Source organism: Helianthus annuus, chromosome 10 (genome assembly GCF_002127325.2).
Source record: "Helianthus annuus cultivar XRQ/B chromosome 10, HanXRQr2.0-SUNRISE, whole genome shotgun sequence".
NCBI classification, from domain to species: Eukaryota; Viridiplantae; Streptophyta; class Magnoliopsida; order Asterales; family Asteraceae; genus Helianthus; species Helianthus annuus.
In genome coordinates, this window is record NC_035442.2 from 92,411,869 (window position 1) to 92,483,957 (window position 72,089).

General features: G+C 37.5%; 2 protein-coding genes, 1 long non-coding RNA gene and 2 other non-coding genes across 6 annotated transcripts; 3 read left to right on the top strand and 2 right to left on the bottom strand.

Moving 5' to 3' along the window:
- Positions 1 to 25,222: 25,222 nt before the first annotated feature.
- Positions 25,223 to 33,841, bottom strand: LOC110885536 (serine/threonine-protein kinase STY46). Of its 2 annotated transcripts, none has more exons than XM_022133236.2 (16): positions 33,259 to 33,841; positions 32,332 to 32,446; positions 32,071 to 32,144; positions 31,733 to 31,855; positions 31,486 to 31,540; positions 30,904 to 31,014; positions 30,754 to 30,804; positions 30,460 to 30,632; positions 30,263 to 30,370; positions 30,077 to 30,150; positions 29,809 to 29,984; positions 29,039 to 29,134; positions 28,510 to 28,590; positions 28,373 to 28,426; positions 27,638 to 27,772; positions 25,223 to 25,540 (listed from the first exon to the last, which is right to left on the bottom strand). In XM_022133236.2, exons 1-16 carry the CDS (start codon positions 33,480 to 33,482, stop codon positions 25,469 to 25,471), a joined length of 1,722 nt encoding a protein of 573 aa, XP_021988928.1. In that variant the 5' UTR covers positions 33,483 to 33,841; the 3' UTR covers positions 25,223 to 25,468. The 2 variants fall into 2 exon arrangements, with proteins under 2 accessions (XP_021988928.1, XP_021988927.1); XM_022133235.2 differs by having other exon boundaries at positions 30,460 to 30,659.
- A 1,925-nt stretch (positions 33,842 to 35,766) lies between these two features.
- On the top strand, positions 35,767 to 37,579 carry LOC118482899. The gene is made up of 2 exons (XR_004869165.1): positions 35,767 to 35,998; positions 37,334 to 37,579. It is a non-coding gene; the product is annotated as an uncharacterized LOC118482899 (long non-coding RNA).
- A 6,906-nt stretch (positions 37,580 to 44,485) lies between these two features.
- On the top strand, positions 44,486 to 44,592 carry LOC118483396. The gene has a single exon (XR_004870684.1). It is a non-coding gene; the product is annotated as a small nucleolar RNA R71 (small nucleolar RNA).
- Positions 44,593 to 50,055: 5,463 nt separating this feature from the next.
- Positions 50,056 to 51,078, bottom strand: LOC118482656. Its single transcript, XM_035978243.1, has one exon. It carries the CDS (start codon positions 51,076 to 51,078, stop codon positions 50,056 to 50,058), a length of 1,023 nt encoding a protein of 340 aa, XP_035834136.1.
- Positions 51,079 to 51,444: 366 nt separating this feature from the next.
- Positions 51,445 to 51,550, top strand: LOC118483605. The gene has a single exon (XR_004870892.1). It is a non-coding gene; the product is annotated as a small nucleolar RNA R71 (small nucleolar RNA).
- Positions 51,551 to 72,089: the final 20,539 nt, after the last annotated feature.

A 72,089-nucleotide genomic window follows, 5' to 3' on the forward strand; every position in this document is an offset into this window, starting at 1 on the left:
CGACACACACGACTTGTACCGTTATTCTATCCCTAATCGATCCTCAGTTGCTGCAATCTAGATGACATCACGGCATGTTATGTTATACGACCAAGCTAGGATATACTATACTGTGCTACTCGATATGCCTTACGCAATCGCCATACGAACGACACGCGAACTTTGAAGGATAGGTTTCTGTTTTCTGACTACCTCAGTGATTAAGTGCCTAGGTAATTTACGTGTGTCTATGTTCTGTGCTCTAAGTACTTATGTGCTTCTGTGCTTCTGTGTTCTATGTGCTTCTGTGCTTACGTGTATCTATGGTTATGTGCTTATGTGTTTATGTGATATGTGTGATTCGACGTGATTCTAAGCTTTAGTAGTCTAGACGTGCGAGGTGAGATTCGATTTCGTTGTGTTGAGTCTCGTGACGATGTCTAATGCAGACTATGTCGTCGTCTGGATCCCGACACCGAACCCCACTTACCCGCTAGGAAAAGAGGGACAGACGTCTCGCTGCCATCATCTCCAAAACTGTGGCGAAAGCTGTGAGTGAGGTGTATGAAAACGCTAGCAAGTCGTCAGAAGAATCCCGAACTGAAATCCCTAAGGATTCAAGCAAGGCTGCTTTCAGCTTCAAGCAGTTCAAGGCATGCGGACCGAAAGAGTTCACGGGCGAAGATGGTCCAACAGCCATGTTTCACTGGTTCGACTCGATCAAAGTCACTCTGCGCCAGAGCGGATGTCCCAAGCATCTCCGCACTCTCAATGCTACAGGCGTCTTCCAGTCCCGTGCTCTAGACTGGTGGACGGCCGAACGAAACAAGCGCGGAAATGATGCAGCTTACGGGCTATCATGGAAGGAGTTGAAAGCGATTATGATCGAAGAATTCTGCCCTCCTCATGAACGCCAAAAGCTGGAGGACGAGTTCTGGGGAATCAAGCAGAAGGATGGAGACAACGCTGCTCTCACTGCTCGCTTCAAGCAGCTTAGCATTATCTGTCCTGATCAAGTCAAGACCTCAGATCAAGCCATCAAGAAGTACATCCGAGCCCTACCCGACTGTGTAGCCGACTTTGTTCACGCCGCCAAGCCAGCAACGATCGAGGAAACCTACCTACTCGCCGCTGAGATCAACGATAAGCGAGTCAAGTCTGGTTTCTGGGATAAGCAAACCAAGTCTCTGCACCAGGCCACTGCAACACCCACCGACTCATCTGCTCAATCCTCCAAGTCTTCAAGAAGGAAGAAGAAGAACAACAACAACAGCTCCAGCAACAAGAGATGTGCTACCACAACCACTGCTACTCCACTATAAGCTGTACCAGCTCAACAGCAGCAGCACCAGCGCTCAGCTCCAGTGATCAATGCACCGCCAGCGAAGCTTGCATACCTCACCCACTCTGCCCGACATGTTCGTATCATCATCCAGTGGGTCTAGCTTGTCGTTTTTGCGCTTACTGCAATCTGTACGGTCATTTCACTATGAACTGTCGCTATGGTCCTCGTCAAGCCCCAGCTCAAGCTACTATCAACCAAGCTCTACTCCCTGCTCCTCAAGGCCAACCGGCAGCTCAAGCGCCAGCAGCTAATGCTCGAGTCTGCTTTGCATGTGGTAACCCTAACCACTTTGCAAACCGATGTCTGAACAGGGTGGTTAAGCAAGAGCCCCAGCAGCAACAACAGCAGCAGCAGCAACAGCAGCCTCAGCAACAGCAGCAAGCAGCCTATGCCCGAACCTTCAACATCAATGCCCGCCAGGCTCAGGCGGATAACAACGTGGTTAATGGTACATTCCTTGTGAATGGTATTTATGCATCATGTTTGTTTGATACTGGAGCCGATAACTGCTTTGTGTCATTTGAATTCGAGAAGCTACTTAGTCGTAAGCGCTCTTATCTATCTACGTCATTCGAAGTCGAAGTTGCTACGGGAAGAACTATTGCCGTTAATTCAGTACTCCGTGATTGTACTCTCGAACTCAACAATCACATCTTCCCAATCGACCTTATTCCAATGCAACTCGGAAGTTTTGATGTCATAATAGGCATGGACTTTCTTCGCGAAAACCATGCTGAAATCGTATGCTTCGAAAAGATGATTCGATTCTCGCTTGCAAATGGTGATCTTCTGTGTGTGTACGGTGAAACAACGTCAAAAGGTCTCAAGCTTATGTCGTGTATTCAAGCTAGCAAGTATCTCCGCAAGGAATACCAAGCCTTCTTGGCTAACATTGTAGTAGCGGAGAAGGGAAAGAAAAAGAAAGTTGAAGTCAAAGATGTTCCAGTGGTTCGTGAATTTCCTCAGGTGTTCCCTGACGATCTTCCCGGACTACCGCCAAGTCATGATATCGACTTTCGTATCGACCTCATTCCTGGAGGTAACCCCGTTGCCAAAGCCCCTTACCGACTCGCAATATCTGAAATGAGAGAACTCTCGAACCAACTCCAGAAATTACTCGAAAAAGGCCACCTCTCCTTGGGGCGCGCCAGTCCTTTTCGTCAAAAAGAAGGACGGGTCGTTCCGGATGTGCATCGACTATCGGGAGTTGAATAAGCTAACCATTAAGAATCGATACCCCTTGCCCCGAATTGACGATTTGTTTGATCAGCTACAAGGTGCAGCATGCTTCTCTAAGATCGATCTACGTTCAGGGTATCATCAGCTACGGATTCAAGAGGAAGACATTCCTAAAACCGCTTTTCGAACCCGTTATGGCCATTACGAATTTGTTGTTATGCCCTTTGGTCTAACCAACGCACCCGCGGTTTTTATAGACCTAATGAATCGCGTGTGTAAGCCTTATCTTGACCGTTTCGTCATCGTGTTCATCGACGATGTCTTGATCTATTCCAAATCGAAAGCCGAACACGCGCAACATCTACGTTTGGTTCTCGAGTTACTTCAGGGAAACCAACTCTATGCCAAGTTCTCCAAGTGCGAATTCTGGTTGGAGGAGGTTCAATTTATGGGTCACATAGTGAACGTCGAGGTATCCATGTCGATCCTGCGAAGATTGAAGCTGTCAAAAGCTGGATTACGCCTAAGAACCCGTCAGAAGTTCGTTCTTTTCTCGGACTAGCGGGCTATTATCGACGATTCATCGAAGGATTCTCCAAGATCTCTGTGCCGCTCACTGCTCTTACGCATAAGGACAAGCCTTTTGTGTGGGGAAATGCACAAGAGACTGCCTTTCACACCCTCAAGCATATGCTGTGCAACGCACCGATTCTTACACTGCCCGACGGAAGTGACAACTTCATTGTCTACTGTGATGCTTCTAACCTTGGTCTCGGCTGTGTTCTCATGCAGCGAGACAAGGTTATAGCCTACGCATCTCGTCAGCTCAAAATCCATGAGAAGAACTATACAACCCATGACCTCAAGCTAGGCGCGGTTGTCTTTGCATTGAAGATTTGGCGACACTACCTGTATGGCACTAAGTGTACGATCTACACCGATCACAGGAGTTTACAACACATCTTTAATCAGAGAGAGCTTAATATGCGTCAACGCCGATGGGTAGAACTTCTCAATGATTACGACTGTGAGATTCGTTATCACCCAGGCAAGGCGAATGTGGTTGCTGACGCACTCAGCAGAAAGAGTTACGTGCTCAGTACTCGAAACATCCAAGCCCAGCACAATCTCGAAACCCTTATTCGCGAAGCTCAACATGCTTGCTTTAACGAGCGTACATTGAAGAAAGAGAGAATCTATCACGATGGAGCTCAGTTAGTAAGTAAACCAGATGGGATATTCTATTATCTGGACCGAATTTGGATCCCTAAACGGACCGATTTGCGAAAGATTATCATGAACGAAGCCCACAAGTCCCGGTATTCTATTCATCCCGGTGCAGACAAGATGTACCAGGATCTGCGTTATAAGTATTGGTGGCCGGGTATGAAACGGGATATCGCTCTATACGTTGGAAGCTGTTTAACTTGTGCAAGAGTCAAGGCTGAACACCAAAGACCTTCTGGCTTACTCGAACAACCGCCGATACCTATATGGAAGTGGGAGAGTATAGCTATGGATTTCATAACAAAACTCCCGCCCACGCCATCAGGTCACGACAGTATTTGGGTCATAGTTGATCGTCTAACGAAATCAGCTCACTTTTTGCCGATACGAGAAGACTACAAGGTGGAACGACTAGCCCAAATCTACACCGACGAGATCATTTGTAATCATGGTACGCCTCGTGACATCATTTCAGACCGTGATGCTCGGTTCACTACGCGATTGTGGGAAACGTTTCAAGCGGCCCTTGGTACGTCGCTTAATCTAAGTACTGCATTCCATCCTCAAACCGACGGACAGACTGAAAGAACGATCCGTACACTTGAAGACATGCTCCGAGCGTGTGTTATAGATTTTGGTGGTAGTTAGAACAAACACATGCCATTGGTGGAATTTTCGTACAATAATAGCTATCATGCCAGCATTCAAATGGCACCTTTCGAGGCTTTGTATGGTAGAAGATGTCGATCGCCTATTGTGTGGCACGAGATCGGTCACTCGCAACTAACCGGTCCCGAAATTCTACAAGAAACGACTGACAAAATCCACCAGATTCGAGACAACTTGGTAAAAGCTCGGAACAGACAGAAAAGTTACACCGATAAAAGACGCAAGCCCCTTGAATTTGAAGTTGGTGACTACGTACTCCTAAAGGTATCACCTTGGAAGGGTGTAGTCCGATTCGGCAAGAAAGGGAAACTAGCGCCTCGATATGTTGGACCATTTAGGATTCTGGAAAGAATCGGAAAAGTCGCCTACAGACTCGAACTACCGGAGGAACTCAGTAACGTCCACCCGACTTTCCACGTCTCTAACCTCCGAAAATGCCTTGCTGATCATGATCTAATCGTACCGCTCGACGATCTTCAGGTCAACGAAACACTGCACTTCGTGGAAAAGCCTGTCGAAATCATGGATCGCCAAACCAAGCAACTTAGGCGTTCTCGCATCCCGATCGTGAAGGTCCGATGGGAAGGCAAACGAGGCGCGGAGTTCACTTGGGAACTCGAAAGCGACATGAAGGCCAAGTACCCGCAGCTGTTTAAATAAATAGATCTGAAGCATCAAATTGGTAAATCACGGTGTCGTGTAGCCTTCGGCCTAATTTCGGGACGAAATTCCCTAAACAAGGGGAGGCTGTAACACCCCGTGTTTTCGAATGTCAAAGTCAAAGTCAAAGTCCAAGTCAACTTTGACTTTCTTTGATTATAGATAGTCGATTTTATGTTTTAGGTGTATTATGTGGAGTAAGTGTTGTAATCAGCAAGAATCGAAGTAATCGAATGTGTTTAAAAGCGAACCGACCTACGACTGTGAATGATAGGAAGTAACAATGCGATAAAGTTAACCTAATCAGTAATCAAACCGATCTAACAATCATAGAACTCGAGACTCGAATCATGCGAATTGTGGTACTCTTATACGTGTGTGTGTGCCTTATGTGTTACTTGTGCATGTTTACTTTATGTTTGGTGTGGTATTCAAGAAAAGCAATCGAACTCAATCGAAACCGACATCGAAACGTGACTTATAGAAGATTGTATGTTAGATATAGCGGTTGGGATTAAAAGTAATTTGACTAGGAACCCTATCGTATTAGTATCATCGTCTATCGAAATCGAAACGTCGAAAAATCGTCGCAAAATACTCAAAGTGTGTCGCGGATCGAACAGGAGGCAACCTGATCGAACAGGCCAGCCGATCGGCTAGCATCTTGCCAGCCGATCGAGCAGCCCACTCGATCGGAGCTCCTGGCCGATCGGCTGCCACTTTCCTCTTTTGGAGCCTATAAATAGGGCTGTCATTGTCATACTTTCCATTTTTGGAAAACTCTGACCGAACCAGCCATCTTATTCACCTTTTCTCAAATTTCTCTCAATCCTGGTAAGTTTTCACTCTAATTCTTGTACGATTTTGATCATTACTTGATTTTACACCTTTCTATCTTTCAAAACTTGAATTCTAACCGTGAAATCACCAAGATCTAGGTGTTCTTGGGTGATGTTGATGTGTGTAAAATGCAACATATAAATTACATCAAATGAGGCATAAAACTAACCCTTTTTAAGTACTAATGTTGGAAAAAGTGTGCTTTTGTCTTCCTTTTGTATTTTCAGGGTTAAAAGAGCTTAAATGAACAAAAGAAGCAAAAATGCAGCCAAATCCAACATAAATACAAAGAAAAGGAAGAAACGTGGCATGCCCGTCTCCTCGACAGCATCTCCCAAAGCAAAAACAAGAAGAAAGCTGAGCATGGGGTTGTGCCCAGCTGAGCATGGGATTGTGCCCAGCTGAACACGGGGTTGTGCCCAGCTCAACACGGGGCGTGTCCAGCTCAACACGGGGCCGTGCTCAGCGAACACGGGGCAGTGTCCAGGATGGTCAGCCCTGGCACAAAAGACAAAGTGGTAGAAGCTTCTATTGCCCACCACAGGGTCGTGCCCAGCGGACACGTGGGCGTGGTCAGAGTGCTGCAGGTGCATTTATTGTAATTGCAAATTACAATTAATGAAGAGAGAGAGTGTCACACGGGCACGGGGCCGTGTCCAGCGGACACGGGTCCGTGCCCAGGCTTCTGTTCAGCCTATAAATAGGAGTGCTTGGAGCCATTTCAACTCATCCCTTGGCACACCACCTCTCTCACACTTCATCCACCACCCACCACCATCACAACACCATCATCCACCACCATCATCCATTGTCTATCATAGAGTGTGTGAGTCGTCTCGGGATCCAAGATTAATCGTAAGAGTTCTTGACAATCAAGGCCATGTTTGCCTAAGTCTCTTACATCACTTGGTGAAGACAAGTGTTTAGTATAATACTTTTTATTTTTAATCTTTTGCACTTTTTATTTGGTTTTGTATTAATGACTTTAATAACTAGTTGCTTATGTTGAAGGTGATCTTTCCTTATCGTTTGTCCGTGGTGTCTTGGCATTATTTTACTGTCTATATAAAATAAAAGATTTTCACCATTCATATCTCCACGGTCTATATGGAGGTATGTTGGCTACCTGGTCGGGGGTTAAGGGAACGGTTTGGTAAGGGTCTTGCCCTTGTTCAGCGTTTAGAGGTCCTGTAAGGGACCTGGGTCAAATTTAGTAGGATCTCCTTCAATGCCCATAGGTATTGGATGGCGGGGATCCAAACTCTTTGACCCCCTCATAAGTTAACTACTATTAATACTATAACCCGGCTATTTAGGACTGTATCCCTGCTGACTCAGACTACTTAGCCGAGGGTAACGTCACCGCCAAAAGCGGGGCCTACCATAATTTGCATTAATAACTTAATTCATTATCTTCCAATAATCCAACCCTTTAGGATTGTATCCTTGCTGACTCAAACTACTGGGTTGAGGGTAACGTCGCCTTCAAAAGAGGGGCCTACTACAATAAATAAGATAATCTCTTAAACAAGTGCAAAAGTGCGAAAATAATCAAAGGTTATACTAATACACGAGTCGGATCCAAGTGATTGATCTTGTCTATCTGTTTTTATTTTATTTTAATTTTCAGCATTTAGTTAGTTTTTATTTTCTTAGTTTAAAAATCTTTTATAACTTCTTTTTGATTTGATTAGACGTTGAGGATAAACCGGTACTAAAAGCTCTTGCGTCCTTGGACGACCTCGGTATCTTACCAACACTATACTACGTCCACGATGGGTGCACTTGCCCATATGTGTGTTTAGTGTTAGTAAATATCGTGTTTTAGAAATTTAAAACTTGGCTAAAAGTGTAAAAAGGGCTTAAATATACATCTAAATTATATCACACTTCACGCACATCAAGTTTTTGGCGCCGTTGCCGGGGACACAAGGATTTTAAGAAAGCTTAAAATCAATGGCCTAATCAGTTTTTCAAAACCTTTTTAAAACGCGCGCAATTTTTTTTCTGCATTTTAGATTAGTTTGCAATTACAGTAGCCTGAACACAGGGCCGTGCTCACTGAACACGCCCCCGTGCTGCATATTTTTAGTTAGATACCCAGATACAGAGTCTGAACACGGGGTCGTGCTCACTGAACACGCCCCCGTGCTCAACGTGACCAGTAACTTTAATTAAAAAGCCCAGATACAGATCCTGAACACGGGGCTATGTTCACCCAACACGGGGTCGTGTCCAGCTTCTGTTTCCATCTTTGTTTTGTTTTCTGGTCCCGAGACTCAGTTGTGGTCTGTTGAGTGATTCTTATGGATCAAACTCAGGAGGTTACAACTACACCTATGATGAGGATGATTATAGGGGTAATTATTGCACTAATTGTCGTAACACACACTCGGTTCAATATAGTAACTCATATCAACCATCCAATTCATACAACCATTATGAGGAGCCCAGGTACGAACCATCAACTTCATACACATCCTATGAAGACCAAAGGTATTAACCTCCTCCTTCATACTCATATTTTGATGAACCAAGGTATGAACCTTCATACTCATACTTTGAAGATTCAAGATATGAGCCACCACCTTCATACACTTATTATGAGGAACCATGGCGTGAACAACCCACCTCATATGGGTACTATGAAGAACAAAGTTTCAATCCTTATCCGTCATATACCTACAATGAAGAACAATGGTGTGAACCATCTACTTCATATGAGTATTATGAGGAGCCAAGGATCGAACAACCGGATTCAAGCTTTGAGGATCCCAATTCTTTTTCTCTCACCGAAGTAACCAATAGGATATTAGAACATATTAAAACTATCGAACGTTGCATAAAAGAATCTCGCGCAAGGGAAGAGGAATCCCGCGCAAGAGAATAATTAAATTGTAATAATACCGTAGAGATAGTTGAAAATGTAAAAATGGAAGAACAAGAAAGTGAAAAACCGACACATGAGTTAAACAACGAAAAAGGTGAGGGCGGTAATGTTAAATTACAAGAAGAGTCTAATTTTGAAGAAATTGATCTCTTGTCACCTACTTTCGAAAATCATTGTTTAGTAACCCCTCATGCAAAGTTTTTAAAAGAGTTAAATACTAGTGCTAAAATCAAAGAAATGGTAAGTGTTAAGTTAACTAATGATCAAACCTCGCTAATAAAAGAAGATCCTTTTGAAATTAACATTACACCGGTTCCATGTTTCTTTCAAAATTCATTTATTAGTAATATCACCATTGATAAAGATCTTTGTGTTAACATAATGCCTAACTACATTTTTGAAAAGTTAAGTATTAGTGATTTCGCTCCACTTCAAATACCCATTTTTCTATCTAATCAGAGAATAATAAAATCAATCGATGTAGTTGAGGATATCTTGGTTCAAACAAATCAAATGGTAATCCCAACCGACTTTGTCATCCTTGATGACGCTCCTCTAGTGTTGGGACGGCCTTTTGTAAAAACTCATGAAGCTTTGAAAAACCGGAAGTACAATAATCTACCTCTTCAATTAGGGGCATTCAAAAGGAGCATAGATCTTGAGCGTTCAATGAAATATCCTTTTGGCAATAATGACCCCCTAATTGAAGATGAGCCAGAACCACCTGATAAGGAGGGTCTAGCCAAGGACCCTTATAAACGTGGCGCACCACGGAGGCATTCCGCGGAACTATCCTTAGTTTTAGATTAGTTTAACTTTTATGCTTTCTAGTCTAGTTTTAATTTGCAGGAATAAAACACACTCGGGATGGTGAAGGATACTAAGGGAAGCTTGAACCAACACCCCATGCACAAAAACAGAGCCTCTCGACAATTTTTCTTCATTACTGCAAGTTCAGCACGGGGCCATGCTCACCCAACACGGCCCCGTGCCCAAGGTTCTGCAGAAAATGCCCAGTTCAGGTAACTGGACACGGGGCCGTGCTCACTGAACACGCCCCTGTGCCCAGCCTTCTGTTTACTTTTGGTACTGGCAGTCTGGACATGGGGCCGTGCTCAGCCAACACCACCCCATGTTCAGCTACCCAGTACCATAAAATCTTGTTTTTAACCCACTTTTACACATTTTAATCAGCCGAAAAAACTTATTTTTGGGACACATTGAGGACAATGTGTAATTTAAGTGTGGGGGGGGGTGCTAAAACCTTGAATTTTGCAAGTACTATTAACAAGCCTTACACAAAACTCTATTGGAACCGCTAATCACCCCAAATTATTTTCAAAAACTTTTCATTTTTTTACTTGTCTTGGTTTAATTTGGGAATAACAAGTTCTAAAAAGGGTATATTTTTACAAATTTACAACCGATAGCGTCGTGATAAAAAGAACCAACATAAGAAAATTATGAAAAGGCATGACAAATCTAGTTAAATTAATTATATATACTTGATCACATTATAAACCCATTCCCACAATAAGTGAGTTTTGAGCCTTTATTGAGCATACAAATACACATCTTTAGATTAAATGCTCATTTTTCGTTTCTTATGTGAATAGCCGCTTGGTTTCTTACAACTCTAGAACTTGCCACGACGATACATTCCCGGTCCTTACCAACTTAAACCCGAGTAAGTAAATGATGGAGGCATTAAGACTAACCTCTTTTTATTTCTACACCATTATTTTTCTTTTTCTTTTTACCACCTACCCAAAATCCCCCTAGTTAACCCCTTTGAGCCTAAACCTTTTCATTTCTTAACCCAAAACAAACACCTTTTTTTCCCACCAAAACCCCTTTTTCATTTTAAACCCTTTATTTTAGTAACAAAGCGCGGTTTTTCTATGACTTCCTTATCAAAAAAAAGAGAGAAAAATGATGATAATAATGAAGCCAAAAGAAATAAACACACAAGGTTATCAAAAAGAACTTTGTTTGAAAAGTTGCTTCATTAAAATAAAAAGTCAAAAAAAAAGTCTTACGAAATGGACGCTTTTTACGCTTTTCGCCCTTTTACTAACCACTAACCCAACCACAGACATTTAGCCCAAGCCTAACCCTTCACCCAGAAAGTCCTCTTGATATTTACGAAGGTAAAAAGTTAAAAAGGAGGAGGATTGATTGCTTGGCAAGCCTATGGTAGGAATAAGTTCCATGCCGCTCTCGAGAGATTCACTAAAAATACACCTTCGGCCGAGTGTGAGTGATTTCCCCCGTGAGGTATGTGAACTTGTATATAAATGAAATTTTAAAGAGGCATGTTATGCCCAAATAAGTAATTTCTCTTATGAAACATTCTAAATAAATCATAACGAATAGGACTGTAAATAGTATTAAAATAAAAACCAATAAAGATCTTGGATTCCCAACACTCAAAGACAAGCCCAAAACCTTCTCTTCTACCCATTCCATTTGGGAGTGTAAGCCACATATTAAAGAGTTTTGCTTGAGGACAAGCAAAGATTCAAGTGTGGGGGTATTTGATGTGTGTAAAATGCAACATATAAATTACATCAAATGAGGCATAAAACTAACCCTTTTTAAGTACTAATATTGGAAAAAGTGTGCTTTTGTCTTCCTTTTGTATTTTCAGGGTTAAAAGAGCTTAAATGAACAAAAGAAGCAAAAATGCAGCCAAATCCAACATAAATACAAAGAAAAGGAAGAAACGTGGCATGCCCGTCTCCTTGACAGCATCTCCCAAAGCAAAAACAAGAAGAAAGCTGAGCATGGGGCTGTGCCCAGCTGAGCATGGGGTTGTGCCCAGCTGAACACGGGGCTGTGCCCAGCTCAACACGGGGCGTGTCCAGCTCAACACGGGGTCGTGCTCAGCGAACACGGGGCAGTGTCCAGGATGGTCAGCCCTGGCACAAAAGACAAAGTGGTAGAAGCTTCTATTGCCCACCACGGGGCCGTGCCCAGCGGACACGGGGGCGTGGTCAGAGTGCTGCAGGTGCATTTATTGTAATTGCGAATTACAATTAATGAAGAGAGAGAGTGTCACACGGGCACGGGGCCGTGTCCAGCGGACACGGGGCCGTGCCCAGGCTTCTGTTCAGCCTATAAATAGGAGTGTTTGGAGCCATTTCAACTTATCCCTTGGCACTCCACCTCTCTCACACTTCATCCACCACCCACCACCATCACAACACCATCATCCACCACCATCATCCATTGTCCATCATAGAGTGTGTGAGTCGTCTCGGGATCCAAGATTGATCGTAAGAGTTCTTGACAATCAAGGCCATGTTTGCCTAAGTCTCTTACATCACTTGGTGAAGACAAGTGTTTAGTATAATACTTTTTATTTTTAATCTTTTGCACTTTTTATTTGGTTTTGTATTAATGACTTTAATAACTAGTTGCTTATGTTGAAGGTGATCTTTCCTTATCGTTTGTCCGTGGTGTCTTGACATTATTTTACTGTCTATATAAAATAAAAGATTTTCACCATTCATATCTCCACGATCTATATGGAGGTATGTTGGCTACCTGGTCAGGGGTTAAGGGAACGGTTTGGTAAGGGTCTTGCCCTTGTTCAGCGTTTAGAGGTCCTGTAAGGGACCTGGGTCAAATTTAGTAGGATCTCCTTCAATGCCCATAGGTATTGGATGGCGGGGATCCAAACTCTTTGACCCCCTCATAAGTTAACTACTATTAATACTATAACCCGGCTATTTAGGACTGTATCCCTGCTGACTCAGACTACTTAGCCGAGGGTAACGTCACCTTCAAAAGAGGGGCCTACTACAATAACTAAGATAATCTCTTAAACAAGTGCAAAAGTGCGAAAATAATCAAAGGTTATACTAATACACGAGTCGGATCCAAGTGATTCATCTTGTGTATCTGTTTTTATTTTATTTTAATTTTCAGCATTTAGTTAGTTTTTATTTTCTTAGTTTAAAAATCTTTTATAACTTCTTTTTGATTTGATTAGACGTTGAGGATAAACCGGTACTAAAAGCTCTTGTGTCCTTGGACGACCTCAGTATCTTACCAACACTATACTACGTCCACGATGGGTGCACTTGCCCATATGTGTGTTTAGTGTTAGTAAATATCGTGTTTTAGAAATTTAAAACTTGACTAAAAGTGTAAAAAGGGCTTAAATATACATCTAAATTATATCACACTTCACGCACATCAATGTCATCATGGTGTTCTTGAAGAACATCATGTTTTGGCCTCATTCAACTATGAATGGCTTAGATCTAACCGATTTCCACATAAACAAGTTAAGATCTATCAAAGATCTAAACATCTACAAGTTGTGAAGGATTGAAAGGAGGAATCCCAACTTTCTTTCAACTCTTTTACACTCAATGCCTTCAAACCGATAGAAACGGAGCTTGAACCGGCTAACTAATCATTCAAACAGTTAAAGGGTTCAAGATTCAGATTCTATGAACAAGGTTCACCGATTTCGGGTTAAACTCTAAACCGACATTCCGAACCGTTCACGGCCGGACTTGGGTGATTCCTGTTCGAGCCAAGGAAAACAAGTAGGAACGGAGGTTATTATAGTTCAACACGTTGTCAAGATACCTTGAAAGAATGACAAATAATCAAACTGCCAAGTGTTAGACGAAGAGCCGACCAGGTCAGACTTGCTGGCCGAACGGCTAGGCTGTTCGAACAGCCCAGCCGATCGGACACACCAGCCGATCGACCGGGCCAGCCGATCGGCTAGCACATGGCGTCCCACTTTTCCAAACTTTTGAAGTATAGTATTGACGAAGTAATGTTCGATCGAATAGGTCACTCGATTGGTAAACATTACTGTTCGAATCATGAGATACTACGCTTCAACACTTAATCGTTTTCACAACTCGTTTGTAGTAGGGAATGCCAGTCGATCGAACAGACTGTTCGATCGAGTGACATTCAGTTGAGGGCTAACTATGAAGTCCTAGCCGATCGAGTGAGCTAGCCGATCGAGTGAGCTAACCGATCGAGCGAGCTAGCCGATCGAACGAACCGTTCGATCGATCGACTTGAAAGGTAGGAACACTTCAGTGTTCTCAAATACTACAACGAAAACTTCAAAAGTTCAAATCCTCTAACACAAACACACCAGAGGAAGAAACAATCCACTCGAATGGTCCAGCCGATCGAGCCTACCGGCCGATCGAACGGGACTGACCAATCGGATATACCAGCCGATCGAACGGGCCGTTCGATCGAACCTGCCGTTCGATCGACCAGCCCATTCGATCCATCCATACTTGTTTACTTTTCCGCGTTACTTATCGTTATGCTATCGAACTATTCAGGCTAATCTTACTCTCAGCGCTCCCTTCAATCCACAATCAATCACTGTGAGTATACTCGATCCCTTTTTGCTTTTAGCACTTTTGGGTGTTACATACGTTACCTACCAAATCACAATCGAACACAAACTATTTGCTAACCAAATTGCATGTGCTACTTGACTAAATGAATGTTGTTTATTATGTTTACACGTGGAGTGCTATCTACCTGCCTTAGCAACGTAGTACTATAGTTTGGACTCAGCACCCGTTCACACGGGGGTTGTTAAGGACAATTACTTGCATGGATTACGGTGGTAATCATGTATTGCGAACCGTCTCGGACGGTCAACCCGCAATCGTTGGTATCGATGGTCCCATGTCGATAATTAACATGCATTGTTTTCCTCTGTGTACGTGTGATGCGTGTCAGTGTATATATGTTTTTAGATATATATTTAAGCCCTTTTTACACTTTTAGCCAAGTTTTAAATTTATAAAACACGATATTCACTAACACTAAACACACATATGGGCAAGTGCACCCATCGTGGACGTAGTATAGTGTTGGTAAGATACCGAGGTCGTCCAAGGACACAAGAGCTTTTAGTACCGGTTTATCCTCAACGTCTAATCAAATCAAAAGGTTAGAAAAATGTTTTAAACTAAGAAAAATAAAAACTAACTAAATGCTGAAAATAAAAATAAAATAAAAACAGATAGACAAGATGAATCACTTGGATCCGACACGTGTATTAGTATAACCTTTGATTATTTTCGCACTTTTGCACTTGTTTAAGAGATTATCTTAGTTATTGTAGTAGGCCCCTCTTTTGAAGGCGACGTTACCCTCAACCTAGTAGTTTGAGTCAGCAAGGATACAATCCTAAAGGGTCGGATTATTGAAAGATAATGAATTAAGTTATTAATGCAAATTATGGTAGGCCCCGCTTTTGGCGGTGACGTTACCCTCGGCTAAGTAGTCTGAGTCAGCAGGGATACAGTCCTAAATAGCCGGGTTATAGTATTAATAGTAGTTAACTTATGAGAAGATCAAAGAGTTTGGATCCCCGCCATCCAATACCTATGGGCATTGAAGGAGATCCTACTAAATTTGACCCAGGTCCCAAGCAGGACCTCTAAACGCTGAACAAGGGCAAGACCCTTACCAAACCGTTCCCTTAACCCCCGACCAGGTAGCCAACATACCTCCATATAGACCGTGGAGATATGAATGGTGAAAATCTTTTATTTTATATAGACAGTAAAATAATGCCAAGACACCACGGACAAACGATAAGGAAAGATCACCTTCAACATAAGTAACTAGTTATTAAAGTCATTAATACAAAACCAAATAAAAAGTGCAAAAGATTAAAAATAAAAAGTATTATACTAAACACTTGTCTTCACCAAGTGATGTAAGAGACTTAGGCAAACATGGCCTTGATTGTCAAGAACTCTTACGATCAATCTTGGATCCCGAGACGACTCACACACTCTACGATGGACAATGGATGATGGTGATGGATGATGGTGTTATGGTGGTGGATGAAGTGTGAGAGAGGTGGTGTGCCAAGGGATGAGAGAGAATGAAGCCAAGCTCCTCTATTTATAGGCTGAACAGAAGGCTGGACACGGCCCCGTGTCCGCTGGACACGGCCCCGTGCCCGCCTGACACTCTCTCTCCTCATTAATTGTAATTGCGAATTACAATTAATGCGCCTGCTGTACTTTCACCACGCCCCCGTGCCCGCTGGACACGGCCCCGTGGTGGGCAATGGAAGCTTCTACTGGTTTGTCTTTTCTGCTGCTTCCTGGGCACGCCCCCGTGTTCGCTGGACACGGGGCGTGTTCAGACTCTGTTTCTTCTCTTTTGCCTTGGGAGATGCCGTTGAGGGTCCGGGCAGTCCACTTTTGTTCCTTTTCTTGTATTTTATGGTAGAATAAGTTGTCTTTTTGCTTCTTTTGTGATTTTGAGCTCATTTCATCCTGAAAATACAAAAGGAAGACAAAAACACTCTTTTTCCAACATTAGTACTTAAAAAGGGTTAGTTTTATGCCTTAATTGATGTGATTTATATGTTGCATTTTACACACATCAAATACCCCCACACTTGAACTTTTGCTTGTCCTCAAGCAAAACTTTTTAAATGTGGCTTACACTCCCAAATGGAATAGGTAGAAGAGAAGTTTTTTTTTTTTTTTAGCTTGTCCTAGAGTGTCGGGAATCCAAGGTTTTTATAGGTTTTATTTTTATTTATTTACAATCCTATTCGTTATGATTTATTTTGAACGTTTCATAAGATGAATTACTTATTTGGGCATAGCATACCTTATTAAAATTCCATTTATATACAAGTTCACATACCTCACGGGAGATCACTCAACACTCGGCCGAAGGTGTATATTTTTAGTGAATCACTCGAGAGCGGCACGGAACTTACGTCTTCCATAGGCTTGCCAAGCAATCAATCCTCCTCATTTTTAACTTTTTACCTTTGTAAATATCAAGAGGACTTTTTGGGTGAAGGCTTGGGTTTAAAGGTGGGTGGTTGGTTAGTGGTTAGTAAAAAGGGCGAAAATCGTAACAAGCGTCGGTTTTCGTGAAGTACCTTATTTTTAGTGACTTTTTATTTTGAAGTATTTCTACAAACAAGCTTTTATAGCTTTTGTTTGTTTTTGACTTCATCATTTTTTTTTTCAATCGTCACATAAAAAGGTGATGTTTACGAAAAAGCGAACTTGTTACTAAAAAAAAAAATAAAAAGGTTTTTGGTGGGTAAAAAGGGTTTTGGGGTAATGAAATGAAAGGTTTAGGCTCAAAGGGGCTATCTAGGGGGATTTTGGGTAGGTAAAAAAAATGAAAAATAATGGTTTTGAAAGAAAAATGGTTAGTCCTAATGCCTCCATCATTTACTTACTTGGGTTTAAGTTGGTAAGGACCGGGAATGTATCGTCGTGGCAAGTTCTAGATTTGTAAGGACCGAGCGGCTATTCACACAAGAAACGAAAAATGAGCATTTAATCTAAATATGTGTATTTTTGTGCTCAATAAAGGCTCAAAACTCACTTTTGTGGGAATGGGTTTTTAATGTGACCAAGCATATATAATCGAATTTTAAACTAGACTTGTTATGCCGTTTCATAATTTTCTTATGTTGGTTCCTTTTTTTTATCACGACGCTATCGGTTGTAAACTTGTAAAAATAAACTTTTTAGAACTTGTTATTCCCAACTTAAACTAAGACAAGTAAATAAAAAAAATGAAAAATTTTTTGAAAAAAAAATTTGGGGTGTTTAGCGGTTCCAATAGAGTTTTGTGTAAGGCTTGTGTTTAGGATTTTGCAAAATTTCAAGGTTTTAGCATCCCCCCCACACTTAAATTACACATTGTCCTCAATGTGTCCAAAAATAATGTTTTTGGTTGATTAGAATGTATAAAAGTGGGTTAAAAAGCAAAGATTTATGTTACTGGCATCCTGGACACGGCCCCGTGTTCACCGGGCACGGCCCCGTGGTCAAGTGCCAGTAACAAAAATTACAGAATTGAAACAGAAGCCTGGACACGGGGGCGTGTCCGCTGAACACGGCCCGTGTCCAGTTACCTGAACTGGGTGATTTTCTGCAGGGGCTCAGCACGGGGCCGTGTTGGTTGGGCACGGCCCGTGTTGAGCCTTCTGTGATGGAGATTTTTGTCGGGTTGCTCTGTTCTTCGTGCATGGTTCCATTTTTCTCGTTCCCTTTTTCATCCATTACCACCATGAGTGTGTTTTATTCTCACGACAACCATCAATCATAAAAACCATCATAGTATTGCAAATCATAGAGAGACATTACATAAAGATAAAAATTACATAAATATTAAACTTATGGAGTTCTAGCCCTATGTTTTATTTTAATTTAGCAAAATTTCCAAGAAGCTACTAGTCTTGGTTAGATAAGGCTTTGTAGAACTCCTCCTTTCGGGTGCGGTTCTCCTCATATGTCGGCAAGCCACTCCTCTACCTCCCTTGGAAGGAGAAAAGAGGGCTCGTTTGCATTGGTTTGAGGAGTTTCAATTTCCGCTGGAACTTCTTGTGGGTTTTCCATAGGAGGTTCTGCGGGAAAGTCTTCCCACCCGGTAGGGTTGTTAACACCGAGTGCCAAGTTCCAGTCTTGTTGTGGAAGGACTGGTTCCATAGGGGGTGCCACCAAAATGTTTAACCTTTGGTGCAAAAGGTTAATCTCTTGGAAGCTGCTTTCAAGTCCCATTGTAAGATCGTTAATACGGTCAATGAGGACCTCCTCTACTGACGTCATTTCGTTGAGAGCTTCTCTTAGCGCTATCACGTAGTGCACAAGTGTAGCTTCAACGGAGGGCCTCCTTCCCCTTCGGCTGTTTGATGAATGAACGGATGATGTTTCGCTGTTTTCACTCGCCATTCTACGAAAAATAAACCAAAAGCAGTTTATATGACGAAACAGTTTCTGGACACGGCCCCGTGCTCATTGAGCACGGCCCCGTGTTCATCTTTCTGCAGAATTTTGGAGCAAGGAATCTTGGGTTTTTAAGTTATTTTCTGAGTTTATGCAAGCTTTTTGACAGTAAATAACTTTAAACAATGTTACATAACATGTTTTTACCAAGATTCTATGATCAAAACTCATTGTTCCCTACCACAAAGATTGAAAATTCAAACTTTTCATGGTAGTTCTTGAAGAAAGATGAAGAAGAAGGAAATGTCTAGAAGAGGAAAGGACAAGATGGGTTGTTGGAAACTTCTTTTAGACTTACCTAGGATTGTTTGAGAGAAGATTCCTTCAAATCTCTGTCCCCAAGTTGGTCCAAATGTGCAGGATTTTTGGCTGCATTTATAGAAAACGACAGCCTGCTGGACACGGCCCCGTGTGCAGATGAAATTCTGACACAGTTTGTCTGTATTCTGACGTTCTGATCAGAGGGGAATCTTTTGGTGGACACGGGGGCGTGTTGGCCGGGCACGGCCCCGTGTCGGAAAGCTGTCTTATGAAGTTTTGTCTTTACTAAGGAGCTAATCTATATCGGGTGGCTCTTGACTTGTTGGAACAACCCCAAAGTGCCTAAGATACCTTAATTGTCCTATACTAAGGCGAGAACGCAAGAGGTTGTCGGTGAGGGTAATTCCTATTTTCATTCTAGGTGGACAAGTCCAACCCTTTCCCGGGCTCTCGTTAAAGAAGGTGTATGCCGAATCGCTCAGGTCTATGTATGCATCGAACGAAGTCGATGGGGAGTCCTTCACGGCACAATCGACACAGGGACGACTATCGTCCGCGTCTTTTCTAGGTAAGAAGGTATTTTCGGGAGCAACGATGTTGTCGGAATGCGGTTCCAACATTTCCTCATGGTCATCATCTTGGGATGGATCTAAAAAATCCTTCCTGAGTTCTTTTGACCAATTGAGAAGTAGTTCTTCTAGTTGAAATAGCTCGTCAAGGAGCATTTCTCCTAGAATATCTGGCTGGGCGCATTCGAGGGAGAAATAGTGCTTATTTTTACTTTCGCCCCTCTTAAGGTTACAAGGAATCGGTGGGTCTATATAGTGGGGCCTATAAATGAGGAAAAAACATTTTAATTCCTCATGTTCGCCTCCACATATTCGACACCACAAACCATAAGAGTGCCGAAAGTAAAAAGAATTACTATCACTCATGTTTGTGTCAGAAATTACCAACCGCCGGGATCTAACGGTTCTGTTTTCAGCAACTGAATCTTGGGCACGGGGGCGTGTTGAGTGGACACGGCCCCGTGTTCAGCCTACTGTCTGACTTAAAACAGGATTGCCAGTTCCAATGATTGAGCACGGGGCGTGTTCAGCGGGCACGGCCCCGTGTTGAGCTCTGCAGAAGCTAAAAATCTAAGAAAAATCCTAAAAAATTAAAGTAAAATAAAAATATGATTAGGCCGTTGATTCCTAACTTTCTTAAAATCCTTGTGTCCCCGGCAACGGCGCCAAAAACTTGATGCGTGTCAGTGTATATATGTTTTTAGATATATATTTAAGCCCTTTTTACACTTTTAGCCAAGTTTTAAATTTATAAAACACGATATTCACTAACACTAAACACACATATGGGCAAGTGCACCCATCGTGGACGTAGTATAGTGTTGGTAAGATACCGAGGTCGTCCAAGGACACAAGAGCTTTTAGTACCGGTTTATCCTCAACGTCTAATCAAATCAAAAGGTTAGAAAAATGTTTTAAACTAAGAAAAATAAAAACTAACTAAATGCTGAAAATAAAAATAAAATAAAAACAGATAGACAAGATGAATCACTTGGATCCGACACGTGTATTAGTATAACCTTTGATTATTTTCGCACTTTTGCACTTGTTTAAGAGATTATCTTAGTTATTGTAGTAGGCCCCTCTTTTGAAGGCGACGTTACCCTCAACCCAGTAGTTTGAGTCAGCAAGGATACAATCCTAAAGGGTCGGATTATTGAAAGATAATGAATTAAGTTATTAATGCAAATTATGGTAGGCCCCGCTTTTGGCGGTGACGTTACCCTCGGCTAAGTAGTCTGAGTCAGCAGGGATACAGTCCTAAATAGCCGGGTTATAGTATTAATAGTAGTTAACTTATGAGGGGATCAAAGAGTTTGGATCCCCGCCATCCAATACCTATGGGCATTGAAGGAGATCCTACTAAATTTGACCCAGGTCCCAAGCAGGACCTCTAAACGCTGAACAAGGGCAAGACCCTTACCAAACCGTTCCCTTAACCCCCGACCAGGTAGCCAACATACCTCCATATAGACCGTGGAGATATGAATGGTGAAAATCTTTTATTTTATATAGACAGTAAAATAATGCCAAGACACCACGGACAAACAATAAGGAAAGATCACCTTCAACATAAGTAACTAGTTATTAAAGTCATTAATACAAAACCAAATAAAAAGTGCAAAAGATTAAAAATAAAAAGTATTATACTAAACACTTGTCTTCACCAAGTGATGTAAGAGACTTAGGCAAACATGGCCTTGATTGTCAAGAACTCTTACGATCAATCTTGGATCCCGAGACGACTCACACACTCTACGATGGACAATGGATGATGGTGATGGATGATGGTGTTATGGTGGTGGTGGGTGGTGGATGAAGTGTGAGAGAGGTGGTGTGCCAAGGGATGAGAGAGAATGAAGCCAAGCTCCTCTATTTATAGGCTGAACAGAAGGCTGGACACGGCCCCGTGTCCGCTGGACACGGCCCCGTGCCCGCCTGACACTCTCTCTCCTCATTAATTGTAATTGCGAATTACAATTAATGCGCCTACTGTACTTTCACCACGCCCCCGTGCCCGCTGGACACGGCCCCGTGGTGGGCAATGGAAGCTTCTACTGGTTTGTCTTTTCTGCTGCTTCCTGGGCACGCCCCCGTGTTCGCTGGACACGGGGCGTGTTCAGACTCTGTTTCTTCTCTTTTGCCTTGGGAGATGCCGTTAAGGGTCCGGGCAGTCCACTTTTGTTCCTTTTCTTGTATTTTATGGTAGAATAAGTTGTCTTTTTGCTTCTTTTGTGATTTTGAGCTCATTTCATCCTGAAAATACAAAAGGAAGACAAAAACACTCTTTTTCCAACATTAGTACTTAAAAAGGGTTAGTTTTATGCCTTAATTGATGTGATTTATATGTTGCATTTTACACACATCAACGTGCCTGGTTATGCGTAAACTATTCGAACTCTATATGCTATTATCAAACTTGTGTGCTCACCTTTACATTATATGTATTGACTTTATTTTAACGTATGTGACAGGTGCTTAAGTTGCTAGGATGCTTAGGCGCATGGTGATGAAATCGAGGCTAGGGAGTCTAGAAATAATAAACACTTGTCTGTAATAATTAAATCTGAGTTGTCGGAACGGAATTATTTGCCTAGTTGCTTCTATGATAACTTGTTATTTATTTGGGACACGGTATGGGACGTGTCATGTAAACTGAATTTATATTATAGTTGTTGTGGAAACTTCTAGACAATCTGTTTCGCTCAGTGTCGCGCCCCGATGATTCCGCCATCGGTTGGGGTGTGACAATTGCGTTTTAGAAATAAGACATTTGTTTGTGTTTTTGGTGCATTGCGTTTTAGGTAAAACACATTTTTATGTGTTTTCAGTCCATTGCGTTTTAGAAAGTACATTTTGTTTTGAGTTTTTAGGCTATTGCGTTTTAGAAATAAGACATTTCTTTGTGTTTTCTGGCCATTGCGTTCTACAAATAAGACATTTCTTTGTGTTTTTGGTGCCTTGCGTTTTAGAAAAATGTCATTTTTTAGGTTTTTTTTTCCATTGCGTTTTACGCAACTGGGTTTTTCCATTGCGTTTTACGCAACTGGGTTTTAGAAAAAAAAATTTCGAAAATATAGCAATAATATTCTCGTTTTAAAGATAAAAAACGCTCGTTTTTTTTGGTGAAATTTTTATAAAAAAAATAATGTCGTATGAAAGAGTTATTAACGTTTAAAAAATGGGGGGGGGCGAATTGGAGGAGAGAGAAACTATTGGCTTGGATTGATTAGAATACCCCTAAACAAACTCACACGCCTTTTTTCTTCCCTTCAATTTCCCTGATTTAATCTTAGCCCTTGATTAACTAAATGGATGGTCAAGATCACTTCCTAGCCTTCTTAGTCAAATAAACTTCCTATAGTATCTCCACCATTAATATTAATTAATAACTAATATATAGATATCACTTATTTTTATCATTATCTTTATCTAAAATGAATAAATAACTTCAATTTTGCAATTTAGACCTTTTGTTTTTTTTTTACTTTTAACTCAAAGTTTTTTCATCTTTAATCCTAACTCTTTTTTATTTTCAAACTTGGTCCACCATGCTTTTCATCTTTCCCAAGTTTTTCGTTTCTTTCTAAATTTTGTGAGTTAACGCACCGCAACGTGCGTGTGGGGTTCAACATTTTTTCGGATATTTTTTCCCATATGATTGGCCAGTCGCATCACATCTATTTTTATGCGTTTGACAAGTTCGTCCAACACGCGGGTCCTGGATGGACTTAGTTATTTTTTTCTATGTTTTACGTTTCGGTTTAATTTCTCAGCAACGAGCGTGTGTGATTCAAAGATTTTACGGCTGCTTTTCGCTCGGCGTTATTTTTTCCCCGTTTTTATTTATTTTGTTTTTACGAACTTTTTCGGTGTTGGTGGTTGCTGACAATGTAAATAGTATTGTTACTACTTAACACGGTTTTATAACAACCGCTGCAACGCAGGGGCTTAATACTAGTTTCCTAACATTAACAAGTAGTTCCGTAATTTTCTTGTTTAACACCATTTGGCTTAATCGATTCCCGTTTACCTTTTATCCTTTAAGGAATGAGAGAGACTATTTTTGGCAACACTTATACTATTCTATTCACCAATAATTCTAAATTTTGCCTCGAATTAAACCTGAGACCTCTCTCTTAAGAGGCATATGTCTCTATCAAGTGAGCTAGCCGCTAGCCTCACATTGGAATGTGACATTTTAAATAATTATGTAAACCGTGAGTACTTTTTTATTCATTATGGGACTCAAAACCCTTAATCAAGGATTAGAAGGTTTTTGTTTAGCCATTCTAAAACAAAAGAAAAAGAAAAGCAGAATACATAATGCGCTTGATTAACTTTTCAAAAATTAACTATTATTGTCTGGTTAACCCTAATTTCAAATCATATATTATTGTTTTTTATTATTAACTCTTATCTTATTTACTTAGCATACTAATACCGGGTCCTAGTAAAAAAAGCCCACAGATTGTAATAATTGTTACTGGTTGTTATATGTTTTGTGTTGTATGTAACAAGGTTAAGGATGATGAATATGCTATGAAGTTATTCATTTTAGGACTTGTCATACTTTTATTGAAAACTCATTACGATATAAAAGGTTGAAGGGACCCTAAATAATAATTAACTGGCCGGTTTGAAGTTTTACACTATAGCTCTCGCATATAGGCACATCAATTGACAGATGAGAACAAACTTCTAGGATGCAGTCAAAAAGCTCTTGTGGATAAATGATTAAACACCTCATTAATCTTGGAGCATTTGTAATGAAGTCCGTAGACCTTTACGATCACCTATATCAAGGAGAGAGGAGGATAGAGAGGGTTACTATAGACATGGAAGATATAGAGAAGGTTATATCGCTATGAGAGGGGGAGAGAGAAAGCCAAAAGGTTGGTGGGAGAGAAGCCAACGAGAGTGTTAGTTGGCAATGGTCTAACAACACTAACGTATTAGTAGCAGGTCCATAACAATGTTTTGCTCACTCCTAATTTACATCAAATTAATCTTAATCTACTCTCTGCTTACCCAAGAGTCAGTAAACTACTTACATTGCAGAGTTTTCTATTTAAGTTAACATGAATAGAAACCCTCTCTTTTAGCAAGTATTATTCCGTCATGAGCTTATACCTAATAACGCTCAACATCATTTATACAACCTAATTACGCCCCGCTTGCGTTATACGCTTTTAATGTATATATGTGTGGCCATCGGGGGGCAAAAGTGAAAGTGCACAAATTTTACTAATTTCGTGAAAATAACATTAAAAACTGAGTACGGTTAATCATGCATCATGTGGTGGCGTTGATAGCTAAAAGAGAAAAAGGGTACATACACTAATCGGTCTTTGTCCTGATTGTTGAGTGTTATGTACCTTATGTCCAAAGTTTGAGGCAAAACTACTATCGAGTTGGAGGTCTCACTAGAAGCAGCCTCTCTATTCCTACAGGGTAAAGCTAAGACTGTTTACATCTTACCCTCCTCAGACCCTACATTTACTTTGCTATTGATGAGATTTACTGAATACGATGATGATGATGATGATTTCTAATTATTATAATAACATAAATATATAATCAGTTGACTTTTTTTTCGAACGGCAAATTTGGATCATTGACGGACCACTGGAGTATCATTGTGCCACCAGCGGAACCACCCGATCATATCCATCTCCACTAGGCGTAATGCATATACACCAATTCAAGAGGAGACCCAATAAATATGAAAAAACCCCCTTATAGGAATCGAACCCAAGACCTATTGGTCCCAAAGCCCTTATCCCACCCCATAATTCTATAAATAAATACTAAGTTAATATGAATTTAGTATTATTCTATAAATACTAGGTTAAATAAGCGATGAAAAAAAAACATCAACTCAAAAGTCTTCGAGTATAGTTGTATAAAGCTATTTCCCAAAGGAAAGCCCCCTCGACTGTATGAGCCCACTCAATATAAGACATAAGTTTAAATGCATAATGTACAAGACACAATGAATCTGGTTGTTAGAAACAAGAATGTTATATATTTTAAATGACTGCTGTTTAGTTCTAAAGTTTCATTGATGCCCCCGTCTTAGCACGGATAGGAAGCCTTTGTCCTTTCGTCGATCATCTACTTCTTCTCCAACCTGAAATATATGAAATTACTCTTGATCATCTAGTTATAAAAACGACTATATAGATTCAAAAATATTTAAATCTAAGTTGTGACGAATTTACCTAATTACCAACTAGTTATATATTAATTAATAATTAATTATTAATTAATTAATGAGTTAATTACATAGTTAGTCCCTGTGGTTTGCACAAAATAACATACTTAGGTACTAATAATTTAAAATCACCTTCTAGGGTATTAACTTTTCATTTTGTAACGTTTGGAGGTATTAACTTCTAGGGTATTAACATAGTTAGTCACTGTGGTTTGCACAAAATAACATACTTAGTTACTAATATAATGTGATTTTAAACCTACAAATAACGTTAATACCTCCAAACGTTACAAAATGAAAAGTTAATACCCTAGAATGTGATTTTAAACTATTAATACCTAAGTATGTTACTTTGGGCAAACCACAGGGACTAACTATGTAATTAACTCTTAATTAATTAATTAATTAATTAATTAATATTGTTATTGGTTATTGGTTATTGTTATCCTTGTTATCATTATCATTATCATTATCATTATTATTATTTTATTTTATTATATGATAAAATTATCAACTAGCGTGAATAGTGACTTTCAGTTTTTTTGTCTTTTTATATTGAGTTAATTACATAGTTAGTCCCTGTGGTTTGCACAAAGTAACATACTTAGGTACTAATAGTTTAGAATCACATTCTAGGGTATTAACTTTTCATTTTGTAACATTTGAAGGTATTAACGTTATTTCTAGGCTTAAAATCACATTCTATTAGTACCTAAATATGTTATTTTTTGCAAACCACAGGGACTAACTATGTTAATACCCGAGAAGTTAATACCTCCAAACGTTACAAAATGTAAAGTTAATACCCTAGAAGGTGATTTTAAACTATTAGTACCTAAGTATGTTATTTTGTGCAAACCACAGGGACTAACTATGTAATTAACTCTTTTATATTTTTCATACGTTTACCCTTCAATTTTTAGCATTGACATTTATAACCCTTTAACTTTCTAAGACTTTGTAATCGAGTTTTACGTGTTTATTTGTGTGTACAAATTTAAATTGATTTACATTTTGAGTTTTGACGTAAGTTTTTCCAAGAAATGAGTCCGGTCAAATATGATATGTTTTTATGTTTATTATTATGTACGTTTTCGGTTGGTCTTCGTTTCACATAAATTTTATTTTTTTCCAGAAATAAATCGGGTCAAATATAATACGTTTCCGTGCCTACATTTATGTACATTTTCAGTTCTAACTTTTAACACAAAAATTTTTCGGAACGCCGCGGCAACGCGCGGGGCAACTTACGAGTTTTATATACTTTCATTTTGGTTTATAATTAATGTGTTCACGAAAGTTGTATGATATTTAAATAATAATTTAACTTCTTTATAGGAAAAATTAGAAGATTGTATGCATTTGAATAAATTCAAATTTACCCGTCCAACCCTTTTGAATAAATCGTGGATGAGTTTTTAGACTTCCGGATAAGGCGATAATCGAGGTGACAAAACATGAGGGTTGTGTAACATGTCAAAACAAGGTCATGTGTTGAATGGGACATGGTGACCTAGGGCTCCTGAAAAATCTCGTGACTTGTGGCCCCCACAAAGCTCGTTTAAAATCTAAACGAGCTGAGCCATTTATAAATATTAAACGAGCCAAGCTCAGCCGAGGCCACCTAATGTTAATTGGTACTTAAATATTAAATATAATTTTGAAATTAAGTAGGCATGTCGAGCCACAAGCTAGCTCAAGCTATGTACAAGCTGAGCTTGATCTCAAGTTTTAGCTTGTAAGCCGAGACAAGCTGGCTTGTTTAACCTCGAGCTAGAGCCCAGGTTGAAGTTGGCTTGTTCGTTAAGCAGCCCTAGGTTGACCCATTGGGCTCCCTTTTTCCCTTTTTTGTTTTATTTATTATAAGTTTTTAATTTTTATTTATTATATAACTTTATTTATTATTTTTTATTGTTGGATAAGAAAAACGAAAACATGATACTGTTTACTTTTAAGTTGTAATCAAGATTTAACGGGCTATAGTGGACATGGTTTATAAATTAGACGGTGTACCTCTTTAGCAATCTCCTTGAGAATCTCGATGATTTCTGTAAAGTCAGGTCTCAAACTCGGGTCTTGTTGCCAGCATTTCTCAAGCAGTTCAGCAAGTTTTGGTGGAGTGTTCTTCGGAATAGTAGGTCGTAACCCCTGAAAGCAGCAAAAACGTCATGTGATAAGAAACTTTAGTGTAAACTAGACAAAAAAAAATAAATATAAATATAGTCTATCCGTCCCCAAGTATAAAACCGAGGCCTATACTCCTCCTGTACACGTCGACACCCAATACTAGTTACTCAATACTCACTAGGTTCATACCCATTTATGATCTTATGTGGTTGAAAATTACGCGTTGGGATTCCCATTATTCAAAACCAATCTTCAACACAACTTAACAACTGACTTGAAGTATGAAATACACAACTACACTTGTAACACATTTCTATAATTTTTACAATTGCAAGTTGCTAACAACTTCAACATACTAATTATTATTTTTCTTTAAGATTTTATAGTATACGAATACATTCGTATAATTGGGCGGGTATCACCTAATACCACACCCATCCCAAACACATGAAAATTTCTAAACCCATACTCGTATACCCGTCCTGAATGTTCTGGGCTTGGGTTTTTTTAGCCATCAGTAGTCAAAACGTATTGTTTATGGTATGCACTGAAACGAGCCGGGTCAGGATGGTTAACCTAGAGCAACACTTCGTATGTATAAAGTAGTGATTAATGCTTCACCTTTTGAACGACGCCAACAGCTGCCTGGAGGGGGGTTAAGTACTCATATGGAAGCTGGACAAAAAAATATATATATCATCTTTAACGTAAATAATAATAACCCAAACAAATGATCCATTGCCAAAGTATATATATACCTTCCCAGTTAGTAACTCCCATAATACAACCCCAAAACTGAAAACATCAGCCTTATGATCATAGGGTTTGTGTTCAATAACCTTCAATACAAAAAAAAAAAAGTAAGTTCTTAAAATAAAATCGAAGACAAAAGACAAACGCTGATTTAAAAAATGGAACTTCATAACACAATCCGTTTTGTTAAACGGTTGGTCGGCGGCAATTTGATCCAATTACTCTCTTGCAGGTAAAATGGGTCAAACAGGCCAAACCAGCGGTGCAAAGTGTAATTTTAATGCATGCAACCTTCTAAAGAGCTAACAGCAAAATTAAAAACTAGATCATTATTGTAACAAGTTCCATTTTACCCTCATTCTTCTATATTTTTCAAACTATGTTCTTCACAATTCGGCCTCAAGACTCTACTTTAAGTCTTTAACCAAACATAACAAGTATACCCTGTGCATCATATCATAGGCATACATGCCCGTATCATAATTTTAGTACAACTGTTACTTTTTTTCTGAATTTTCTATATAAAAGAGGTACCTCTGGAGCCATCCATCGATATGTCCCCGTTTCAGCTGTCATGACACCAGTCTGAGCCTTTACTCTCGCAACACCAAAATCAGCTACCTTAACAACCTGAAACCAAAGTGCCATGTAAGATTTTGGGATTTGAATCATGGTAAAGAACTGAAAAAAATCTTAAAAAATCACATAGATCGATATATGTACTGATGTCAATAACAAATCTAAGCATATCACAGAAAAAAAGTGGTTTGTACATAGATATGTACCAACCATTTACTAGAGATCCTTATGGTAAAATTAGAGATGTCAAATTCAAACTATTTACTATTAAATAGGTCGAGCTGGGTTATATTTTATCTCTATTGAGTAAATTAAGATAGAAAAAAAAAGAGGCTAAATTTTGATTATTAAAGCAAAACTCGAAAAAAAAAAAATCTTTTTTCAAAAATTAAAAAAAAAAATTACACCATGACTGAAGTAACATACCATCTATAATCAGATCTGGTAATCCGGCAGTATATTAATAAAAAAATATTTTGGACAAAAAGTGTTACGGGTCAACTTAATCCCTCTGGACCCATACCAAAAAGTTGGTCATTCTGACCCTCATCCTGTTAGCCCGCCCATATTGCCAAGTCTAGTAAGTATCCTTTCATGTTTTAAGGTTCAACAGAATGTGATAACCGATAAGAACCTAAGTAGTAACTAATCATGATTATTACAAGCCACTAACACATAATATGATAGCAGAGAAATGTCGATACAATAGAAAGACAGAATCTTACCTCATGTTCATCCATCAAAAGATTAGCAGCCTTCAAGTCCCTGTGGATTATGTTATTCTGGTGCAGGTAATTCATACCCTTTGATATATCGATTGAGATCTTTAGTAATGTTGGAAGCTTAAATGTACCCTTCTGTTTGTGTAAATAGTCATACACACTTCCCCCACTCATGAACTCTGTGTTCCACAAAAATATAACCAGACTACATTTAACTAACTGTGAAACAGTAAGAATTTAAAAACTAAAATATGGATTCTATGAGTATTACCTGTTACAATGCACAAGCTTGGAGGCTTGGTACATGCTCCTATAAACTGGACTACATTCTTATGCCGGACCTTCCTGCACACGATAAATCTTACTGAATTTCTTATGTATGGAAGAAACAAAGATACAACTCAAGAAGGAAATGCAGTTAAACAGTGCAAATATGCAAAAATAAATATTGACTGACCTCAAGATGTAAACTTCCTGGGCAAATTCTTTCTGCAAATCTGTGTTTACGCGCTCAGTTTTAAGTATCTTGATAGCCACTTCTTGACTACGGTATGTACCTTTGTATCTGCATCAATTAATAAAGTTCAGCCTTATATGTGCACCAATTGCAAAATCCATGGATGTCACCAAAAATTCACAGTTAAAAACACTTACAGATCACCATACGACCCAGATGCAACTTTGTGGTCAAGTATCAGAAACCGGGAATCAATTTCCCATACATCTGTCCCATCATTAGGTATTGTTAGGCGATTTTGGCTTGGCCCACTTGGTTGGTCCAGCTCACTTAAAGGGGATGATGAACTTTGACTTGGCCAAGACTGTTTCTGCACAGATTTCAATGGCCAACGAAACTAAACTCCAATAGTGACAAAAGTGCATGTTACATACACAGATTAACTAGCAGTACATTATATTTAACTAAAATCTTGATTAGCAGGTTCATACCTCAAGCTTAAAAAGTTTTTTTTCGAGGGCAGTTCGGAGCTGCTCAGTTTCCTGAAAATAGGTGCAACAAATTTTCAATCTGAAAGACAAAGTCAAACTAAAACAGTAGACTTCTTATATAAACATAACTTTAGGAGTTCACGAAAATACCTCATATGGCCAACCATCAACAACAAAGACGTCTAATGAGTAGCGATCCACCGTGGAAAAAGCATGTGCTTCTTGGATGTTCAGTCCAACTTCAGCCAGCAATGCTGTCAACTGGAATCCTAAACATGTTATTGTATGTGAACTGATAAAGCCCACTCATAGTTGTTAATAGCGAATAGCGACAAGGGACCTATATGCTACATAGCGAATAGCGACAAATAGCGACCGCTATTTTATAAATAGCGATACACTAGAAAAACAATTCTGAAAATTTTTATATGTATATTATATCAAAATACCTTGGTATATATGCTATTTTACATGTATATTTAACAAAAACCTATAAATCCAGCTATTTTATAGCAATATCTAATTGCTATTTACATCAAAAAAAACTAACTGTCGCTATTCACGCTATTGGTCGCTATGACCCAGATAGCGACACTTGGCCGCCTCGCTACATAGCGCGCTATAGCGGTCGCTATAGCCGCTATTGACAACTATGAGCCTACTCAAAAGAAAGTTCATATAGATGCAAATCCCTTCACTTTGACGTTTGTTTTTAGAGAAACAAATAAGCACCTGACTTAGAAGCTTTGGTTTGTCGTCTGTTGAAAACGTAATCTCATGCATGGGCCTGTATGGGAGTTAATGACAGAAAAGAGTGTCACCAGATAAAATGTAATGGAGAGAAACTGCATTTAGCTTAGAAATATGTAAATATGTGAGGCTTTTGATGAAAATAGTGCTATATACCAAAGTGAGAAGTTTCAAAGTGATTTTCAGGTAAATTTATTGCATGCTAATATAGTGATTCTTGAAGAAGCACCTGGGCAGTGTTGAATAGCTATTTACAGCACTATCCCCATTCTGAACTTGAGACTCATTTGCTTCAAGTGCAAGGGCTTCAAGATTAGGAGATGACCCAAACGCAGGTGGTGGATGATGAATGCTGTCATAATACATACATTTTAGTAATGACATAAAAAATCAAACGGTAAAGAAAGTAGGACCTAAGGACACAAGAAAACTGATTAGTAAATGGCCTAACGGGGCCGTTTGTAATGGACTGAAAGTAGCATAAGAAGACCATAGGAGTTCCAACCTCATTTAAGTTTGACGAGCTAAAGAAACAAAACTGTTGGATATTTTCAATAAAAAATTTACCTGTTGGCTGGTTGCTGTGTAGGAGAGCTTGAATAAACTACATCATCAGAGCTGCCATCAGTTGTTGCAGAAACCTGCATATAAACAATGGTTATGTTTAGTTAACAATGTAAAAGGTAACTTTGACCAGAAGGTGATTTTAAGCAAGAGCAAACCAGCTAAACCATGGGCATAAGAATTAAACAGAAGATAGGCATCAACTAATGGAAGCTCATATATTCCCGATAAAACTTTGTTATATTTCAGGGTGCATTAGCTAACCTGTACTAGCCGGACCTCAAATGCAGGCCTATTAGCAGGATCATGAGCTAGATGCAGTAACCGTTTGTGCATGAGTACATCTTCAGCCCTTTCCACATTTACATCAAGTGCATACCTTCAACACAGCAAATAAGATTAAACCATGACTGCATTATCCAATATTTAGTTTGTCTGTGTGTTTGATAAGGATACTATACAAAATATAGCTACCAAATGATTTGACATTTTAATCCTAAATTTGAGCAAAGATTAACAAAAAGAAAAATGAGCATTCATAATCACCCATAGCAACAAATTTGCTCTAAGATCAGCCCGTCACTCAGACGCAGCATATATTATGGCGGATAAGGCAATTGAATTATTTAATCCTTGTGTAGCCTGAGATAGGGACGCCTCAACAACCATTATACAAACTAAAACCTTTAGTTGATTATCCTTTCACGTTTATAAATCCAAAGAGACCATAATTCATTAAAAATTCATATAAAATATATATATTCATGTAGTGTCTATCTCTATATATTCAAGCTAATAAATCTCAGACTCAAACATGGCCCGCATTATTGACTGTTTCAGCTCCAATCCTCTTCTGTTATATAATTGTATTTAAAATTATATTCTTTAATTAATAAACTTTCAATTATTCTTTAACCTAGAAGATCGATCTTAACGAGGCAGAAAAAAAAAAAAAAAAAAAAAACTCACTATACACATATGAAGTCAATAGTTAATATCAAGTGGAGGTATGAAGTACACTAAAAACCGGCTATTCCGATCAAAAACAATAAAATCTCAACCCTAATTCAACCAATCGCTCAACAAAAAACACAAAACCTACATTGTACGCACCTGAATTACACACACAAACACAACCTACCGCATCTAACAACTATCAGGTTCAACAGTAAAGTTTAATTACGTGTATACCTAGTCGGTAAACGATTGAAATGAGCGAGAAGTTCATCGTCAAATCCAGGTTCATTAGCCTCTTCATTATCAGACTCTTTGAGTCGGTTAAGCACCTCATTATAAACCTCAAGCTTCTTCATCTGATGCCGGTGACCGCTGCTGTTATTCGCCGCCGTACGCGACGGAGACGGCGACGGCGACATGCTTCTACTACTACAACTCTCGTTACCTTCCATCACCATCACAATCACCGACTTGCAGATATTTATCACCGGAAACACGAATCGATCACAAAAAGTTGCAGAAAATGGTGAAATATTGTTTGTGGATTCAACAATTTTGCAGTATTAGGCTTCTGAAAGCACAATTCTAATGCATCATGCTCTGAATCTTCCTATCTTGTTCTTGTTTCTCTCTCTAGAAGTCTCTCTCTATAGAACTCACATAATTTCTGAACTTTTTCTCTCTTTTCTCTCTTTATATAGATAGATACATAATTGTGTAAGAGATGGTTTTGTATATTATGTATTTTAAAATTTTTAAATATGATTAACGGCGCAGCATAATGGCATCTCCGAGTCGAATCATCTTGACTCAGCTCTAATTATTTTATTTGTTTATTGTTTTCTGGTTTTTAAATGTGGGGAAACTGTAAAATTAATAAAACTAGGATTACGACCCGCCACAATGCGGCGGGGATTCTTTATTTATAACTAAGTCGATCTACGATCCACACGTTATGTTAAACCTGTCAAACGGGGTAAAAATAGACGATACAAAAACGTTCACCCCCACACGCATGTTGCGTCGTGTTAACTCACAAAATTTAGAACGAAACGTAAAAACGTTAAGCCAAAGACGCACGCTGTGATGTGTTAAGTTACAAAATTTAGAACCAAGCATAGAGCGCAAAATTTACGGAAAATGAAAACTATAAAGGACTAAAGTTGAAAGTAAAAAAAGTTATGAGGATAGATTGTAAAAGATAAAAAGTTTTGGGCTAAAAGTAAAAAACAAATAGTTTTGGGTTAAAAGTAATTTATGAAATACTTTTGGGTGAAAAGTAAAAAAAATCAATTTTTTTTGGAAAACCCCCAAAGCCAACGTTACGACAACCATATGCATAACAATTTTTTCTTTGAAAAATCCCCAAAGCACACCTCGCGTTGCGGCGGGGCGTAAAACGGTGTCAAATAGTACTAATGTCACACAACCGTCATCGACAACCAACACTGACTCGACCTATAATATGCGTATTGCGACGAACCTGTCAAACATGGAAAAATAGAGGTAAAAACGTTGAACCACACATGCACGTTGCGTCGTATTAACTCGAAAATTTTAGAACTATACGTAAAACGAAAATTTGCGAAAGATGAAAAGTATAAGTGATAAAAGTTGTGAAGTTAAATTGCAAATAATAAAAAGTTTTGGGTTAAAGTTAAAAAAAACAAATTATGTAGGGTTAAAATTGGAAAATGTACAAACCTTTAGGTTAAAACAAAAAAATCAATTTTTTTTTGGTAAACACTCAAAGCACAACTTACAAGTCTTTATGCACAAAAAGTCTGCTAATTTATATAGGTTTTAATGGTTTGAAGTTTTTGAATTTTATGTGTTGTTTAGATTGTAAAATAGTATTAGAATGAATACTTATGTGAAAGAAATATAAAAAGACTAATGTGTTATGTGTATTTGAAAGTTATTTATATTTATGTAGGGTGAAAATCTTGAGACAAGTTATTTGAGAATTTGAGAAATCCATTATCAGTCAAGTAATTTAAAAAAAAATAACTTTTTTTATTAAAAGGTTATCATTGTAAAAATATAAAAAAAAAGTAAATATATGTAGCATACAAATATACATATGTGTGTATATATGTGTAGTTTATGATGTAAGTGTATTTAATCCATCGATCTATATATGTTTTTTTTCAAATTTTCTTTTATTTAGGAAAAGAATAGTAATATATAAATAAATGTAAGAAAAAAAATTTACTTGGTTGATAGAGGTTAACTAGGTTGGCAAATCTTCATGTGGTTCATATTTGATCCTAATGTTTGGGATTAAATTTATTAATATCAATGGGATGGTGGTTCATTAATAAAGGTAAAGTGTTTAAACACCTAAATTTTAAATGGGAAAATTTTAGATTGAAGTCTTATTGACAAGAGAGGTTAAAAGAAATCCGTTGTTAAAAATAATTGATTATTAATAAAAAAAAAGGGAGAAGAGGAAAACCCCACACAAAATGGGTGGGTTGAGAAGCCTATCATATCATGGTGTAAGGTTTATTTCTTAATACCAGGGGTGTTCAAAAAAATCCGAATCCAAAATATCCGAAAACCCGTATCCGAAATTTCGGATATCTGAAAATTCGGTTATTCGAAAATCGGATAATCCGAAAATTCGGATTCGGATTCGGATGTGAATGTTCAAAAATTTCGGATATTCGGATTATCCGAATCCGAAAACTTAAAAAATATATATGTATATTATTAATATGGTATACCCATTACGGCCCACCCATTGCCATTACCCAACCCATTTAGTCATTTACACTAAATCCAATAGCATTCAATCCTTTATCCCATCGCAATTCAAAACACAGAAGCTAGGGTTTCTGTTTCTTTCATGCCGTCGCCCAAACTCGTGCCTCTCCCCGTCGCATTTTCGAAACCATTCATCCTCGTCGTCTTCACTTCGCTGGCGCCGTTATTCCCTGTCTCCGGTCAGCTTGGAAATCGAATGCAGCAGGTTGTTTGAACTTTGAATGCAATTAATTACTTTAGAGAATGTTGTCGTTCTTCTTAAATATCACAGATTCAACATGTTTTTAGCTGTTGTATTGTTTGAAACTGTACACACATTAGATTGTTTTTAGCCATTACAGATTTAACTTTGTAATTAAATTATATGTACTACCTTTTTTTATATAAAAGCAATATACACTCTCTATGTTGTTTGAAGCTTTAAATTGTTTAGGTATGAATGTTTTTTGTGGATGTTAAAATCTTGGGAAATCGAATGCAGCAGGTTTAGATTTAATAACATGAATGAAACATATTTTTGGTTTTTTTTTTTTAATTCGGATATCCGTTTGGTTATCCGAATCCGTATCCGAAATTTCGGATATCCGAAAATCGGGTACCCGAATTTTCTTTCGGATTCGGATATCAATATCACTATCCGAAAATTTCGAATATCCGAAAAGCGGATAATCCGATCTTGAACACCTCTATAATACTATCATCCTTTTATCATTTTTTATATTTTTTGTTTCTTTATTCTTAAACCTTTACACCAAATACATTGTTATTTATTGTATTGTTAAAAAAAGAACATTTTTTAGTGTTTGGGTAATGTTTATTTAGCGTGGAGGTAGATAACTTGTCAAAATCTTAGTGTGGTGTTTTGTGCAATTCTATCCAATAATCTTTAAAATATACACATAATTGTGTAAATAAATTAAAAAATCAACAAAAATCAACATATTTCAAAGCGATATTTGCTTTTGAATGAACAGGATACGTAACAGGAGCTTAAACACCCTTTATTATTATTATCGTATTTTAAAAATTATTAATTTTTTTCTATTATTGAATGTTAATGTTTATATCTGTGATTGGTGACAAAAGTTAATGGTTTTTAACACTTTTTAAAAGTTCAATATATCTATCTTTTTAACTTAATTAGAGGGTGTTTGATTCTTAATAATTGGTATGATTTGGATTTTGAAATGATATGTTTCGTTAAAAATGAGAAGGGTTAATTTTGGAATTAAAGTTAATTTTGGAATTAAAATCAGGAAGTATTTCTAAAATCATTGACAAGATGAAAGTAAAGAATTCTTTTGCGTGGAACTTAGACCACCCGTAATCGTGTCTAAAGGGGTGTTTTTTGCGCCGGAAATCGCCCAAACACGCCCCACCACCCCCTGGCGTGTTTGGCAGGAAATGTTGATTTGGCGTGGTTTAAATCATGCTATGGGGGTAAAGGTTCAACCAATCACAGCTGATTCTTTCAGGTTGACCATTTACATTTTTTTGTGGGTTTGGCCGGAATTTTTGGGTTTGGCCGGATATCTTGCAGGTCAAACGAAGAAGAAGAAGGTCAGAAGAAGAAGAAGATCTAAAGAAGAAGAAAGGGTTTTAAAAGTTTGCTCAATTGTCACATTAGGCCCCTGTGGTTTTAAACTTTAATATCTTTAATATTTTAAGTTTCAAAAATGCTATATCAGACCCTAAAGTTTTGTTTATTAAATGTCTCATTTAAATCTTTTATAAAACTTAAAATTTTGCAATGTAATTTTCAAGTATTGTAATTTTTTTAATTTAACGAAGTATTTTAAGTTTTTAATTTAAAAAAATAAATAATTGTGTAATGATTGGATGGGGCGTTGTTGGGCATTATTCCCACTACGCCACTTTTGCAAAAACGCCCAATAATGCCCCCATGCTGACTGGACTGTCACATGGCAGAAAACGCCCAAGGATGGGGGCATTATTCAACAAACGACTATGCATGGTCTTATAAAAGGCAAATATTCAATTTGATGTTACTATACATTTTTAACATAATACATTTAACATTTTGTCGTAATTAATTGATTTTAATATGTTACTAATATTTTTATAGGTGGGATCAAATAGAAAGTTTATTTTGGCTAGAAAGGACAGGAAGCAATAGTATTATGTCATGTGGCAAAATTTAAAATAAAGAGAAATGGTATTTTAGTCAATCTTATCATTTCTTCTTCCTTCTTTTCCCCAGTAACTTCAAAACTCACCATTTTCAAAACACACTATCTTCAACTTTTTCTTTACTTACTATCTCAATAATCACTACATTATAGTGCGATTTTCGTCATCAATCAATGATTCAAACATCCGATCAACATGTTCTTCATCCTTTTTTGAACAAACCCAATTTAATTTCATTCAAAATCGCGTTTTTTCCCGTGATTTTGAAGTTAATCACTTGATCCGTTCGATTCGATCGCTGATAAGTGTTTCTATCATTCAAATTTCGTCAATCGGTGAAGAAATCGGCTTCGATCCATGTAAGAAATTCTTTAATTTTATTTTTACGATCTGGGTTTTTAATTTAGTCATTGCGTTTTACGATCTTGGCGGGGGTCCGAGGGCATCGCCCCTGGTAGCAGGGTACAAGGGGCGGCAGCCCCTGGCGGGGTCCTAGGGACAGAGCCCCTGGCTGGGGTCGAGATGACCTGGAAAACTGCATGAGAAAATTGCTTTAATAAAAATGCATGAGAAAATTTAATTTTCTGTAAATTTGCCTTCTAGAAAACTGCATTCGTAGACAGTTTTTTATATTCTACTTCCTGGTTCAGACAATTCACAAACAAACTATTGTCCTGGTTCAATGCGTTTTAGAGAGAACACTTTCTTTGGTGTTTTTAGGCCATTGCGTTCTAGAACTAAGACATTTTTATATGTTTTCTGGCCATTGCGTTTTAGAAAAACACATTTTTGAAGTGTTTTTAGTTATTGCGTTTTAGGTAAAAACACATTTTTGAAGTGTTTTTAGTCATTGCGTTTTAGGTAAAACACGTTTTTAGGTGTTTTATGTCCATTGCGTTTTAAAGAGAACACTTTCTTTTTTTTAGGCCATTGCGTTTTAGAAATGAGACATTTTTAAGTGTTTTCTGGCTATTGCGTTTTATAAATAAGACATTTTTTTTTGTGTTTTTGGTGCATTGCGTTTTAGGTAAAAACACTTTTTTATGTGTTTCTGGCCATTGCGTTTTAGGAATAAGACATTTGTTTGTGTTTTTGGTGCATTGCGTTTAGGTAAAACACATTTTTATGTGTTTTCAGTCCATTGCGTTTTAGAAACTACACTTTCTTTTGTGTTTTTAGGCTATTGCGTTTTACAAATAAAACATTTCTTTGTGTTTTCTGGCCATTGCGTTTTACAAATAAGACATTTCTTTGTGTTTTTTGTGCATTACATTTTAGAAAAATGCCATTTTTTAGGTTTTTTTTCCATTGCGTTTTACGCAACTGGGTTTTTTCAGTGCGTTTTACGCAATTGGGTTTTCAAAAAAAATTCGAAAATATAGCAATAGTATACTCGTTTTAAAGATAAAAAACGCTTGTTTTTTTGGTGCAATTTTTATAAAAAAATAATATCGTATGAAAGAGTTATTAACGTTTAAAAAATGGGGGGAATTGGAGGAGAAAGAAATGATGTGTGTCGAATGGGATATATTTTTATGTATATTTTTAGCCCTTTATAACACTTTAGTCAAGTTTTAAATTTATAAGACATGATATTCTACTAACACTAAACACACATATGGGCAAGTGCACCCATCGTGAGCGTAGTATAGCGTTGGTAAGATAACGAGGTCGTCCAAGGACAAAAGAGCTTTTAGTACTGGTTTATCCTCAACGTCTAATCAAATCAAAATTTTACAAAAAGGTTTAAACATGAAAATAAAAACTAAAAATGCTGAAAATAAAAATAAAAACAGATAGACAAGATGAATCACTTGGATCCGACTCGCCTTTAGTGTAAACTTTGATGTTTTCCGCACTTTTGCACTTTTTAAGAGATTATCTTAGTTATAGTAGTAGTCCCCTTTTTTGAAGGTGACGTTACCCTCAACCCAGTAGTTTGAGTCAGCAAGGATACAATCCTAAAGGGTTGGATTATTGAAAGATAATTAATTAAGTTATTAATGCGTAATGTGGTAGGGCCCTCTTTTGAAGGTGACGTTACCCTCGGCTAAGTGGTTTGAGTCAGCAGGGATACAATCTCAAGTAGCCGGGTTAATGTATTAATCGTAGTTTACATATGAGGGGATCAAGCCATTCGTACCCCCGCCATCCAATACCAGTGGGTATTGAAGGAGGTCCTAGTAAGCTTGACCTAGGTCCTTGCAGGATCTATACACTGAACAAGGCAAGAACCTTACCAAACCATTCCCTTAACCCCCGACCAGGTAGCCAACATATGTCTATATAGACCGTAGAGATATGAATGGTGTAAATCTTTTATTTTATTTAAGACAGTAAAATAATACCAAGACACCACGGACAAATGATAAGGAAGTTTCACCTTCAACATAAGAAACTAGTTATTAAAGTCATTAATACAAAACCAAATAAAAAGTGCGAAAAGATTAAAAAACAAAAGTATTACACTAAATGCTTGTCTTCACCAAGTGATGTAAGAGACTTAGGCAAACATGGCCTTTGATTGTCAAGAACTCTTACTCTATGATGGATGATGGATGATGGTGGTGGATGAGGGTGTTGTGATGGTGGTAGAGTGTGGGTGAAGTGGGAGAGAGGTGGTTTGTCAAGGGATGCTTTTGAAGTGAACCAAGCACCTCTATTTATAGCCTGCACAGAAGCCCGGACACGGCCCCGTGTCCATTGGGCACGGCCCCGTGTCCATCCACTTTCTCTTTCTTCATTAATTGCAGTTTGTCTGCATTAGTTGACCACGCCCGTGTGGAGCTGGGCACGCCCCCGTGTTGGGGAATAGAAGCTTCTACGCTTTTTTCTTTTCTGCAGACACTTGGGCACGCCCCCGTGTCTGCTGGGCACGGGGCGTGTTCACCCTTCTGATGCTGTCGAGGGGTCGGGCATGCCATGTGTCTTCCTTTTCTTGTATTTATGTTAGATTTAGCTGTATTTTTGCTTCTTTTATTCATTTGAGCTCATTTAATCCTGAAAATACAAAAGGAAGAGAAAGGAACACTCTTTCCAACATTAGTACTAAAAAATGTTAGTTTTATGTCTCATTTGATGTAATTTATATGTTGCATTTTACACATATCAAATACCCCCACACTTGAATCTTTGCTTGTCCTCAAGCAAAACTCTTTATAATGTGGCTTACACTCCCAAATGGAATGGGTAGAAGAGAAGTTTTGGGGTTGTCTTGAGTGTCGGGATTCCAAGATCTTTATTAGGCTTTATTTTTATGTTATTTACAATCCTATTCGTTATGATTTATTTTGAACATTACATAAGAGAAATACTTATTTGGGCATAACATGCCTCTTTAAAATTCCATTTATATACAAGTTCACATACCTCACGGGAGATCACTCAACACTCGGCCGAAGATGTATTTTTGTGAAACACTCGAGACCGGCATGGAACTTACTTCTACCATATGCTTGCCAAGCAATCAATCCTCCTCCTTTTTAACTATAAACCTTTGTAAATATCAAGAGGACTTTGGGGAAGGGTTAGGCTTGCGTTAAAGGTAGGTGGTTTTGGGTTAGTGGTTAGTAGAAAAGGGTGAAAGGCGTAAAAAGCGTCGGTTTTCATAAAACTTTTTGTTCAAAACGAAGCATTTTTCAAACAAAGTTTCTTTTGAGAAACTTGTTTGTTTATTGCTAGACTTCATTATTATTATTATTTTTTTTTTTGATAAGGAATGTCACATGAAGACCGAGCTTTTTACTAAAATAAACGGTTAAAAATGAAAAAAGGGTTTTGGTGGGTAAAGGGTGTTTGTTTTATGGGTTTAGAAATGAAAAGGTTTAGGATTAAAAGGGTTAACTAGGGGGATTTTGGGTAGGTGGTAAAAAGAAAAAATAATGGTGTTGAAAGAAAAAGGGTTAGTCCTAATGCCTCCATCATTTACTTACTTGGGTTTAAGTTGGTAAGGACCGGGAATGCATCGTCATGGCAAGTTCTAGAGTCGTAAGAAACCAAGCGGCTATTCACACAAGAAACGAAAGATGAGCATTTAGCTTAAAGATGTGTATTTATATGCTCAATTAAAGGCTCAAAACTCACTTTTTTGTGGGAATGGGTTTTTAATGTGATCAAGTATATATAATCAAATTTTAACTAGATTTGTCATGTCGTTTCATAATTTTCTTATGTTGGTTCTTTTTATCACGACGCTATCGGTTGTAAATTTGTAAAAATATAACCTTTTTAGAACTTGTTATTCCCAATTTAAATCAAGACAAGTAAAAAAAATGAAAAGTTTTTGAAAAAATTTGGGGTGTTTAGCGGTTCCAATAGAGTTTTGTGTAAGGCTTGTAATTAGGACTTGCAAAATTCAAGGTTTTAGCACCCCCCCACACTTAAATTACACGTTGTCCTCAATGTGTCCCCAAAACAAGTTTTTAGGTTGTTTGAATGTGTAAATAGGTGTGTTAAAAACAAAATTTATGTTACTGGGTACCTGGACACGGGCCGTGGTGTCCGGGCACGGCCCCGTGTTCAGATTGCCAGTAACAGAAAGTAACAGAAGGCTGGGCACGGGGGCGTGTTCAGCAAACACGCCCCGTGTCCAGTTACCTGAACTGGGCGTTTTTCTGCAGAAGCTTGAGCACGGGGCGTGTTGGCTGAGCACGGCCCGTGCTGAACTTGCTGTAATGAAGAAAATTTTGTCGGGAGGCTCTGTTTTTGTGCATGGGGTGTTGGTTCAAGCTTCCCTTAGTATCCTTCACCACCCCGAGTGTGTTTTATTCCTGAAAATTAAAACTAAACAAGAAAAAGTTAATCTAAACTAAGGATAGTTCCGCGGAATGCCTCCGTGGTGCGCCACGTTTATAAGGGTCCTTGGCTAGACCCAAAGCCAGTCATATGTTACTCAAGTGGGATGGATTGCATCCCATGTTGCACCGTCGGAGAGCATCATCCAAACTTGAGTCTATGACTTTCATGTAGTTGACCGGGTCGTCATCTTCTACTCTTTTTCCAACCCCGAACTTCATCTCCTTGTCCCCAACCCTCAATGTTAGTGTCCCACCATTCATGTCTACCACGGCATGGGCCGTAGCCAAGAATGGTCTTCCTAGGATGAGTGGCACCTCGGTATCTTCCTCCATATCTAGTATGACAAAGTCGGCCGGATAGAGAAAGTCTCCGACTTTTACCGATAGATTTTCGGCGACACCTTGTGGATATTTAATAGACCTATCGGCGAGTTGTATGCTCATTTTTGTAGGGTTTGTTTTCCCTAGTCCGAGTCGGTCGAACATTGATGCGGGCATGAGGTTGATGCTAGCCCCAAGATCGGCTAGTGCATTGCGTATGGGTGAGTCCCCAATTGAACAAGGGATGGTAAAGCTTCCGGGGTCGATCTTCTTTTGTGGGAGTTTGTTGAGTAGTAAGGCGGAGCATTCTTCGCTTAAATTAACTAATTGCAATGATTCAATTTCCCTTTTGTGAGTGAGAAAGTCCCTCATGAATTTTGAATATTTAGGCATTTGGGTTAGGACTTCTACAAATGGAATATTGACATGCAATTGTTTTAGTAGATTTACAAGTTTTGTGAATTGCTCGTCGGTCTTTTGGCAAAGTAACCGACCGGGATAAGGCACCGGAGGGTTCTTGGGTGGCTCTTGGCTTGGTGTAGGAGTCGTCTCTTTTTGGGGTGTTGATGAAGCTGTGGTTTGGCTGGGTGAACTCCTTTCAGTTGTGGGAAGCGGAGCTTTCTCGGGACCTACGGTACGGTTTCTCAATGTGATGAGATGTACTTGCGCCTTTGGGTTTGTTACGGTATTTCTAAGTAACGCACCTTGTGGTCTCTCGGAGAAATTTTGAGCTAGTTGATTTAATTGTTTTTCAATGTTTTGAATACTAGCTTGTTGGTTTCTAAAATTCGATTCTATTTGTTGAAATCGATCCGAATTTTTCTTATCGGTGTCAGAGATGAGGCATGAGACGGTGTCTTCAAGCCTCTCTCGTCCCCCTTGTTGTTGTTGAGATAAATTTTGTGACTCATTTCGTGGTTGTTGAAAGTCTGTTCTTTGGTTTTGATTTTGTTGGTTACTACTATTGCCATGGTCTCTCCAACCAAGGTTAGGGTGGTTACGCCATCCTTGGTTGTAGGTACCTGTCGGAGGACCTGACGGCCTAGGTCTATTATCAATGTAGTTTATCATTTCCGTTTGATTATCCATTTCTTTCATACAACTCCAATTTTCATGTGGCCCACCACACCCTTCACAAGCCATAACCGAGGCTGTTTTTGCCATTTCTAACTTTTTGATTTTCGAAGAAAGGGCCTCGATTTGGGCTTGTAAAGAAGTGTTCCGTCAACCTTATGGGCGCCCGGGGCAATAGAGTGCCTCGGGGAGTGTGCCACTGAAAATTATTTTGAGCAATTTCCTCAATTTGATTATAAATTTCATTTGGGCGGCGATTACCTAAAAGTCCCCCGGAGCTAGAGTCAAGTGTTTGTCTCGTGTGTGGCAACAACCCATTGTAGAAAGTGGATACTTGTTGCCATACTGCAAGACCATGATGAGGACGCTTTCTTAGTAGCTCCTTGAACCTTTCCCAAGTTTCATATAAGGATTCCCCGTCCTCTTGTGAATATGTATTAATTTCAGTCATAAATTTAACCGTTTTAGAAGGAGGGAAATACTTATATAGAAACTTTTGGGCTAGTTCATCCCAGGTGTTTACCGAACCAACTGGGAGGGTGTTAAGCCAAGCCTTAGCTCGATCTTTTAGTGAAAATGGAAACATTCGAAGGCGGATGGCATCGTTTGATGCTCCATTGATCAGAAAAGTATCACATATTTCCAAGAAATTAGTAATATATAAATGGGGATCTTCGTCCACAAGCCTATGGAAGGTTGCGTAGTTTTTGAGCATTTGTATCAAATTTTGCCGAAGTTCGAAGTTGTTGGCATCGACATTTGGTGCATTGATAGCGGCGCCAAGATTACCTATGGTGGATCGTAGGTAATCCATGAGGGTACGTTGATCCGCCATTGGAAGTGGGTCCCCCGAAACTTTCTCTTGTTTTTAGCTTTAAGTCTTTTTCTTAGAAAGCGTTCGGGTTCGTCTAGATGTTCTTTTATGTCTCTACTGGAACTGGAGCTCATACACTACGTTGAAAGTTCAAGTGTGGCGCCAGGGTTCCAAGTCCTGCAATAAAAACCAAAAGAACATTGGTCAGAAGTTTCACCACGGCCCCGTGCTCAGATGAACACGGCCCGTAGTCGGAGTTACAGTGCTTGTTTTCCAGATCCCCATTACTGGAGAGCTCGATACGGCCCCGTGCTGCACCGACACGGCCCCGTGCTCAGCTCTCTATAACTCGAAAAATAAAAACTGCCAGAAACAATGCTGGCCACGGCCCGTGTCCGACCAGGCACGGCCCGTGCTGGGCTCTGCAGAAGCTAAAAAATTTAAGAAAAATCCTAAAAAAACAGAAAAATAAGAAAAACGATTAGGTCGTTGATTCCTAACTTTCTTAAAATCCTTCTGTCCCCGGCAGCGGCGCCAAAAACTTGATGTATGTCGAATGTGATATATTTTTATATATATTTTAGCCCTTTTTAACACTTTAGTCAAGTTTTAAATTTATAAAACACGATATTCTACTAACACTAAACACACATATGCGCAAGTGCACCCATCGTGAGCGTACTATAGCGTTTGTAAGATACCGAGGTCGTCCAAGGACACAATAGCTTTTAGTACCGGTTTATCCTCAACGTCTAATCAAATCCAAATTTTACAAAAAAGGTTTTGTATAATCGTGAAACGACCTAACGAGTCGATCAAAAGAGTGCTCAGACAGAATCAGAGGTGGAATTCATTGATTCTGTCTTTGTTTAGCTTGAATTCACTATTAACTGTCTCGTTTATTGATCTGGAAGCAATTTACAGCACGTAGACACTTCGACGGAGCTTCGCCGTCGGAAACAAGAACGTTACAACAGATTTCGCTCAGATGGATATATATAGGCATGTGATTCCGCTTGAACATGCTAAAGCGGAATCACATCTCAAGCGGAATCACCATAAAAGCTAAATATCTTGATTTCGCTTGAATGTGAATTACTTGATTTCTCTTGAAATGACCATGTGTCATTTCAAGCGGAATCACCTATATATTCGATTTCCTCATTTTGCGTGCATTATCCAATCAGTTTTAATCTAAGACACGAACGAAGATGAAGTCGACAGACAACTGCACCAACAGGTTTAAACATGAAAATAAAAACTAAAAATGCTGAAAATAAAAATAAAAAACAGATAGACAAGATGAATCACTTGGATCCGACTCGCCTTTAGTGTAACCTTTGATGTTTTCTGCACTTTTGCATTTTTTAAGAGATTATCTTAGTTATAGTAGTAGGCCCCTCTTTTGAAGGTGACGTTACCCTCAACCCAGTAGTTTGAGTCAGCAAGGATACAATCCTAAAGGGTTGGATTATTGAAAGATAATTAATTAAGTTATTAATGCGTAATGTGGTAGGCCCCTCTTTTGAAGGTGACGTTACCCTCGGCTAAGTGGTTTGAGTCAGCAGGGATACAATCCCAAGTAGCCGGGTTAATGTATTAATAGTAGTTTACATATGAGGAGATCAAGCAATTTGCACCCCCGCCATCCAATACCAGTGGGTATTAAAGGAGGTCCTAGTAAGCTTGACCCAGGTCCTTGCAGGATCTATACACTGAACAAGGCAAGAACCTTACCAAACCATTCCCTTAACCCCCGACCAGGTAGCCAACATATGTCTATATAGACCGTAGAGATATGAATGGTGTAAATCTTTTATTTTATATAGACAGTAAAATAATGCCAAGACACCATAGACAAATGATAAGGAAGTTTCACCTTTAACATAAGAAACTAGTTATTAAAGTCGTTAATACAAAACCAAATAAAAAGTGCGAAAAGATTAAAAAACAAAAGTATTACACTAAATGCTTGTCTTCACCAAGTGATGTAAGAGACTTAGGCAAACATGGCCTTTGATTGTCAAGAACTCTTACTCTATGATGGATGATGGATGATGGATGATGGTGATGGATGAGGGTGTTGTGATGGTGGTGGAGTGTGGGTGAAGTGGGAGAGAGGTGGTTTGTCAAGGGATGCTTTTGAAGTGAACCAAGCACCTCTATTTATAGCCTGCACAGAAGCCCGGACATGGCCCCGTGTCCATTGGGCACGGCCCCGTGTCCATCCACTTTCTCTTTCTTCATTAATTGCAGTTTGTCTACATTAGTTGACCACACCCGTGTGGAGCTGGGCACGCCCCCGTGTTGGGGAATAGAAGCTTCTACGCTTTTGTCTTTTCTGCAGACACTTGGGCACGCCCCGTGTCCGCTGGGCACTGACGTGGTGTCGTGGTCACAATCAAATTTAATCCAATTACTACTAAATAGTTAGTGGCAAGTGGGTATCGAACACAGGGAGTTTGTGGAATATGGTTTATTTCAAGATTTATGTAAATTAACTAGAATTAAGCTAATTGCAAGTAAATTTCAAGAGTTGGTTTGATTGATTTGATTTTTAAACTAAGATTACTATTTTAATTGAAAAATGTAAGTGTTGGTTGTAAACAAATTAGAGACAAATGACCATCCTAGACTTCTGGTTTCAATTGACATTCATGTTTTAATCCAACTAGAAAGAACCACATAGACATGGTTCATGTGTAGTTACGTGTTCGTGGTGAAAGGGAACTAAGTACTCGGATTCCTAGAACGCGAGGTTGTTACCCGATGACCAACCAATCAATACCCAATCCTAATCCCTCCCATGATATCTCAATTGCCAACGGCACCAAGCACGTATGGTTTGAGTTATGATCAAAGCATAAATCAACTATTTACGAACAAATATCAACACATCATAATAAACAAACATAAGATGCAAGTCTATTATTCTAGAAATAAAGATCAAAACATGAAATGTCTCAAGCAAACCTTCAATCCAGGATGACCATAAAGATTTTAGCCACTCATAGCTCGGATCATCATAATCAAACAAGTCTTAATGTTCATGTGAATCAAAAACACCAACAAATTGTTTAGAGATTGTTTCAAGCTCTCAAGAACACCAAAAATTCGCATCTAGACTGCTGATAACCGAATGGGAATGATTGGATGTGAAAGGGTATCATAAATCCGCATTAAAAGGTGGAAGTTACACATTCACGTAGGTCAGCGCCATAAGCTACGGTGGCCACCGTAGCTTACGGTGGCTTGGAATGGCTTACGGTGGCTTTAAACTGTCATACGGTGACAAAAAGTGCCAGTCGAAGGCTTTAGTACGAAACTTGTTTTCAGCATAACTTTTTCGTTTCAACTCCGTTTTCTTCACCGTTTTCGCCTACGTTCTCGTAATTTCGCCCTCTATCATGCTATCCTCTTAATTCTTCAATTCCAAAAATTGATTTTTTCCTTGATGCTCCAAATTACTTCCCTTTTAAGCTCTATTTGCACCTGCACGTCCAAACAACTAGTAGTTACCAATTTCAAACAATTAAACGTGTAAAGCATGAGATTTTAATCTTTTTAAGGCACTTAAGGGTTGTCCTACGGACCACCCATCACATCCCCACACTTACCCGTTGCTTGTCCCAAGCAACTCATTCACTAGCCAATTCAAAACCACAAGCGATCAACATGCAAACCAAGCTAAAATGTACCGTCCTTTTACTAACTTTTTATCATACCACAAGACACACCCCTCACAACAACTCTCGGTGACAAGTAATATTAGCAACATTATGCTAACACGCTCAATGCAAGTGTGTGATTGTACGACAATAAGCTTGTATACAAATCAAGTTTCCTCCTATCAAATACCTAGTATGCTTATGAATCAAAAGGACTTACGGGTTATAACGGGGCTATGTGTAAAGGTAGGAAAATGGTGGGATATATATGCAAGAGGTAATTGATTTGACCCGGTTTTTATTTCTACTACTAAACAAAGCAAACATCAACTATATACACAACTTCTTCAACATTCTCAACTACTATTGCAACTAAATACTTCTTCTTCTTTTTTTTGTATTTTTCTCATATTTTTCTCTTTCTTTTTTTTTTCTTTTCTTTCTTCTTTTTTTTTCATTTTTTTCATAACACATAAAACTCAACAATATATACAAGAACATCAACAATCACAAACTAAATTCCTAAACCGGGTCGTTTCAATACGTAAAGTTTTTTTTTGTAAGAAGTAGGTTTGGGTCACAACCGAATAGTATAAGGCTCAAACATGGCTTTCTAAAGACCAAACCCCCACCCCTCACAATACCAAGCTCATATATGTAACGTATGAGGTCCAACCCCCAATTCCCACACTCTCACACATTCGGACGAGGCTACCTAAAAATCCCTATCATTTTCACAAGCATGCTAATCCTAGGCTTCAACAAGAATTCGTACACACGTTCTATTAACACAATACAAACATCGCCACTCAAAACAAAGAAATATTCTCTAATAATCATATGTGGCTCAAACACTCACCAAGAAATGGCTAGAAAGGGGTGTCGGTGTGTCAAGTGGAACAACATCAAGTGTTCAAATTTCGACAATTTTCGCTCGGTTTCACAATTTTTTTTAATTTTCTCAAAAATTTCCCCTCATCCCCACACTTGGGATACATTGTCCCAATGTATGGTTTTGAAAGGAAGATCGCTTAAACCCATTCAAACTTTTTTTTAACTAAAGTAAACAAACTAACTACCAAAATTTCAAAGCTACAGAACATAACAAGACTAAGGAAAGAGTACATTGACCTGGTGAAGTTTGACACAACCGATGTTGTAGACAATCCGACTTCCTATCACCACCTTCACACAAATATCCGCATATCTTCCCCACACTTGAATGTCGCCATGGCCCTGAAACACAGAAAAATAAAAACAGCAAGATCAATATAAAACCGCGGGTTGCCTCCCGAGCAGCGCTAAGTTTTGAGTCTTCAGCCAGACCATGCCACCCCCATTTATGGTGGCTCAAAGAATCGGTTCCTATCACCTCCCCCACTGTAGCTTGTCATTGGTTGAAATGCATCCATCAAATGTCCATTCCGCGGATAGTCAACTACAACCTGCTCGAACCCTCATACTTCTTTTCACACCCCGGTGGTTTGTTTGTTTTTATTCTTTGATGCACACTTTTCAGATGGTCACTAGACTCTCGACTCTTCTCTTCAATAGATTCATAACTAATCTCCCTAGTATGAACATCAAAGTACAACTTGCGGTTCTCTTTGGTCATAGTAATGATCCCGTCTCTACAGTTGATTTGAGCACTCGTCGTATAAAGAAACGGTCGACCTAAAATTACCCTTTGTTGTGTTGCCAATTTGGTAGGGGCATAATCTAGGACCAGAAAATCCACCGGGTATTCGAATTCTCCCAACCGAATCATAACATTTTTAACTATTCCCCGTGGACGCCTCCAACTTTCATCCGCCAAACTCACCATGGTGTCTGCATCTTGAAGTGGACCAAAATCATACATATCATATAAGTCACCTGGTAGCACAGTCATACTCGCCCCATAATCCAATAATGCATGGGGAATTTTTAATTTTCCCACTCGGATCGGGACAAGTGATGCTCCATGCTCCTTGTCCGTTTCAACCTCGACATCCCTTCCTATACCTGCACTCACTTGACAAGAAGAAGTAAGAAATGTTTCATTATTAGGAACGGTGCTTACCACATTGATATTAACGCTTTTTATGTTCTTGGGATTTGTCACCATGTCACTTTGTAGTTGGCCTTTTGCTTTCTTCAATATCGCCACATCACTCGCAAGTTGACTCATTTGAGTAGTCAACGACTGAATTGCTTTATCACGGATTTCGTCTTTTTGAATGCGAGCATCATCAAGCTGATTCCTTCGTTGCATCTCAATTCGCATCTCCTTCAACATCTCCATTACTTCGTTTCCACCCGAAGAGCTTTGACCCGAAGACCCACCATGCACTTGACCCGTTTGATATTGCCTTTGAAATCCTTGGTTTCCTAGGAAGTTCGGGTTGGCTTGATTTGACGGATTCCCGTATCTAAAGTTCGGGTGATTTCGTAAACCGGGGTGGTATGTGTTCGAGTTCATATTATAATTTCTACCACTAACCCATTGACCTTGTACCGCATTCACCTCTTCATATTGCCCTTCACCTCCTTGGCAATTTTCAGCCGCATGCCCCAATTCATTGCAAAGTGCACAAACATCATAGATTTGATTACTTGTTTGTACATTTGCATTTCTGCTGCATGCACTTGGGTTCTAGTAATGGCCGGTCGTGCCCTCCTTGAAGATTGAGCTTTTCTTTTTGATGTGACCACCATTTGTTCCAAAAACATCCAATCGTCTTGCTCATAATTTGTGCCAAAAATACCATTTGTGATAGACATCAAGTCACGAGCATCTTCGGAACATAACCCCTCATGAAATGCATTCAACAATTCCCATAGTTCAATCCCATGATGAGGGCAATTCTTTATCATCATATAAAACCGTTCAAATGCCTCATGGAACATCTCACCTTGTTGTTGTTGAAAACTTCTCAAACTCCTTCTAGCATCATTTGTCTTTTGGGCGGTAAAGAATTCGTCCAAAAAGATTTGTTCCATTTCCGCCCATGTATAGATAGATGCTGAAGGTAAGGGATAAAACCACTTTTTCGCCTTGTCTTCTAAGGAAAATTGGAATAGCACCAGTTTGACATCATCGACCGAAAATCCTTGACTCCCAAGAGTGTTGCAAATCGAGTCATAAGCCTCCAAATGAAAATAAGGCTCCTCCGTTGCTAGACCCTTATATTTTGGCAAACTTTGCAATGAATTGGTTCGAACTTCAAAAGTCCTTCCTTGATCATTTTGAGGGATAACTACTGGTGAAGGATTATGAGTGATCACCGGTCTAAAATGTGCTTCAATGCCTCTCGCGTGTTCTCGAAGATGTCTTCTTGGTACCCCCAACCGAACTCTTGGGCGTATAGGACCCATTGGTCTTTGAACTTGCTTTCGTGGAGGCCCTAATTGTTGTGGAGGTGGTTGAAACCTTGGCCCCACATGAGGTTGTTGAACTCGTCTTTGCACCGGTGGACCTTGTGGTGGCAATTGTTGAGGTATGATTTGTTGTTGAGGAATCCCACCAACACTTGACATTCTTTGATTTTGACCTTGAACATTGGTATACTCCCCTTGATCTCCATCACCCCTATACATGTATCCTTCTTCATCATATCCCACAAAGTCATCCTCAAACTCATCATCGAACCCATCTTGTCTTGCTCCCGAAGTATGTTGAAATTGCACTCTTGGTTGGAATGGAGTAGAATGGATAATAGATGGACCGGTTTGGTATAGGTTAGGTGGTGGTATTTGTGATGATGATGGTTGGCCGGATGTTGGGAAAAATGTCGAATAAGCTGGAACAGCGGATGATGTAGGGTTGTAGCTGAAGGAGTATTCAGGTTGTGTGTTCTCAGGTAAGGTAGTGTTGGTTGGTTTAATTTCTGGTGTGGTTATAGGAATGGTAGTATTTGGTGATGGTTGTGTTGAAGATGGTATGAAAGGTGGTATAAACTCACCCGTAGTGGGTGGTGGTGACGGTGGATCCATGTATCTAAGTGGTGTAATTGGTGTAGTTGGTGTTGTTGGTGAACCGCTAATTTTGTTTTCCCTTAACAAGATTCTGTTTCCTCTTAAAGTTCGTTCAATCTCTGGATCAAATGCCAATGGTGATAGCTTATGAGAGCTTCGAGTACGCATGTACCTGTAAATACCTGCACACTAACACACCCAGCGTAAACCAGAAAAATAACAAACCTAAAAAGATCAAAAATAACACATGTTGTGAACTACTCCCCGGAAACGGCGCCAAAATTTGACGTGGTGTCATGGTCACAATCAAATTTAATCCAATTACTACTAAATAGTTAGTGGCAAGTGGGTATCGAACACAGGGAGTTTGAGGAATATGTGTTATTTCAAGATTTATCTAAATTAACTAGAATTAAACTAATTGCAATGAAAGTAAATTTCAAGAGTTGGTTTGATTGATTTGATTTTAAAACTAAGATTACTATTTTAATTGCAAAATGTAAGTGTTGGTTGTAAACAAATTAGAGACAAATGACCATCCTAGACTTCTGGTTTCAATTGACATTCATGTTTTAATCCAACTAGAAAGAACCACATAGACATGGTTCATGTGTAGTTACGTGTTCGTGGTGAAAGGAAACTAAGTACTCGGATTCCTAGAACGCGAGGTTGTTACCCGATGACCAACCAATCAATACCCAATCCTAATCCCTCCCATGATATCTCGATTGCCAACGGCACCAAGAACATATGGTTTGAGTTATGATCAAAGCATAAATCAACTATTTACGAACAAATATCAACACATCATAATAAACAAACATAAGATGCAAGTCTATTATTCTAGAAATAAAGATTAAAACATGAAATGTCTCAAGCAAACCTTCAATCCAGGATGATCATAAAGAGTTTAGCCACTCATAGCTCGGATCATCATAATCAAACAAGTCTTAATGTTCATGTGAATCAAAAACACCAACAAATTGTTTAGAGATTGTTTTAAGCTCTCAAGAACACCAAAAATTCGCCTCTAGACTGCTGGTAACCGAATGAGAATGATTGGATGTGAAAGGGCATCATAAATCCGCATTAAAAGGTGGAAGTTACACATTTACATATACGATGGCCACCGTAGCTTACGGTGGCTTTAAACTGTCATACGGTGACAAAAAGTGCCAGTCGGCGCCGTAAGCTACGGCCCTTGCCGTAGCTTACGGCAGGCTTCAGTATGAAAACTTGTTTTCAGCATAACTTTTTCGTTTCAACTCCGTTTTCTTCACCGTTTTCGCCTACGTCCTTGTAATTTCGCCCTCTATCATGCTATCCTCTTAATTATTCAATTCCAAAAATTGATTTTTTCCTTGATGCTCCAAATTACTTCCCTTTTAAGCTCTATTTGCACCTGCACGTCCAAACAACTAGTAGTTACCAAGTTCAAACAATTAAACGTGTAAAGAATGGGATTTTAATCTTTTTAAGGCACTTAAGGGTTGTCCTACGGACCACCCATCAGGCACGGGGCGTGTTCACCCTTCTGATGCTGTCGAGGGGTCGGGCATGCCATGTTTATTCCTTTTCTTGTATTTATGTTAGATTTAGCTGTATTTTTGCTTCTTTTGTTCATTTGAGCTCATAAAATCCTGAAAATACAAAAGGAATACAAAGGAACACTTTTTCCAACATTAGTACTAAAAAAAGGTTAGTTTTATGCCTCATTTGATGTAATTTATATGTTGCATTTTACACACATCAGAAACTATTGTGGTGGAGTGACTAGAATACCCTTATACAACCCACGCGCCTCTTTTTTTATCTCCACTTTCACTCATTTAATCTTAGCCCTTGATTAAATCTATTGATGGTCAAGATTACTTCCTAGCTTTCCTAGCCAAATAAACTTCCTATTATATCCTAACCGATATTTTTTATTATTTATCTAGGTTATAGACCAGTGTCTTACACATGGTTGTATAAAGTAAGCGATATAGTTATATAATCTGTAAAGAAAAGACTATATGGCTGACGCATTTTTATTAACATATGACATTTTCATACAACTAACTTGAATTGATCACAAAACCGGCATGTATTAATAAGTAACACTGGAATACCATAATAAGACATGTATTATACGGGTTGAATATTGACAATATGTAGTGTAATGATCAAATACAAATGGGTCTTAAGATACAAAATGACCTTAACATGAGAAGTGAAAAAAGTTTTTTTTAATCTACTTAAGTATGATGTTTAGTTACAAAATGTAGAAGAAAAAAAAATCATGCATTTACTCAGGGCTAGCTCAACCAATTTGGAGGCCTAAAGCGAAATAAAAAACCGAGGCCCCCTTTTCACTTATATTTTGGGCTTATTAATGAATTTACAGACTAAGTGTTTTTTTGGTCAAATAAAGTTATGAGTATTTCTTTGATAATATTACTATGTATGAGGAAACTTAGAGGTATTTAGAGACTATTTTATTTACTTTAGTCAAATCGCTTACTCGAAATATGCTATAGTCTACGAGGATCATAGGTTTAACCGGCTACACATAGGCATTCTCTAATATTTGATACATTTTCATACATTTTTTTATTGTTCTTTATAATTAACACAAACAATATTAATATTTGTAAAAGTAATGTTCTACTATAAAAGTAGCAATATGCAGGTAAAATGTTCATGAATTTGTTTTTAAAACTTGAACAGATGAAAAACCAATGTTTTAAACTAAAATAAAATGAATTTATTATTGAAATTTGGATAGATGACGATATTCCAAATTTCCAGTGGCTATTGGAATTTACACAGAATTCAAAATTTAAGGACTTTAATGCATATAATAGGAAAATTTAAAAAAAATATAGCTACAGTAGTCAAACCTGGGATTCGAACCCAGACCTATGTGGGAAAAGAAAGTAACTTTTCCACCAGACTATATTCAAATTAATTGTTATCATTGTCAAATCAAGATTAATATACACATTATACGTTTCGATTGTTTTTAGAACGAGGCCCTAAAAATTTAGTGGCCCAAAGTCTTATCTTGTTTTCGCTTATGCTTGGGCCGGGCCTGCATTTACTTTAGTAGAGTAATTACATAAAATAGTCTACTAGTCTAAAAACACGATTTTTTTTAGATTCTTTATATGATTGAACCTTGAAAATACGTAATACATAAACTTATATATTCTTTATATGATTAAAATTGTGTATTACATTACGTATCTATACTTTCTATAAAAGGAGAAAACTCGATTACATTAAAAAGCTGATGTGGCAGCCATAGTGTAACGCCCTGCTTCTTCATACTTTCCATAAATAGAAAGTCTTGTTTGTATTTCTATTTTTGGAAGTCTTGTGTTCTTGTAATCGTTGTAAAATCCGAGACTTGGATCATAAATAACGCTTGTATTTCTTTAATTTCATGTTGTATATACTTTATACATGCTCATACATTCAATTTCGTGAAACAGTTCTTGGAAATTATGTGCCAAACTTGCAAATACGTGAAGCATGCTATTAAATATTAATACGTCTTTTGTATGGATACAATACTTAAATACGACACTCATACGCTTAATTATACTTGGATTATGTTCATCATACTTGATTTACCTTCATACTATGCTTATATGTCAAAAACAACCCCTAAACAACTTAAAAACCCTAAATAATAAACTTCAGGGGCCATTTTGTAATTAAATGAAACTTGAGTTCACACCCTTGTCATCGGCCGCGAAGATATCCTAGGGCTTCACGCCGCGCGAGCCAATCCCCAGATCAGATTCCTCATTTCAGCTCGCGAATTTGAGTGGGATTTGGATTTATTTGGAGTTTAAACTCGTTTTTAACAATAAATGGCCAACTACAAACCACCCTAACCCTTCCCTATAAATACCAAGTCATTCCCAAACTCATTTCACTTTACAAACTCATCCAAATCACTCTAAATCAGTTCCAATTCGTGCAAGTTCCAGAAGTTCGAGCAGATTGCTACCTCTTCACTAAAGTTTGGATTGACCTTAGCTTCGATTCCATGGGTTTTTCACAGTAAATCAGTCCCTGGAACGTCGCCAAAAAGGCTCCAAAGTTCACTGTTTGTTTCTGTTTTGATTAAACTTTTACTAAAACTTGTTCAACTTGTGTCTAACTCATCTCAAACCTATGTCCTTATGCTTATAACCACTTCTATGGTTAGTTAGGCTTAAAAACAAGGTTGAGACATTCAAAATCAGAGGTTAAACCTCACATACATTCTGTTTTGTTTAGGGTTTTTAACCCACAAGTGATGTTCAAGTCCAAGACTTGATGTATGTGTGATTAGGGATTAACTTGGGTTGTCCTACATAAAATCCACACATTGCTTGATGATTTCTTATAGATTAGTGTTTAACATTCTTGTATTACTTGTAGTTCATGACCATCCTTGAATGTTTTTACATCAAGTGTAGTGGTGAACACTTAGAGGTGCCTAAATGGAAGACTTGTTCTTCCTACCTCCTACATGATTTCTATGACATTTAAAGGTACCTAAATTAAGATTTTAATCTTCTACCTCATGCTTGAACTATTGGACATATTAATATAACCTATATAACACATAAACATATTATCCGAATAATCGAATCTTTAATGATGAACTAGTGTTCATATGTTAAGGTACTAGATTATATCATCCTAGACTATGATAACTTGTCACGATTCTAATGGAACCTTATTCCATGAAAACATTTAGGGGCTGTTTGGTAGCCTCTAAATGGTCATTAAGAGGCTACCTCTTAATGGAATCCTTAAGAATTTTACCAATGAGAAGGTAGAAGAATGTGACATATGATGATTTACCATTCAGAGGTTACCTCTTAACCATTCAGACGTGAGGTTACCTCTTATTCATTCAGAGGTTTTAAACTATTAAGGAGTAGCATCTGAATGGTCATTAAGAGGCTACCAAACAGCCCCTTAAACTCCTTAGAGTTTCCTAGTGTCAAGAACAAGTATCATATGTACTAGGTGATTATTTTCATATGTTATTTTCATGTTGTTTAAATTCCGAATCTATAATCTTCCGATTTCCCCAAACTCATACCCCTATGTTTTTCCTATTGTAGAAGGACAAGGTGCTCCATCCTAAGCAACCAACTTACTCTCGGATTCAAGTAGGAACAACTTGCAAAACCGTGAGTATACTCGAATTCCCCTCTTTACGTTTACCACTTTTTGGGGTGTAACAGGTTTACTAACCAAAACTTACACATGAACATTTTACTTAAATGCACAAACATTCCTATAACATGCTTGTATACGTGATTGCTTGATACTTTAAACTTGGGTTAATTACATCTTGTGTTAGACTTATCATTAACTTCGTACGAGCCTAACCGTGACATATATAGCGCTATAGGATTAACGTACCGCCCGTAGACTTGTGGTTATGTCATGAGCATATTGCGTTTCATCATTGGTTTGATATGTTAGACACATGCCGAATTTAATGTTTATCTTGTATCACATGCTTCCTATGAGGAATTGTTTAATCAACTTTTTATGCTATGTATGTATCAAACTTGTATACTCGCCTTTGTTTTAGCATTGAACTTTATTTTAAATATGTTACAGGTTGAGGATGACGATGCTATGAAATGAAGTAGCGTTGATGCCTAGATACACATATAGACGTTTAGGTTTAATGTGTCATATCAATTTTGTTTATGTTGCTATGTATTTCATTTAAACTTGTTGTTATTTGAACTCCTTGTAACGTTTGAAAACTTACTTTATGAAATGAAATCGGTTTATTTAAATATTGTCACAAATAGTGTTATGAAGTCTTTGCAATCTCGAACAAGTCCCGCTCCAATGATTCCGCCATTGGTTAGGGCGTGACAGATTGGTATCAGAGCTATAACTATAGGGAATTAGGTAGAATTGCCATGTTCTACCTAGTCTATAGTAGGAACCATGTTTTGACCATTCTTGTTTCATGCTTAAAATGTTACGCTTCCTTCTTTGCCTCTTTCACTTCTTTTTGGTCTAAATACTTACATTATGTCTTTCCTAAGACAATTTACACAATACACTTGAAGACTTGAAGACACTCTTTATACAAAAGAGACGAGTTTACCAAAATAGGCGTGAAACCCACAATTTGGTGAACGACTCTCATTCCTCTTATTCTTATTTTGTGTTTGGATTGACCTTAGCTTCGATTCCATGGGTTTTTCACAGTACATCAGTCCCTGGAACGTCGCCAAAAAGGCTCCAAAGTTCACTGTTTGTTTCTGTTTTGATTAAACTTTTACTAAAACTTGTTCAACTTGTGTCTAACTCATCTCAAACCTATGTCCTTATGCTTATAACCACTTCTATGGTTAGTTAGGCTTAAAAACAAGGTTGAGACATTCAAAATCAGAGGTTAAACCTCACATACATTCTGTTTTGTTTAGGGTTTTTAACCCACAAGTGATGTTCAAGTCCAAGACTTGATGTATGTGTGATTAGGGATTAACTTGGGTTGTCCTACATAAAATCCACACATTGCTTGATGATTTCTTATAGATTAGTGTTTAACATTCTTGTATTACTTGTAGTTCATGACCATCCTTGAATGTTTTTACATCAAGTGTAGTGGTGAACACTTAGAGGTGCCTAAATGGAAGACTTGTTCTTCCTACCTCCTACATGATTTCTATGACATTTAAAGGTACCTAAATTAAGATTTTAATCTTCTACCTCATGCTTGAACTATTGGACATATTAATATAACCTATATAATACGTAAACATATTATCCGAATAATCGAATCTTTAATGATGAACTAGTGTTCATATGTTAAGGTACTAGATTATATCATCCTAGACTATGATAACTTGTCACGATTCTAAGGGAACCTTGTTCCATGAAAACATTTAGGGGCTGTTTGGTAGCCTCTAAATGGTCATTAAGAGGCTACCTCTTAATGGAATCCTTAAGAATTTTACCAATGAGAAGGTAGAAGAATGTGACATATGATGATTTACCATTCAGAGGTTACCTCTTAACCATTCAGACGTGAGGTTACCTCTTATTCATTCAGAGGTTTTAAACTATTAAGGAGTAGCATCTGAATGGTCATTAAGAGGCTACCAAACAGCCCCTTAAACTCCTTAGAGTTTCCTAGTGTCAAGAACAAGTATCATATGTACTAGGTGATTATTTTCATATGTTATTTTCATGTTGTTTAAATTCCGAATCTATAATCTTCCGATTTCCCCAAACTCATACCCCTATGTTTTTCCTATTGTAGAAGGACAAGGTGCTCCATCCTAAGCAACCAACTTACTCTCGGATTCAAGTAGGAACAACTTGCAAAACCGTGAGTATACTCGAATTCCCCTCTTTACGTTTACCACTTTTTGGGGTGTAACAGGTTTACTAACCAAAACTTACACATGAACATTTTACTTAAATGCACAAACATTCCTATAACATGCTTGTATACGTGATTGCTTGATACTTTAAACTTGGGTTAATTACATCTTGTGTTAGACTTATCATTAACTTCGTACGAGCCTAACCGTGACATATATAGCGCTATAGGATTAACGTACCGCCCGTAGACTTGTGGTTATGTCATGAGCATATTGCGTTTCATCATTGGTTTGATATATTAGACACATGCCGAATTTAATGTTTATCTTGTATCACATGCTTCCTATGAGGAATTGTTTAATCAACTTTTTATGCTATGTATGTATCAAACTTGTATACTCGCCTTTGTTTTAGCATTGAACTTTATTTTAAATATGTTACAGGTTGAGGATGACGATGCTATGAAATGAAGTAGCGCTGATGCCTAGATACACATATAGACATTTAGGTTTAATGTGTCATATCAATTTTGTTTATGTTGCTATGTATTTCATTTAAACTTGTTGTTATTTGAACTCCTTGTAACGTTTGAAAACTTACTTTATGAAATGAAATCGGTTTATTTAAATATTGTCACAAATAGTGTTATGAAGTCTTTGCAATCTCGAACAAGTCCCGCTCCAATGATTCCGCCATTGGTTAGGGCGTGACAGATTGGTATCAGAGCTATAACTATAGGGAATTAGGTAGAATTGCCATGTTCGACCTAGTCTATAGTAGGAACCATGTTTTGACCATTCTTGTTTCATGCTTAAAATGTTACGCTTCCTTCTTTGCCTCTTTCACTTCTTTTTGGTCTAAATACTTACATTATGTCTTTCCTAAGACAATTTACACAATACACTTGAAGACTTGAAGACACTCTTTATACAAAAGAGATGAGCTTACCAAAATAGGCGTGAAACCCACAATTTGGTGAACGACTCTCATTCCTCTTATTCTTATTTTGTGTTTGGATTGACCTTAGCTTCGATTCCATGGGTTTTTCACAGTAAATCAGTCCCTGGAACGTCGCCAAAAAGGCTCCAAAGTTCACTGTTTGTTTCTGTTTTGATTAAACTTTTACTAAAACTTGTTCAACTTGTGTCTAACTCATCTCAAACCTATGTCCTTATGCTTATAACCACTTCTATGGTTAGTTAGGCTTAAAAACAAGGTTGAGACATTCAAAATCAGAGGTTAAACCTCACATACATTCTGTTTTGTTTAGGGTTTTTAACCCACAAGTGATGTTCAAGTCCAAGACTTGATGTATGTGTGATTAGGGATTAACTTGGGTTGTCCTACATAAAATCCACACATTGCTTGATGATTTCTTATAGATTAGTGTTTAACATTCTTGTATTACTTGTAGTTCATGACCATCCTTGAATGTTTTTACATCAAGTGTAGTGGTGAACACTTAGAGGTGCCTAAATGGAAGACTTGTTCTTCCTACCTCCTACATGATTTCTATGACATTTAAAGGTACCTAAATTAAGATTTTAATCTTCTACCTCATGCTTGAACTATTGGACATATTAATATAACCTATATAATACATAAACATATTATCCGAATAATCGAATCTTTAATGATGAACTAGTGTTCATATGTTAAGGTACTAGATTATATCATCCTAGACTATGATAACTTGTCACGATTCTAATGGAACCTTGTTCCATGAAAACATTTAGGGGCTGTTTGGTAGCCTCTAAATGGTCATTAAGAGGCTACCTCTTAATGGAATCCTTAAGAATTTTACCAATGAGAAGGTAGAAGAATGTGACATATGATGATTTACCATTCAGAGGTTACCTCTTAACCATTCAGACGTGAGGTTACCTCTTATTCATTCAGAGGTTTTAAACTATTAAGAGGTAGCATCTGAATGGTCATTAAGAGGCTACCAAACAGCCCCTTAAACTCCTTAGAGTTTCCTAGTGTCAAGAACAAGTATCATATGTACTAGGTGATTATTTTCATATGTTATTTTCATGTTATTTAAATTCCGAATCTATAATCTTCCGATTTCCCCAAACTCATACCCCTATGTTTTTCCTATTGTAGAAGGACAAGGTGCTCCATCCTAAGCAACCAACTTACTCTCGGATTCAAGTAGGAACAACTTGCAAAACCGTGAGTATACTCGAATTCCCCTCTTTACGTTTACCACTTTTTGGGGTGTAACAGGTTTACTAACCAAAACTTACACATGAACATTTTACTTAAATGCACAAACATTCCTATAACATGCTTGTATACGTGATTGCTTGATACTTTAAACTTGGGTTAATTACATCTTGTGTTAGACTTATCATTAACTTCGTACGAGCCTAACCGTGACATATATAGCGTTATAGGATTAACGTACCGCCCGTAGACTTGTGGTTATGTCATGAGCATATTGCGTTTCATCATTGGTTTGATATGTTAGACACATGCCGAATTTAATGTTTATCTTGTATCACATGCTTCCTATGAGGAATTGTTTAATCAACTTTTTATGCTATGTATGTATCAAACTTGTATACTCGCCTTTGTTTTAGCATTGAACTTTATTTTAAATATGTTACAGGTTGAGGATGACGATTCTATGAAATGAAGTAGCGTTGATGCCTAGATACACATATAGACGTTTAGGTTTAATGTGTCATATCAATTTTGTTTATGTTGCTATGTATTTCATTTAAACTTGTTGTTATTTGAACTCCTTGTAACGTTTGAAAACTTACTTTATGAAATGAAATCGGTTTATTTAAATATTGTCACAAATAGTGTTATGAAGTCTTTGCAATTTTGAACAAGTCCCGCTCCAATGATTCCGCCATTGGTTAGGGCGTGACAGATTGGTATCAGAGCTATAACTATAGGGAATTAGGTAGAATTGCCATGTTCGTCCTAGTCTATAGTAGGAACCATGTTTTGACCATTCTTGTTTCATGCTTAAAATGTTACGCTTCCTTCTTTGCCTCTTTCACTTCTTTTTGGTCTAAATACTTACATTATGTCTTTCCTAAGACAATTTACACAATACACTTAAAGACTTGAAGACACTCTTTATACAAAAGAGACGAGTTTACCAAAATAGGCGTGAAACCCACAATTTGGTGAACGACTCTCATTCCTCTTATTCTTATTTTGCATGAAATTTCGCCATTAAGCTAGGAGTGAAATCCACATCTTAATGGTAAATTTCCAATTCAAAATCTAGTGGACCCTCGTCAAAGTGTTGAAATTATATTTTGACCCGACGAGTACCAACCACATTAGGGTACGAAATCGTCAAGTTAGGGGTGAAAGCCGCACCTTGTCGATTAAGTCCCATTCATCGATTTTCGATCTCGCCAAAATTTTGATTGTTTCAATCGATTAGAGACGTGTAGTAACTGGAAGGGTAAGATACCATTAATCGCTTCTCGACGAGAGTATCTTACCTATAGGCCAAAGCACGTTTCTCTAATTTGAAAGGACTTTCGATTCACTTTGGAATAGTCGACGTTTCTAAACCCGAAACATTCCCATGTTTTATGAGCCTCTCTTTTATGTGACTCAATTTCTATGTGATTTCTATACTTGTTACCTCGTTCATTTCAAAACCGTTACACATTTCGCACGTCTCGCGCAATAAAAAAAATAATTCTCGTGAACAAACTAAATTTATACTCCTTCTTACGCATTCTCACGTGATTATACTTGTGATTACATGTTACAACCTTATGCTTATGTGAATTATACGTGACACTTGAACACTTACATGCTTTTACATGCAAAAACTTTGTTTTAAAATTTATGATCAAGTCTTATCCTTTTCTTTTCGTTCAACTTCTAGATGCCTTCTTCAAGTTCCTCCAAAAAGCCTAAGTCCAAGAAGGGTTCTTGCTCAGGTTCCATCTCCAAAAAGGAACTCGTAGGCCTCATTGCTAAACAAATGGCCGATCAAATGGCTCGAGTTATCCCCGACATCGTTAGCCGCATTCAAACCAACCCCGATTCACCTCATGGCTCTGTGGACTCCAAAGTGGAGAAGCCAAGGACACCTTTTTTCTTCAAGCAATTCATGGCTTGCAAACCATTGGAATTCACTAGAAAGGATGGTGCTACCGCACTACTCACTTGGTTCGACACCATGGAGATCACTTTTCGTCAGAGTGGTTGTCCTGATGAATTGCGCACCCAAAATGCTACATGGGTGTTCCGATCAAGGGCGCTTGATTGGTGGATCTCTGAACGGAGCACAAGAGGTGAGGACGCCGCCCACGCTTTTCCATGGGCTGAATTGAACAAGATTATGAAGGAGGAATTTTGTCCGCCGCACGAGCTGAGAAAACTGGAAAGTGAATTTTGGCACCTTAAGCAAGTGGATGATGACAATGATGGTTTAACCCTCCGTTTCAAACAACTTAGCATCCTGTGTCCTAGCCAAGTTGATACACCTGAAAAAGCCATCAACAAATACATCCATTGTTTACCCGATTCATTAATGAACCTCGTAGAGGCTGCTTGCCCAGTAACTATTGAGGAAACCTTTCGTTTGGTCGCCCGTTTGAATAGCAACCACGTCATGCTTAGAAATGCCACAAAAGCCCCGCTGAAAACTGCCCATCAAGCCATCGTTGAACCCGTTGTTGAACCCTCCTCATCCACCAAGAAAAACCGAGGCAAGAAGCGGAAGGCTTCGAGCCAGAATTGCGCGGTTGTCACTCCGCTAAACCCTCAACCCCTGCAATCTATGCCTGCTCGAATTCAAGTAGGAACAACTTGCAAAACCGTGAGTATACTCGAATTCCCCTATTTACATTTACCACTTTTTGGAGTGTAACATGTTTAATTACCAAAACTTACACGAACATTTTACTTAAATGCACAAACATTCCTATAACATGCTTGTATACGTAATTGCTTGATACTTTAAACTTGGGTTAATTACATCTTGTGTTAGAGTTATCATTAACTTCATACGAGCTTATCCGTGACATATATATAGCATTGTAGGATTAACGCACCGCCCGTAGACTTGTGGTTATGTCATGAGCATATTGTGTTTCATCATTGGTTTGATATGTTAGACACATGCCGAATTTAATGTTTATCTTGTATCACATCCTTGCTATGAGGAATTGTTTAATCAACTTTTTATGCTATGTACGTATCAAACTTGTATACTCGCCTTTGCTTTAGCATTGAACTTTATTTTAAACATGTTACAGTTTGAGGATAACGATGCTATGAAATGAAGTAGCGTTGATGCCTAGATACACATATAGACGTTTAGGTTTAATGTGTCGTATCAATTTTGTTTATGTTGTTATGTATTTCATTTGAACTTGTTATTTGAACTCCTTGTAACGTTTGAAAATTTACTTTATGAAATGAAATCGGTTTATTTAAATATTGTCACAAATAGTGTTATGAAGTCTCTTGCAATCTCGAACAAGTCCCGCTCCAATGATTCCGCCATTGGTTGGGTGTGACACATAGAGGCTGTCTAACAATGTCTTTCTTATGTCATTATTGTATCATAAGTCTTAATATATAAAATCACTTTAAAATTGATTTAAACCTTTGCCATTAAAACGTCTGCCCATATTGTTGTATTCATGTATACAAAATTCAAACCTCTGCCTAGATTCAAAATTCAGAATTCTGGCTCCAGTTTCAAAATTCAAACCATATACATATACATGTATAACATACATGATTCTGGCTCCACATTCAAATTTCAATTCATCTCTGTCACTCATATCTGCGAGCAATCTCTCTCTCTCTCTCTCTCTCTCTCTCTCTCTCAAATGCAGAGCTCCCATATTTAGCCAGTTAATCTCCGATTACAGATCTTTGTACTTCACATAATTGTTCCAACATTGTTGAAAGTATGTTTTTTAATAATTTTGAATTTTAAATTTTGAACTGATCTAGTCTAATTCTCGCTTTATATTTCAGACTAATCAGAGTTGTTTGAAATTCATACAATTTTCTGCGGGTTATTTTAGGTTTGTGGTTTTTTTTAAAGTGTTGACAATGTTGATAATTTTTATTTTAAAGTGTTGATATATTCCAGCTCTGTTTTCTTCGAGCGACTAGTGGTAAAAGCATATACATAAAATATTACACGCTACAATTAACACTTGCTAGGATTTCGTAGACTCTCGCCTTCTTCCATGCAATTTCATTCTTTCTTTTGTTTTGCAGAACCACAAGCATGTCAGCTGGAATGCATGAGTTTAGTAGTTGAGAGAGATTTTCGGATGTGGAAGGTGAGAAATGAGGGTAAGGGTTCGTATTTATAGGTTTAATGGGCTTAGGAACGAATGGGCTTTGGGGCGATTGGGCCTTCCGGGCGATTGGGAACTGGGGCGAAAGGCCCATTCGTGCGAATGGTGCCCCATTCGCACGAATGGTCCAGTTGTTCGAAAGTCCAAGTTTGTTTTCGCATAATTAGCCAGTTCTAAGCGTTTTAAATGTGTAAGTGCAATGCATAAGTGTAATGTATGTATAAAGGCATGTATAATAAGTATGAGTTTGCGTATGAATGTATCAAGTTTGCACGTATAACAAGTATTGCATAACAAGTATGTATGAAATAAGTATAACCCAATGTATAAAAGATCTAGTTTTATTGTGATTCAAGTCTCGGAATACAATGCTTGGAAATGAAAGACGAATACAAGAGAATATAAGTTTCCATAAATAGAATTACAAGTAAACTTTCTAGATAAGGAAAGTTACAAAAAACGAGGTGTTACATCCTGGACTCTCAGGAAGGAATCGTCCTGTAGCAGCCAATTCTTTCGTGGAAAGGAACAAATCATTATCACAAATATGTGGAGCTATGCAGATATCTCGTAAGTTACTCGGTTTACCATTCCAGTTCTAGACTTCTAAATCTAGCTTAGATCTCTTCGTTTCCAACTACCTGTTTTGCGTTTTGAAGTGAAAGTTCATTTTTGGTATGTTGTAGTTTGTATAACGCTGTATTTGGGGCAAAAATCTACGAGGTTTGTTAACCTGATTATAATTTAAATAGATCTTGGTTTCCTTACCAAACTTATTGAACTATATTGCCTTTTTAGGACAATATTTTTGCAAGCTGTGTGCCTAAACATTGTTCCTTAAACTGCTAATTAGCTTTGTTAAAGTAAGTTGTCGTAAGTATTATTTAGATGAGTTGAACTTGATCTAATTGAGCTTGAGGATGTTAATATACAATGTTCTAATTTGGTAGCTTTACAATAATCCAGATGATGGTAGATCAAGTACATCACCTAGAGCTAATGCTACCCGTGTTTAATAAAATATGGTATGTAAAAAAAGATTCGTCAACGTATGTGATCTGGATAGACCCGATCTCTTTAATTATCTCTTTATTTGAATTTAATATTTTATCTTATTTTGTTTCCTTTTTGAATTATGATTCATATCTTATAAATAGGGTGTTTAGGGTTATTGTTTAGACAGTTTTTGATTGAATTTTATTGAAGAGAACTTTGTTCTTGGAACCTTTGGTTCATATTAGAGAGTTTGATTATCGAATTGTTCTTAAGCCATTTGAATGCTTCCGTAACTGCATCAGTTTGATTTTTGTTGATCTTAAGAATCAACTAAGAAAATGACCAAATATTGGTTATATGTTACAATCTTTTAACCAACTTTATTTTGTTCTTAGGGATATTGTTGAGCCTATTTCTCAGCAACCTCTGTTCATATTTGTATAAAAGATGGGAATGCTTTGGTTGCACGTGCAGTCCTTTCTCTTGCGGTATATTAAAGTTTCCTTTTTCTTTCATTCTCATATATATTGTTGATAATTTGATATAGATATTGTTCTTGGTTGTGACTTACTGTTTTAGGATATTGAGTTTGTACTACAATTTCATTCAACTGGTATATATGGTGTTTGGTGCCTTAGTATTGAAGGTTGGTGTGGTTTTGGTCACCAGTGTCAATAAAAGATAGGTTGAAGCATATCTTAACCAGTTTCATCTTATTACTTGTGTAGAATCATGTGGTGAATGTTGTATTTTAAGAAACGAAGATGAAAGATTTATGGAACGCTATACCCCCAACAATGAAGGATCTTGTATCAAGAGATGTTTCAAGATTTACGATCATGGAATATAGAACAATGTGTGCTCGATTGTATTTAGGTTTCGGTTTATTATTTTAAAACGATTAAACATGTTTGTTATTTAAAAGATGTTCCCTTTTTTATAATATATTTTTTATTAAACCTTAAAAAATGTATAGTCATTTGTCGTTTAATAAAATGTGATATGTAAATTTTCAAAAAATCACCCGTGTTTTTACATGGATTTTATATCTAGCGAATGTTAAAAACTGTATGCAAGACTAAAATGTATTATATGAGTTATTTAATAATAAAATTGATAATAAGTTATTTTGAAACGAGAGGAGGGGTTGGGTAGAAAGTGGGTTTTTCTTAGAAAGTCTAGGAAGCAATAAGAATGTGACACGTGGCATGGAGGGATTTTAACTAAAAGAGCACTTGTGTAATTTGACATTTTATTTTATTTTTGGAATTTTATCTCTCATTAACTAACAATGCCTATAATTATGGAAACTGTTTCTCTAAGATTTTTTGTATTTCGCAACTTTCTCCTTCTTCGTCTTCGTCATCGTCAAACACTTCTCCATCTCCACCATCTCCGAGTTCATCATCACCATTCAAATACTGTTCGTATCATCTCCGTTTTCTTGACGATGTGTTTTAACAGCAAGCAAATTAATACAGTTGTGTTTTAGCATTCAGATTCATACAGTTGTGTTTTAGCATTCAGATTCATACAATTGTGTTTTAACAGCAAGCAGATTCATATAATTGTGTTTTACCATTCAGATTCATACAGTTGTGTTTTAACAGCAAGCAGATTCATACAGTTGTGTTTTAACAGCAAGCAGATTCATACAGTTGTGTTTTAACAGCAAGCAGATTCATACAGTTGTGGTTTAGCATTCAGGTTCATCCAGTTGTGTTTTAACAGCAAGCAGATTCATACAGTTGTGTTTTAGCATTTAGATTCATATAGTTGTGTTTTAACAGCAAGCAGATTCATACAGTTCTGTTTTAGCATTCAGATTAATACAGTTGTGTTTTAACAGCAAGCAGATTCATACGCTGTGTTTTACCATCCATGCTGGTAATGCTGGAGGATTTCTTGACGCTGTGTTTTACAGCAAGCAGATTAATACGATGTGTTTTCTTGATGTGTTTCTTCATGAAGGATAGAAAGAAGAGAGAGAGAGAGAAAGGGAGAGAGAGAGAGAGAAAAAAATCGCATGAAATGTGGGGTGGTTATGGAATGACAATTATTTTCATATTTAAAACAAGCTAAATGACATATCTACCCCTGATTAATTAAATAATCCTATTTTTAAGAAACACATATTACCAAAATGCCACCAAGATGATCTCAACCATTAAACACACCCATTGGATTGCCCAGATCGCTTCCTAGACTTTCTAGGAAAAACACACTTTCCGTAGGATCCCCACTCTTTGAAACGATATTTATACAGTGAATATTTAAAACTGTATGCATGACTAAAATGTATTATATACAATGAATATTTAAAACTATATGCATGACTAAAATGTATTATACGAGTTATTTAATAATAAAATGGATAATTGTTATGAATGTATCATTTATATTGTGACTCTCCACATACATAACTTATCTAACTCCTATCTCTTTAGTTCCTTTAATATTAATGTATGTGCCTATATGTATAATGGCATTTGTGTATGGTGAAAATAGATCAATCAATAAGATTTACAATCTCATTTTCTTATTCTTCCCTTCATATTGCTAATAGGTTAGGTTGTTTCACAACACGTTATCAGCACGAACGGCTCAAAGGGCGATAGACCGATGCGTTTGAACTAATCGGGATAAGAGGCGGAGGACCGAGGCATGTTTTCCGTGAGGTTTTTGAGTCTTTGGAATCTACCGGAATCCATGGCCACCTTAATCCTTAAACAAGGTAAATTATTGAGAATTGTTTAACATGTAATTTTGAAAAAAAAATTAATAATTTTATTATATCGTTAAAGTATCTAACTTGCATGATGATTGAATCTATGTCTTGTTTACTGGCTATGAATTATTATTTTATACCACTAATTTATTTTATTAGTTTGTGATAAAATAGTTTTTCAGTTATTTCAATAATGGTTGTTTGAAGTATTAAAATTGAATTCAATGTTATAATATTAAAATTTAAAACTGAAATATATTCTTAGCTTTGTCTACAAATTTGGTTTTGTTTAATGAATTATTCATTTTGATGCATATCAAAATAGATTATGATGCAATACGTGGTTTTTGTTATTATTATGACATGATAGCTAAATTATTTTGTTACTTGAAATACATTATTTATGATTCAACTTGACTAAATTTGAAAGTGTTATTAATTGGATTTATCTTAATAAAATAGAGAAAGAAATTTATGTTACCACTCCACGTCTCGTGTATTGATTCACAATTCGTATATATATGTTTTGGGGTGATGTCTGGCAACCAACGGCTAGGATTGATAATTGAAATAGAACAATAATTGAACAAATCTATAGGATAAAGAAGTGAATTCAAATATGATATTTCTATAGTGTGAAGCAAAATTTATTATAATATTCATATAATATTAAATAGGTTATTTGTGATGCAAACAATATCATAAACTAATTTGTTTGTACATTATGGTGGATTAATTATTAGTTTTTCTTGTATGCTTGAATATTCCAAAATGCAGGCATGATATTTAGATATTCTCAGTTTGTTGTCTCTTCATGTTTTGATGGTGTCAAATTATTAACTTGAGAAGAATGAACGATTCACAAGTCAATATATCCACTTTTGCATTTATTTGATGATTATATGTCCTTAGGATTCTAAATTCTTTAACAAGTAATAAAAAAAAACCAGGGATTCCTTGTGTGATGAAAAGTCACAATTTTTGTCGACTATTGATATGAAATTTAATTTACATCAACATGACTATATAAAAAGTTTAGCTATGATTCTAAATTGATTTCATGATATCTTTTGTCTTATATCATGGAATATTAATATTTTAAAGGTTAACGTATTTAATGTTGAGAATATAAAGAATGTTCTTTAATGGGTTTTATTGGAAAATTATCACTATTTCAATTTTGTTTAATAATATTACAGTAAATATAACTTGTTTTACATGATATCTATAATGTTAAAAGTTACATACTTTAATTTTGTTGTAAATAGGTGTCTATTGCAATTCTATATGCTTTATGGATGCTATTGAATATCTATATAAATATTACTTAATATTTACTTGTAACTGACAATAACATATCTTATTTTATAAAGTTTTATCATAATTGGTTTTATACGAGGATATGTTATAAAAATCATATAATTTGATTTGATGTATAATTTGTATTCTATATGTTGTTATTTATTTATATAGCTACTATAAAGTAGAACAATTAAACTAAAGTTGTGATTTGTTATGACTTTCATGAAAGAGTATATGAATATGTTTAGATATGACACCCGAAGTGTCATACTCATGTTAGATTGATGAATCTTATATTACTCGGATATATAATTACTTCTCAATTGATGTTATATATTTGGAAGGGAACATCAAAGTGGCCATAGTTGTGGTATATGATCACAAGTTATAAACACGATTGAATTGTGGTCAAGTTTTATATAAAAAGACACCTGAAGTGTCCAGCTCCTCAAAGCTTATTATGAACTTATCGAAGCTTGTAAGATTTTAAACCGATAAGTATAAATGTCTCGGTTATATAACTACATCTCAATTTATATCATGTGATGAGAAAAATATATATCATAATCCATTGAGCAAAACAATTTCCATCATCAAATATCATTGATTGTTAAAGAATATATATAAAGTTTGAAACAACAAGCATGAAAGTTCTGTGGTACTAATCCATTCCTTGATGTGAATGTGATGATATAATGATCAATTCAAGGTTATGATCATATACATAACTCAGAAAATTGTAATGATGCCACCATGAATGTTGTATGGATATAATTTATTCCTTGAATAGAATGTGATGATATAATAATTGGTGTAAAGATTGTA

Excerpts from the sequence above, each read along its gene's own strand:
- LOC118482656 (XM_035978243.1), bottom strand. The coding sequence starts at position 51,078 with ATGAACTCGAACACATACCACCCCGGTTTACGAAATCACCCGAACTTT.
- LOC110885536 (XM_022133235.2), bottom strand. The coding sequence starts at position 33,482 with ATGGTGATGGAAGGTAACGAGAGTTGTAGTAGTAGAAGCATGTCGCCG. Across the intron at positions 30,805-30,903 it reads TTGATGGTTGGCCATATGAG|GAAACTGAGCAGCTCCGAAC; the intron begins GTATTTTCGTGA and ends ACCTATTTTCAG. Across the intron at positions 25,541-27,637 it reads TCAAGGAGATTGCTAAAGAG|GTTGGAGAAGAAGTAGATGA; the intron begins GTACACCGTCTA and ends CATATATTTCAG.